General features: G+C 43.2%; 1 protein-coding gene and 1 long non-coding RNA gene across 3 annotated transcripts; one reads left to right on the forward strand and one right to left on the reverse strand.

Annotated features, from left to right (window-relative positions):
* Window positions 1–50,367: 50,367 nt before the first annotated feature.
* LOC123052138 (uncharacterized) lies at window positions 50,368–51,225 on the reverse strand. Its single transcript, XM_044475244.1, has one exon. The coding sequence runs from the start codon at window positions 51,139–51,141 to the stop codon at window positions 50,620–50,622; it is 522 nt and encodes a 173-aa protein (XP_044331179.1). The 5' UTR covers window positions 51,142–51,225; the 3' UTR covers window positions 50,368–50,619.
* Window positions 51,226–52,753: 1,528 nt separating this feature from the next.
* Window positions 52,754–57,519, forward strand: LOC123052139 (uncharacterized). Of its 2 annotated transcripts, XR_006424494.1 has the most exons (3): window positions 52,754–52,898; window positions 53,767–53,961; window positions 57,336–57,519. It is a non-coding gene; the product is annotated as an uncharacterized lncRNA (long non-coding RNA). The 2 variants fall into 2 exon arrangements; XR_006424493.1 differs by lacking the exon at window positions 57,336–57,519 and having other exon boundaries at window positions 53,767–54,056.
* The last annotated feature ends 14,570 nt before the right edge of the window (window positions 57,520–72,089 follow it).

Below are 72,089 nucleotides of genomic sequence, written 5' to 3' on the forward strand. Positions count from 1 at the left end.
AGGTGAATAGGTACTACCTCAGCTACTTCCCAACCCACAATTTAATTCAGATCCTAACCATGCAATTGTTTGGGGATTGATCTAATGCAGTAAAACTGGGTAGTAAAGAGGTATGATCAAAGTGTTACTTGCCTTGCTGATGATCCGCGAAACCTAGAGACTCATAGTAGCACGCTTCGCACTACGGGTACTCTATCGCAAACAAATAAGCAAACAATAAGCAATCAAGCAAGGGCACGGGTAAAACTCAAATAAGAGATCTAACCAGAAAGTTTAACTTAAGAACTCCGGTTTGCAAAAAGAATCAAATCAAATGAAGCAACAAAACTCAAACGGCGAAAGAAACAAGCTTCGTTTACTAATCTGGACTAAAGTCAAATTTTACAGTAGCAAAAACTTGTTTAAGTTGGCTAAACAGAAAGAGGAATTCGAGACGAAACTCTAGGCGCTTGAATCGCCTGATTCCGATAAATGAGCGAAACGTTATACTAGAACGAAAATCGGATCAGAAATCGCGATCGAAAATAATCACGGTAAATCCGAGAAAAAGAAAAACCGACGAACAGGCTAACGAACGAACGTTCGCTGTCTGCGGTTAAACGGTGAAAACCGTTCGTTAAAACAAACATACGGATGAACGTTCGCTAAATAACTAAACCGAGAAAAATAAACCGAACCGATCTAAATAAAAACGAAACTAGGGTTTACTAAATAAAACCGATCGGTTTAAAAAAAACCGGCGGCTACCTCGAACTCCGGCGGGCGGCGGGGCGGCGGCGGTGGTCGGCAGGGCGGTGCGGCGTGCGGCGGCGCGGGGGTTAGGGTTAGGGTGGCGGCGGGTTGGGCTGCGGGGGGGGGGGCCTTATAAAGGGGCCGGCCCGAAGTCGGTTTGATTTTTTTTAATAATTCTGACGTGCAGAAAAAGAAGGAAAGGAAATACTAAACGGACTCCAAAAATCCCGAAATAAATTTTCCCGTCCTCTAAAAATAGGCCGGACAAGGTGAACATTTAGTTGGGCCTAAAACGCAATTTTGAAAACGCATATTTTTCCTAATTCAAATAAAATAGCGACAAAACTCCGAATAAAAATCTTATTTGATTTTAATGTTAAATCTTTGATATTTCTTTATTTTGAGGAAGTCATTTTATCCTCTCTCTTTTATTTTTAATAAAAGAAATATTTCAGAGAAAAATAATTAAAATCAAAGATCGTCTTTTCAAAATTCGAGAAAACTCGAATATGAAAATAACGAAATCCCCAACTCTCTTAATGGGTCCTTGAGTTGTGTAGAATTTCTAGGATCAACCAAAATGCAATAAAATATGATATGCAATGATGGTTTAATGTATAACATTCCAAATTGAAAATTTGGGATGTTACAATATCTTTTAGAGCACGACGGTGGTTCTATTTTATAGAAACTATTATTCTCTCATGCTTCACTTATATTATTTTGAGAGTCTTAAACAACATGGTAATTTGCTTAAATTGAGAAATTAATCCTAATATGTTAGGTATTCAAGACTAGTAAAAAACTTTCTTATGAGTGTGCTGAATACTAAGAGAAGTTTGATGCTTGATGATTGTTTTGAGATATGGAGGTAGTGATATTAAAGTTGTGCTAGTTGAGTAGTGGTGAATTTGAGAAATACTTGTGTTGAAGTTTGCAAGTCCCGTAGCATGCACGTATGGTAAACGTTATGTAACAAATTTGAAACATGAGGTGTTCTTTGATTGTCCTCCTTATGAGTGGCGGTCGGGGACGAGCGATGGTCTTTTCCTACCAATCTATCCCCCTAGGAGCATGCGCGTAGTGCTTGGTTTTTGGTGACTTGTAGATTTTTGCAATAAGTATGTGAGTTCTTTATGACTAATGTTGAGTCCATGGATTATACGCACTCTTACCCTTCCATCATTGCTAGCCTCTTCGGTACCGTGCATTGCCCTTTCTTACATTGAGAGTTGGTGCAAACTTCGCCGGTGCATCCAAACCCCGTGATATGATACACTCTTTCACACATAAACCTCCTTATATCCTCCTCAAAACAGCCACCATACCTACCTATTATGGCATTTCCATAGCCATTCCGAGATATATTGCCATGCAACTTTCCACCGTTCCGTTTATCATGACACGTTCATCATTGTCATATTGCTTTGCATGATCATGTAGTTGACATCGTATTTGTGGCAAAGCCACCGTCCATAAATTTTTCATACATGTCACTCTTTATTCATTGCTAACCGGGTATACCGCCGGAGGCATTCATATAGAGTCATACTTTGTTCTAGTATCAAGTTGTAATCATTAAGTTGTAAATAAATAGAAGTGTGATGATCATCATTCATAGAGCATTGTCCCCCCAAAAAAAAGAAGGCCCAAAAAAAGGGGAGAATAAAAAGGGACAATGCTACTATCCTTTTCCACACTTGTTCTTCAAAGTAGCACCATGATCTTCATGATACAGAGTCTCTTGTTTTGTCACTTTCATATACTAGTGGGAATTTTTCATTATAGAACTTGGCTTATATATTCCAACAATGGGCTTCCTCAAATGCCCTAGGTCTTCGTGAGCAAGCAAGTTGGATGCACACCCACTTAGTTTCTTTTGTTGAGCTTTCATGCATTTATAGCTCTAGTGCATCGGTTGCATGGCAATCCCTACTCCTTGCATTAACATCAATCGATGGGCATCTCCATAGCCTGTTGATTAGCCGCGTTGATGTGAGACTTTCTCCTTTTTTGTCTTCTCCACATAACCCCCATCATTATATTCTATTCCACCCAAAGTGCTATATCCATGGCTCACGCTCATGTATTGCGTGAAGGTTGAAAAAGTTTGAGATTACTAAAGTATGAAACAATTGCTTGGCTTGTCATCGGGGTTGTGCATGATAAGAGCATTCTTGTGTGACGAAAATGGAGCATGACTAAACTATATGATTTTGTAGGGATGAACTTTCTTTGGCCATGTTATTTTGAGAAGACATAATTGCTTAGTTAGTATGCTTGAAGTATTATTACTTTTATGTCAATATTAAACTTTTATCTTGAATCTTTCGGATCTGAATATTCATGCCGCAATTAAGAGGGTTACATTAAAAATTATGCCAAGTAGCATTCCACATCAAAAATTCTGTTTTTATCATTTACCTACTCGAGGACGAGCAGGAATTAAGCTTGGGGATGCTTGATACATCTCCAACGTATCTATAATTTTTGATTGCTTCATGCTATATTATATTCTGTTTTGGACATTATTGGGATTTATTATACACTTTTATATTATTTTTGGGACTAACCTATTAACTGGAGGCCCAGCCCAGAATTGCTGTTTTTTGCCTATTTCAGAGTTTCGCAGAAAAAGAATATCAAACGGAGTCCAAACGGAATGAAACCTTCGGGAACGTGATTTTCGGAACGAACGTGATCCAGAGGACTTGGAACCTACGTCAAGACATAAAGCATGAAGGCACGAGGTAGGGGGCGTGCCTACCCCCCTTGGGCGCGCTCTCCACCCTCGTGGGCCCCACGTTACTCCACCGACGTACTTCTTCCTCCTATATATACCTACGTACCCCCAAACTACCAGATACGGAGCCAAAAACCTAATTCCACCCGGCAACCTTCCGTACCTGTGAGATCCCATCTTGGGGCCTTTTCCGAAGCTCCGCCGGAGGCGCATCGATCACGGAGGGCTTCTACACCAACACCATAGCCTCTCCGATGATGTGTGAGTAGTTTACCTCAGACCTTCGGGTCCATAGTTATTAGCTAGATGGCTTCTTCTCTCTTTTTCGATCTCAATAAAATGTTCTCCCCCTCTCTTATGGAGATCTATTCGATGTAATCTTCTTTTGCGGTGTGTTTGTTGAGACCGATGAATTATGGGTTTATGATCGAGTTTATCTATGAACAATATTTGAATCTTCTCTGAATTCTTTTATGTGTGATTGGTTATATTTGCAAGTCTCTTCGAATTATCAGTTTGCAAGTCTCTTCGAATTATTTGCAAGTCTCTTCAAATTATCAGTTTGGTTTGGCCTACTAGATTGATCTTTCTTGCAATGGGAGAAGTGCTTAGCTTTGGGTTCAGTCTTGCGGTGTCCTTTCCCAGTGACAGTAGGGGCAGCAAGGCACGTATTGTATTGTTGCCATCGAGGATAACAAGATGTGGTTTATATCATATTGCATGAATTTATCCCTCTACATCATGTCATCTTACTTAAAGCGTTACTCTATTCTTTTGAATTTAATACTCTAGATGCATGCTGGATAGCGGTCGATGTGTGGAGTAATAGTAGTAGATGCAGGCAGGAGTCGGTCTACTTGTCGCGAACGTGATGCCTATATACATGATCATACCTAGATATTCTCATAACTATGCTCAATTCTGTCAATTGCTCCACAGTAATTTGTTTACCCACCATAATACTTATGCTCTCAAGAGAAGCCACTAGTGAAACCTATGGCCCCCGGGTCTATTTTCCATCATATTTAATCTCCCGACAACAAGCTATTTTTGGCGCCATTTTTATTTTGCTTTCTTTACTTTGCATCTTTATCATAAAAATACCAAAAATATTATCTTATCATATCTATCAGATCTCACTCTCGTAAGTGACTGTGAAGGGATTGACAACCCCTTTATTGCGTTGGTTGTGAGTATTTATTTGTTTGTGTAGGTACGAGGGACTCGTGCGTGGCCTCCTACTGGATTGATACCTTGGTTCTAAAAAACTGAGGGAAATACTTACGCTACTTTACTGCATCACCCTTTCCTCTTCAAGGGAAAACCAACGCAGTGCTCAAGAGGTAGCATTGGGCCTCCAAGTGCAGAGGTTTGTAGGACAGTAGCAATTATCCCTCAAGTGGATGACCTCAGGTTTATCAATCCGTGGGAGGCGTAGGATGAAGATGGTCTCTCTCAAACAACCCTGCAACCAAATAACAAAGAGTTTCTTGTGTCCCCAACACACCCAATACAATGGTAAATTGTATAGGTGCACTAGTTCGGCGAAGAGATGGTGATACAAGTGCAATATGGATGGTAGATATAGGTTTTTGTAATCTGAAAATATAAAAACAGCAAGGTAACTAATGATAAAAATGAGCACAAACGGTATTGCAATGCTAGGAACAAGGCCTAGGGTTCATACTTTCACTAGTGCAAGTTCTCTCAACAATAATAAAATAATTGGATCACATAACTATCCCTCAACATGCAACAAAGAGTCACTCCAAAGTCACTAATAGCGGAGAACAAACGAAGAGATTATTGTAGGGTACGAAACCACCTCAAAGTTATCCTTTCTGATCAATCTATTCAAGAGTCCGTAGTGAAATAACATGAAGCTATTCTTTCCGTTTGATCTATCATAGAGTTCGTACTAGAATAACACCTTAAGACACAAATCAACCAAAACCCTAATCTCACCTAGATACTCCAATGTCACCTCAAGTATCCGTGGGTATGATTATACGATATGCATCACACAATCTCAGTTTCATCTATTCAACCAACACAAAGAACTTCAAAGAGTGCCCCAAAGTTTCTACCGGAGAGTCAAGACGAAAACGTGTTCCAACCCCTATGCATAGGTTCATGGGCGGAACCCGCAAGTTGATCACCAAAACATACATCAAGTGGATCACGTGATATCCCATTGTCGCCACAGATACGCACGGCAAGACATACATCAAGTGTTCTCAAATCCTTAAAGACTCAAATCGATAAGATAACTTCAAAGGGAAAACTCAATCCATTACAAGAGACGAGAGGGGGACAAACATCATAAGATCCAACTACAATGCAAAGCTTGCGATACATCAAGATCGTATCACCTCAAGAACACGAGAGAGAGAGAGATCAAACACATAGCTACTGGTACATACCCTCAGCCCCGAGGGTGAACTACTCCCTCCTCATCATGGAGAGCGTCGGGATGATGAAGATGGCCACCGGTGAGGGTTCCCCCCTCCGGCAGGGTGCCGGAACAGGGTCCCGATTGGTTTTTGGTGGGTACAGAGGCTTGCGGCGGCGGAACTCCCGATCTATTCTGTTCCCTGATGGTTTTAGGGTATATGGATATATATAGGCGAAAGAAGTCGGTCAGGGGAGCCACGAGGGGCCCAGGAGGGTGGAGGGCGCGCCCCCTGCCTCGTGCCTTCCTCGTTGCTTCCCTTACGTACACTCCAAGTCTTTTGGATTGCTTCCGTTCCAAAAATAACTCTCCCAAAGGTTTCATTCCGTTTGGACTCCGTTTGATATTCCTTTTCTGCGAAACACTGAAACAAGGGAAAAACATAAACTGGCATTGGGCTCTGGGTTAATAAGTTAGTCCCAAAAATAATATAAAAGTGCATAGTAAAGCCCATTAAACATCCAAGATGGATAATATAATAGCATGAATACTTCATAAATTATAGATACGTTGGAGACGTATCAGCATCCCCAAGCTTAATTCCTGCTCGTCCTCGAGTAGGTAAATGATAAAAGAAAGAATTTATGAAGTGTGAATGCTAGCAGGTGCATAAGTTTGATCAATGATAATTTCAATCACCTTTTCTAGCATCATTATATGTCATAACAGTAGCTCAACTCATGGAACTTGCATGATAAAGTAACAAACTATTCACATGTTAAAGTATAGATCATAAACTTTCTTGAAAACTACCGTGTTATTAGTCATCAAACAATTACAATTCATCTTATTTTCAGGAAGAGTCTATGTCAGAGCTTTGATTCCGCAAACTTCACATACTCAACTATCATTTAGTCTTCCATGATTGCAACCACTCAAAGCATATTTTTAGAACAAATAGTATTCATCAAACACAGAGAAAGATAGGGGCTTGATGTTTCGCCTCCCAACCTTTTACCTCAAGGGTAATGTCAACAATAATAATTCATGCTCAAATATATTTGAATGGCCATATATGCTTAGATCTTTCCATCACATGATGCTTGCCAACTAAAGAGAAGGTTGGAATGAGAAGGAATACTACTGACTCTTGCATAAAAGTAAAAGATAGGCCCTTCGCATAGGGAAGTAGGGATTTGCAGAGGTGCCAGAGCTCGAAGCAAAAACATAGATGAAAATAATTTTGAGAGGTATGCTTTCATTGTCAACATAATGACAAAGAGTTCCCAATATCTTCCATACTACATAAATTATAGGCGGTTCCCACGCAGAAAGGTAAAGTTTTTACTCCCCCTCCACCAACATTCACACTCCACGGCTTGTCCGAAACAACGGGTGCCGTCCAACTATCAACATTCCTGGGGGAGTTTGGTTTAAATTATTTGCGAATTTGTTTTTGATCTTTTGATCATAGGACTGGGCATCCCGGTTACCAGCCATTTTGTCGTGAATGATGAGCGGAGTCCACTCATCGTGAGAATAACCCACCTAGCATGGAAGATACTGACAGCCCTTAGTCGCTACATGAGCGATTCAGGCATACAAAACAGATTATTATTTGAAGGTTTAGAGTTTGGCACATGCAAATTTACTTGGAATGGCAGGTAAATACCGCATATAGGTAGATATGGTGGACACGCATGGAAGAAACTTGGTTCAAGGAATTTGAATGCACAAGCAGTATTCCCGCTTAGTACATATATTTTGGCTAGCAGAGGATTCTAAATAGCAAGCACCACATGTTAGAGGATCCATAACAATATAACTTATACAAATATACCCAAGCATAACTCATTAAGTTGTCTTCCTTGTCCAACTTCAACTAATTTGCTCAGGTTTGAAAATAATTAATGGGGCTCCCAATCATAGAAGATGTCCAAGATAGTATATTTATATGTGAAATCTCTCTTCCTTCAATATTCTTTCATGAATTGTTCAAGTGACCAATACAATGTTTGCTAACCTTCAATAAATTTACCAACTCTACTTCTTATATGTGAAGGCATTACTCCCCATGGGAAAGGCATATGAAACATATATAATTCAGATTTATGACATTCAAATCATTCAACCATTTACTCATAGGATATAAGTGAAACACACGAGTAAATGACAAACTACTCCAAAAAGATATAAGTGAAGATCAATGAGTAGTTAAATAATTATGTAGATATGTGAAGACTCTCTCTCATTTAAGAATTTCAGATCTTGGTATTATTCAAACAGCAAGTAAGGCTAAAGAAAATAAAATGACGCTCCAAACAAAACACATATCATGTGGTGAATAAAAATATAGCTCCAAGTAAAGTTACCGAAGAACGAAGACGAAAGAGGGGATGCCATCCGGGGCATCCCCAAGCTTAGGCTCTTGGTTGTCCTTGAATATTACCTTGGGGTGCCTTGGGCATCCTCAAGCTTAGGCTCTTGCCACTCCTTATTCCATAGTCCATCGAATCTTTACCCAAAACATGAAAACTTCACAACACAAAACTCAACAGAAAACTCGTAAGCTCCGTTAGTATAAGAAAATAAATCACCACTTTTGGTACTGTTGTGAACTCATTCTTTATTTATATTGGTGTTAAACCTACTGTATTCCAACTTATCTATGGTTCATACCCTCCGATACTACTCATAGATTCATCAAAATAAGCAAACAACACTTAGAAAACAGAATCTATCAAAAACAAAACAGTCTGTAGTAATCTGTATCAAACAAATACTTCTGAACCCAAAAATTCTAAAATAAATTGGTGGACCTGAGGAATTTGTCTAGTGCTACCTCTTGAGCACTGCGTTGGTTTTCCCTTGAAGAGGAAAGGGTGATGCAGCAAAGTAGCGTAAGTATTTCCCTCAGTTTTTGAGAACCAAGGTATCAATCCAGTAGGAGGCTACGCACGAGTCCCTCGCACCTACACAAACAAATAAATCCTCGCAACCAACGCGATAAGGGGTTGTCAATCCCTACATGGTCACTTACGAGAGTGAGATCTGATAGATATGATAAGATAATATTTTTGGTATTTTTATGATAAAGATGCAAAGTAAAGAAAACAAAATAAAAATGGCAAAAGAAATAGCTAAGTGTTGGAAGATTAATATGATGGAAAATAGACCCGGGGGCCATAAGTTTCACTAGTGGCTTCTCTCGAGAGCATAAGTATTTACGGTGGGTGAACAAATTACTGTTGAACAATTGACAGAATTGAGCATAGTTATGAGAATATCTAGGTATGATCATGTATATAGGCATCACGTCCGAGACAAGTAGACCGACTCCTGCCTGCATCTACTACTATTACTCCACACATCGACCGCTATCCATCATGCATCTAGAGTATTAAGTTCATAAGAACAGAGTAACGCCTTAAGCAAGATGACATGATGTAGAGGGATAAACTCATGCAGTATGATAAAAAAAACCCATCTAGTTATCCTCGATGGCAACAATACTATACGTGCCTGCCGCCCCTACTTTCACTGGGAAAGGACACCGCAAGATTGAACCCAAAGCTAAGCACTTCTCCCATTGCAAGAAAGATCAATCTAGCAGGCCAAACCAAACTGATAATTCGAAGAGACTTGAAAATATAATCAATCATACATAAAAGAATTCAGAAGATTCAAATATTGTTCATAGATAAACTTGATCATAAACCCACAATTCATCGGTCTCAACAAACACACCGCAAAAGAAGATTACATCGAATAGATTTCCACAAGAGAGGGGGAGAACATTGTATTGAGATACAAAAAGAGAGAGGAAGCCATCTAGCTAATAACTATGGACCCGAAGGTCTGAGGTAAACTACTCACACATCATGGGAGAGGCTATGGTGTTGATGTAGAAGCCCTCCGTGATCGATGCCCCCTCCGGCGGAGCTCCGAAACAGGCCCCAAGATGGGATCTCACGGGTACAGAAGGTTGTGGCGGTGGAATTAGGTTTTTGGCTCCGTATCTGGTAGTTTGGGGGTACGTAGGTATATATAGGAGGAAGGAGTACGTCGGTGGAGCAACGTGGGGCCCACGAGGGTGGAGGGCGCGCCCAGGGGGGTAGGTGCACCCCCTACCTCGTGGCTTCCTGGTAGCTTTCTTGACGTAGGGTCCAAGTCCTCTGGATCACGTTCGTTCCGAAAATCACGTTCCCGAAGGTTTCATTCCGTTTGGACTCCGTTTGATATTCTTTTTCTGCGAAACTCTGAAATAGGCAAAAAAACAGCAATTCTGGGCTGGGCCTCCGGTTAATAGGTTAGTCCCAAAAATAATATAAAAGTGTATAATAAAGCCCAATAATGTCCAAAACAGAAGATAATATAACATGGAGCAATCAAAAATTATAGATACGTTGGAGACGTATCAAGCATCCCCAAGCTTAATTCCTGCTCGTCCTCGAGTAGGTAAATGATAAAAACAGAATTTTTGATGTGGAATGCTACTTGGCATAATTTCAATGTAATTCTTCTTAATTGTGGTATCAATATTCAGATCCGAAAGATTCAAGATAAAAGTTTAATATTGACATAAAAATAATAATACTTCAAGCATACTAACTAAGCAATTATGTCCTCTCAAAATAACATGGCCAAAGAAAGTTCATCCCTACAAAATTATATAGTTTAGTCATGCTCCATTTTCGTCACACAAGAATGCTCTCATCATGCACAACCCTGATGACAAGCCAAGCAATTGTTTCATACTTTAGTAATCTCAAACTTTTTCAACCTTCACGCAATACATGAGCGTGAGCCATGGATATAGCACTATGGGTGGAATAGAATATGATGATGGGGGTTATGTGGAGAAGACAAAAAAGGAGAAGGTCTCACATCAACGAGGCTAATCAATGAGCTATGGAGATGCCCATTGATTGATGTTAATGCAAGGGGTAGGGATTGCCATGCAACGGATGCACTAGAGCTATAAATATATGAAAGCTCAACAAAAGAACCTAAGTGGGTGTGCATCCAACTTGCTTGCTCATGAAGACCTAGGGCACTTGAGGATGCCATTGTTGGAATATATAAGCCAAGTTCTATAATGAAAAATTCCCACTAGTATATGAAAGTGACAAAACAAGAGACTCTCTACCATGAAGATTATGGTGCTACTTTGAAGCACAAGTGTGGTAAAAGGATAGTAACACTGTCCCTTCTCTCTTTTTCTCTCATTTTTTTGGGCCTTCTTTTTTTTATGGCCTTTCTCTTTTTTTTATTCCTCACTTGGGACAATGCTCTAGAAAATGATGATCATCACACTTCTATTTATTTACAACTCAATGATTACAACTCGATACTACAACAAAGTATGACTCTATATAAATGCCTCCGGCGGTGTACCGGGATATGCAATGAACCAAGAGTGACATGTATGAAAGGATTATGAACGGTGGCCTTGCCACAAATACTATGTCAACTACATGATCATGCAAAGCAATATGACAATGATGAACGTGTCATGATAAATGGAATGGTGGAAAGTTGCATGGCAATATATCTCGGAATGGCTATGGAAATGCCATAATAGGTAGGTATGGTGGCTGTTTTGAGGAAGATATAAGGAGGTTTATGTGTGAAAGAGCATATCATATCACGGGGTTTGGATGCACCGGCAAAGTTTGCACCAACTCACAATGTGAGAAAGGGCAATGCAAGGTACCGAAGAGGCTAGCAATGGTGGAAAGGTGAGAGTGCGTATAATCCATGGACTCAACATTAGTCATAAAGAACTCACATACTTATTGCAAAAATCTACAAGTCATAAAAAACCAAGCACTACGCGCATGCTCCTAGGGGGATAGATTGGTAGGAAAAGACCATCGCTCGTCCCCGACCGCCACTCATAAGGAGGACAATCAAAGAACACCTCATGTTTCAAATTTGTTACATAACTTTTACCATACGTGCATGCTACGGGACTTGCAAACTTCAACACAAGTATTTATCAAATTCACAACTACTCAACTAGCACAACTTTAATCTCACTATCTCCATGTCTCAAAACAATCATCAAGCATCAAACTTCTCTTAGTACTCAACACACTCATAAGAAAGTTTATACTAATCTTGAATACCTAGCATATTAGAATTATTTAAGCAAATTACCATGCTATTTAAGACTCTCAAAATAATCTAAGTTAAGCATGAGAGATCAATAGTTTCTATAAAACAAATCCACCACCGTGCCCTAAAAGATATAAGTGAAGCACTAGAGCAAAAACTATATAACTCAAAAGATATAAGTGAAGCACATAGAGTATTCTAATAATTTCCGAATCATGTGTGTCTCTCTCAAAAGGTGTGTATAGCAAGGATGAATGTGGTAAAATAAAAAAAATAAAGACTCAAATAATACAAGATGCTCCAAGCAAAACACATATCATGTGGTGAATAAAAATATAGCTCCAAGTAAAGTTACCGATGGAAGTAGACGAAAGAGGGGATGCCTTCCGGGGCATCCCCAAGCTTTGGCTTTTAGGTGTCCTTAGATTATCTTGGGGATGCCATGGGCGTCCCCAAGCTTAAGCTCTTGCCACTCCTTGTTCCATAATCCATCAAATCTTTCACCCAAAACTTGAAAACTTCACAACACAAAACTCAGCAGAAAATCTCGTGAGCTCCGTTAGCGAAAGAAAACAAAAAACCACTTCAAGGAACTGTAATGAACTCATTCTTTATTTATATTGGTGTTAAACCTACTGTATTCCAACTTCTCTATGGTTTATAAACTATTTTACTAGCCATAGATTCATCAAAATAAGCAAACAACACACGAAAAACAGAATTTGTCAAAAACAGAACAGTCTGTAGTAATCTGTAACTAACGTAAACTTCTGGAACTCCAAAGATTCAGCCATAATAGGACGACCTAGAAAATTTGTTTATTGATCAGAAGCAATTGGAATCAATATTTTATCACGTCCTGGTGATTTTTAAAAATTATTTTTGTGAACAGAAAGTTTCTGGAATTTTCAGCAAGATTAAATAACTATCATCCAAGAAGATCCTATAGGTTTAACTTGGCACAAACACTAATTAAAACATAAAAACACATCTAACCAGAGGCTAGAACAAATATTTATTCCTAAATAGAAGCAAAAAGCAAAAAACTAAAAATAAAATTGGGTTGCCTCCCAACAAGCGCTATCGTTTAACGCCCCTATCTAGTTATAGAAGCAAGGATAGATCTAGGTATTGCCATCTTTGGTAGGCAATCCATAAGTGGATCTCATGATAGATTCATATGGTAATTTTATTTTCTTCCTAGGGAAGTGTTCCATGCCTTTCTTTAATGGAAATTGGAATCTAATATTTCCTTCATTCATATCAATAATTGCACCAATCGTTCGAAGGAAAGGTCTACCAAGAATAATAGGACATGAAGAATTGCAATCTATATCAAGAACAATAAAATCTACGGGCACATAGTTCCCATTTGCAGCAATAATAATGTCATTAATTCTTCCCATAGGTTTCTTAATGGTGGAATCCGCAAGGTGCAAGTTTAAAGAGCAATCATCAAAATCACGGAAACCTAACAAATCACACAAAGTTTTTGGAATCGTGGAAACACTAGCACCCAAATCACACAAAGCATAGCATTCATGATCTTTAATTTTAAGTTTAATAGTAGGTTCCCACTCATCATAAAGTTTTCTAGGGATAGAAACTTCCATCTCAAGTTTTTCTTCATAAGATTGCATCAAAGCATCAACGATATGTTTAGTAAAGGCTTTATTTTGGCTATAAGCATGAGGAGAATTTAGCACGGATTGCAACAAGGAAATACAATCTATCAAAGAGCAGCTATCATAATTAAATTCCTTGAAATCGAAAATAGTGGGTTCATTAATATCTAATGTTTTGATCTCTTCAATCCCACTTTTATCAATTTTAGCATCAAGATCTAAAAACTCCGAATTTTTGGAACGCCTTCTAGGTAAAGGTGGATCATATTCAGTCCCATCATTATCAAGATTCATATTGCAAAACAAAGATTTAATAGGGGACACATCAATAACTTTTAGATCTTCATCTTTGTTTTCATATAAATTTGAAGAACACGCTTTTATAAAGCAATCTTTCTTAGCACGCATCCTAGCGGTTCTTTCTTTGCACTCATCAATGGAAATTCTCATGGCTTTGAGAGACTCATTGATATCATGCTTAGGTGGAATAGATCTAAGTTTCAAGGAATCAACATCAAGAGAAATTCTATCAACGTTCCTAGCCAATTCATCAACTTTAAGAAGTTTTTCTTCAAGCAAAGCATTGAAATTCTTTTGTGAATTCATAAATTCCTTAACACTAGTCTCAAATTCAGAGGGCATCTTATTAAAGTTTTCATAAGAATTGTTCTAGGAATTACCATAATTATTAGAGGAATTACTAGGATAAGGCCTAGGATTAAAGTTTCCTCTATACACGTTGTTACCAAAATTATTCCTACCAACAAAATTCACATCCATAGGTTCATTATTATTCTCAATCAAGGTAGACAAAGGCATATCATTAGGATCAGAAGAAACACTCTTAGTAGCAAATAATTTCATAAGTTCATCCATCTTTCCACTCAAAACATTAATTTCTTCTATCGCATGCACTTTTTTATTAGTGCATCTTTCAGTCTGCCATTGAGAATAATTAACCATAATATTATCTAGGAGTTTAGTAGCTTCTCCTAAAGTGATTTCCATAAAAGTGCCTCCCGCGGCCGAATCTAAAAGATTTCTAGAAGCAAAATTCAATCCGGCATAATTTTTTTGTATAATCATCCACAAATTCAAACTATGCGTTGGGCAATTACGTATCATTAATTTCATCCTCTCCCAAGCTTGTGCAACAAGTTCATGATCAAGTTGCTTAAAATTCATAATATCATTTCTAAGAGAGATAATCTTAGCGGGAGGAAAATACTTAGAGATAAAAGCATCTTTGCACTTATTCCAAGAATCAATACTATTTTTAGGCAAAGACGAAAACCAAGCTTTAGCACGATCTCTAAGCGAAAAAGGAAATAGCTTCAATTTAACAATATCATTGTCAACATCTTTCTTCTTTTGCATATCACAAAAATCAATGAAGCTATTTAGATGAGTAGCGGCATCTTCACTAGGAAGGCGGCGAATTGATCTTTCATGACAAGATTCAACAAAGCAGCATTGATTTCACAAGATTAAGTATCGGTAAGAGGAGCAGTCGGAGTGCTAAGGAAACCATTGTTGTTGGTATTGGTAAAGTCACATAATTTGGTATTATCTTGAGCCATCGTGACAAACAAGCAATCCAACACACGAGCAAACAAGAAGCAAGCGAAAAAGAGGCGAACGGAAAAGAGAGGGCGAATAAAACGGCAAGGGTGAAGTGGGGGAGAGGAAAACAAGAGGCAAATGGCAAATAATGTAATGTGGGAGATAAGGGTTTGTGATGGGTACTTGGTATGTTGACTTTTGCGTAGACCTCCCCGGCAACGGCGCCAGAAATGGCTCGTTGTCGGGAGTCCAAATCTTGACTTGACTTTGCGTAAGCCTCCCCGGCAACGGCGCCAGAAATCCTTCTTGCTACCTCTTGAGCACTGCGTTGGTTTTCCCTTGAAGAGGAAAGGGTGATGCAACAAAGTAGCGTAAGTATTTCCCTCAGTTTTTGAGAACCAAGGTATCAATCCAGTAGGAGGCTACACACGAGTCTCTCGCACCTACACAAACAAATAAATCCTCGCAACCAACGCGATAAGGGGTTGTCAATCCCTACACGGTCACTTACGAGAGTGAGATCTGATAGATATGATAAGATAATATTTTTGGTATTTTTTTGATAAAGATGCAAAGTAAAGAAAGTAAAATAAAAACGGCAACAGAAATAGCTAGGTGTTGGAAGATTAATATGATGGAAAATAGACCCGGGGGCCATAGGTTTCACTAGAGGCTTCTCTCGAGAGCATAAGTATTTACGGTGGGTGAACAAATTACTGTTGAACAATTGACAGAATTGAGCATAGTTATGAGAATATCTAGGTATGATCATGTATATAGGCATCACGTCCGAGACAAATAGACCGACTCCTACCTGCATCTACTACTATTACTCCACACATCGACCGCTATCCAGCATGCATCTAGAGTATTAAGTTCATAAGAACAGAGTAACGCCTTAAGCAAGATGACATGATGTAGAGGGATAAACTCATGCAATATGATAAAAACCCCATCTTGTTATCCTCGATGGCAACAATACTATACGTGCCTTGCCGCCCCTACTTTCACTGGGAAAGGACACCGCAAGATTGAACCCAAAGCTAAGCACTTCTCCCATTGCAAGAAAGATCAATCTAGCAGGCCAAACCAAACTGATAATTCGAAGAGACTTGCAAAGATAACCAATCATACATAAAAGAATTCAGAAGATTCAAATATTGTTCATAGATAAACTTGATCATAAACCCACAATTCATCGGTCTCAACAAACACACCGCAAAAGAAGATTACATCGAATAGATCTCCACAAGAGAGGGGGAGAACATTGTATTGAGATCCAAAAAGAGAGAGGAAGCCATCTAGCTAATAACTATGGACCCGAAGGTCTGAGGTAAACTACTCACACTTCATCGAAGAGGCTATGGTGTTGATGTAGAAGCCCTCCATGATCGATGCCCCCTCCGGCGGAGCTCCGGAACAGGCCAAGATGGGATCTCACGGGTACAGAAGGTTGCGGTGGTGGAATTAGGTTTTTGGCTCCGTATCTGGTAGTTTGGGGGTACGTAGGTATATATAGGAGGAAGGAGTACGTCGGTGGAGCAACGTGGGGCCCATGAGGGTGGAGGGCGCGCCTAGGGGGGTAGGCGCGCCCCCTACCTCGTGGCTTCCTGGTAGCTTTCTTGACGTAGGGTCCAAGTCCTCTGGATCACGTTCATTCCGAAAATCACGTTCCCAAAGGTTTCATTCCGTTTGGACTCCGTTTGATATTCTTTTTGTGCGAAACTCTGAAATAGGCAAAAAAACAGCAATTCTGGGCTGGGCCTCCGGTTAATAGGTTAGTCCCAAAAATAATATAAAAGTGTATAATAAAGGCCAATAATGTCCAAAACAGAAGATAATATAGCATGGGGCAATAAAAAATTATAGATACGTTGGAGACGTATCATGCTGCTGCTGGAGTTGCCTTCCCCAACCTCTCCCTCCACCTTGCTGGATAAAGGCGCGGGAGATGTCACCGGGCTGCACGTGTGTTGAACGCGGAGGCGCCGTTGTTCGGCGCTTAGATCGGAATCGACCGCGATCTGAATCGCTGCGTGTACGACTCCTCCAACCGCGTTCTTGCAATGCTTCTGCATCGCGATCTTCAAGGGTATGAAGATGCACTCCCCTCTCTCTCGTTGCTAGTCTCTCCATAGATTGATCTTGGTGATGCATAGAATTTTTTTAATTTCTACAACGATCCCAACAGTATTGAGATACCGACGATCGAATCTCGGGCAAGTAACATACCGATGACAAAGGGAACAACGTATGTTGTTATGCGGTTTGACCGATAAAGATCTTCGTAGAATATGTAGGAGCCAATATGAGCATCCAGGTTCCGCTATTGGTTATTGACCGGAGATGTGTCTCGGTCTTGTCTACATAGTTCTCGAACCCGTAGGGTCCGCACGCTTAACGTTCGATGACGATTTGTATTATGAGTTATGTGATTTGACGACCGAAGTTTGTTCGGAGTCCCGGATGAGATCACGGACATGACGAGGAGCCTCGAAATGGTCGAGAGGTAAAGATTCATACATTGGAAGGCTATATTCGGACATCGGAAAGGTTCCGAGTGATTCGGGTATTTTTCGGAGTATCGGGAAGTTACGGGAATTCACCAGGAGAAGTAATGGGCCTTATTGGGCCATACAGGAAAGGAGGAGGCAGGCCAATGGGGAGGTGGCCCCCCCCATGGGTCCGAATTGGACTAGGGGAAGGTGCCCCCTTGCCCTTTCCTACTCCCTCTCTCTTTCCCCCTTTCCTTCTCTCCTACTCCGAAAAGGAAAAAGGATTCCTACTAGGACTTGGAAGTCCTAGTAGGACTCCATACTCTTGGCGCGCCCCCTAGGCCGGCCGCCTCCTCCCTCCCTCCTTTATATATGGGGGAGGGGAGCACCCCAAAGACACACAAGTTTCTCTTAGCCGTGTGCGGTGCCCCCCTCCACAGTTACACACCTCGGTCATATCGTCGTAGTGCTTAGGCGAATCCCTGCGCCGGTAACTTCATCATCACCATCACCACGCCGTCGTGCTAACGGAACTCTCACTCGTCCTCAACTAGATCAAGAGCTCGAGGGACGTCATTGTGCTGAACGTGTGCTGAACACGGAGGTGCCGTACGTTCGGTACTTGGATCGGTTGGATCGTGAAGACGTTCGACTACATCAACCGCGTTACTATCCGCTTCCGCTTTCGGTCTATGAGGGTACGTGGACATACTCTCCCGTCTCGTTGCTATGCATCTCCTAGTTAGATCTTGCTTGATCGTAGGAAATATTTTGAAATGCTACGTTCCCCAACAGTTGCTGACCATGTCGGCCATCCCAAACGGCTTACATGCAAGGAAGAAATATACTCGATGGAGTAGTTATCCTTCACGAGACCGTTCACGAGATGCACCGGAAGAACATGAGTGGGGTAGTATTGAAAATTGACTTTGAAAAGGCATATGATAAAGTCAAATGGTCATTTCTACAGCAGACCCTGAGAATGAAAGGTTTCTCCGATAAATGGCGTGAGTAGATCCAAATTTCGTTATTGGAGGCAGTGTGGCTATCAAAGTCAAAGATGATGTAGGCCATTACTTCCAGACGAAAAAAGGATTACGTCAAGGTGACTCACTGTCCAATGTTATTTAACATTGTCGCTGACATTCTGGCTACTTTGATTGAACGCGCCAAACAGAATGGTCAAATTGCAGGAGTAGTGCCACATCTTGTCGATGGAGGACTCTCTATCTTGCAATATGCCGATGATACGATTCTTTTTATGGAACATGACCTTGATAAGGCAAGAAATCTGAAACTTCTGCTTTCAGCTTTTGAGCAAATGTCAAGCTTGAAAATCAACTTCCATAAAATTGAATTGTTCTGTTTTGGAGAAGCCAAGGAGACGGCTGCACAATATGCTGACTTGTTTGGATGTGCACAAGGCCAATTCCTGATTAAATATTTGGGAATTCCGATTCATTATCGGCGTCTCACTAATACGGAGTGGAAACATGTTGAAGAGCGATTGGAGAAACGGTTGAGCAGTTGGAAAGGAAAAATGCTCTCCGTTGGAGGACGACTAGTTTTGATCAATTCTGTCCTCACCAACATGGTTCTCTACATGCTCTCATTTTTCCAACTACCCAAAGGGGTTCTGCAAAGACTGGATTACTTCAGATCCAGATTTTTTGGCAAGGAGACAATGAAAAGAAAAAGTATAGAATAACCAAATGGAGCGTCGTTTGCCGACCGAAAGACCAAGGAGGCTTAGGTGTTCAGGACCTCCAGGTCAAGAATGACGCCTTACTCAGTAAATGGTTGTTCAAGCTTCTTACTGAGGATGGTGTTTGGCAAACTATGCTACGCAACAAGTATTTAGGCCAAAAGGCGTTATCCCAGGCTTATTGGAAGCCCGGTGACTCGCATTTTTGGGCTGGTCTGATGGCGGTAAAGAAAAAAATTTCCGTTTCGGATCCTTCGCGATAAAGGACGACTCGGAGATATGTTTCTGGGAGGACAACTGGCTAGGAAATACCACTCTCCGAGAACAGTACCCAGCCTTGTACCGCATTGTACGCAATAAGAATGATACTCTTGCACATGTGATGACCACTTCCCCGCCAGATATATCATTCCGGAGGGATTTGGTTGGGCCCCGTCTTGTGTCATGGCAACATCTTCTATCCCGTTTGGATTCGATTAACTTGACACAAGGACGGGATGTCTTTCGCTGGAATCTTACTACATCTGGGTCCTTCGCAGTTGACTATGTATCGTGCATCGTCGCACACAGAGATTCCAGTGGCCAATAATAAACAAATCTGGAAATCGAAGATGCCACTAAAAGTTAAGATTTTCATATGGTATCTTCGGAGAGGAGTTGTGCTAACTAAAGACAACCTCGCTCGACGCAACTGGAAAGGAAGCAAGAAATGTAGTTTTTGTACTCATGACGAGACAATCAAACATCTCTTCCTTCAATGCAAGTTTGCGTGTTCTACATGGTCAATTATCCAAATAGCGTCAAATTTGTATCCACCAACAAGTGTTACCAATATATATGGTCACTGGCTTGATGGAATACCAAATACTTTTAATACGCTAATACGGGTGGGAGCGTCTGCCTTACTATGGTCACTTTGGCTATGTAGAAATGATTGTGTTTTTAATGGCAAAATCTCTTCTCCTATGCAGGTTATTTACCGTTATACGCACTGGCTTCGTATGTGGTCTACTCTGCACCGAACGGAGTACCAATCGCTGTTCAAGGCGGTGTGTATGCGGTTGGAGCGGGTGGCCAGGGAGGTTTTTAGCCAACATGGTGGCAGCATAATCTCCGAATCGGTCCACCTTCTCCGTCGACATAGGCACAGTTTTGGCCGCATATGGCTTTACTGTTGCCACTTTGTCGTTTTTATATTTTTTGTCAGACTGTTTGTTTGATGGTTGTGTGCATCTTAGCTATGCAGAGGCCGGGTGTCGTTCTTTATGTTTTGTATCCACTCGATTCTACATTTTGAGTTAATAAAAACGCCTTTATCGAAAAACAAGCCCCACGGTTTAGTTCAGTAGAATCAGTACTGCAGTAGCGGACGACTGATGCATTGGACAGACAACTACAGAACTGCCGGTATACTCCACTGGATGCTAGTACGCTGAAGATCACGTTGCAACAGCTTAGGAAGGCAGGCGGTCACCTCGCTCACGGAGCGAAAGGGGCAGCGGCTACCGCGGCGCCGGCGGTGCGGAGGAGGTAGTAGTAGCGCTGCGGGTTGGCCTCGAACGCCAGGCGGGATATCAGCAGACCGCGGGATCCAGGGGCTTTCATCATGGCCACGGCCACCGACGCCGGCCAGAAGAACATGTACGCGCCCACGGCGATCACCGCTGCCGCAGCGGCCCCGAAGATGAAGCCCGCCGGAACCGCCATCAGTCGCGCTCGATCCGAGCTTTGTTTTGGTGTATGGCAGAATAAAGGGGAGAAACGGGTGGTGAAATGGGGTGGAATAACGCAGAGCTCAAGGAGCCCATATATTGTGCTGCCGCGCCGGTGCATTTGCTGCATTCTTGGGAGAGGAAGAGGAAGAGCTTGAGCTGGGAAGGCGAGAAGACTGACCCGGTAGTCTGCAGAGTAGAGTACAAGGCGACTCTGTTGCAGTTCCAAGTCTAGCAAGTGTTGTTTACGAGATGGAATGCAAACAGGCGCCCTGTCGTACTCCGAGTATTGTTTCGTGGACAGCCGTTTCGCACTCCATGGTCACTTCAGAGAATGGATTTTTTTTTGGAGGATACTTCAGAGAATGGTTAATACTATCCTCAACTGCTGGCTATACGTAGCTGTCATGCCACTTCTGTACACTTCTTTTTACACGATCATATATGCAGGTTGTGTCGAACTCGAGTGGCACAAGAGATGGTAAGCAGTACCATATAATATATAGCCGTATATGGTAGTAATATCATAGCTTAATACTTTTTCGGCATCAAAATAATTGAAGTCGTAGAATTATCCTAAGTCAAAATATTTAAAGTTCGACCAAGTCTATAAAAAATATAATTAAAAATCTACAATATCAAATATTATGTATAATATGGGAGGCGACACGGAGGAACAGTGAAGGGGTGATGGGTAGGGATCCATCCGGTGATGCTGCCTCGGTGGCGGCTGTGGCCTGGAGCTCTTAACCCACCCATTAGGATCTATGTGGGATTACGGCCCGGGTCGTGGCTTCAGGCATCTTGGAGTCGTCGGGCCTCAATGGCTACTAGGCATCATGGTGGCCGTTATGGCTTAGGCGGCGAGGAGCGGCGGCGGCGGCGGATTGAACCAATGTGAACGGTGTTGCCCAAATCAAGTGGGCTGGGATGAGGTGTCCGACGAAACAAATGAATGTCCTGTCCGTCTTCAGTCAATGCCAATAGTGACAACATCCATGGGTGTTGTTTTCACTCCTTGGAGGCATCACTGAAGTGTGCCGGCATCCCACTATCACTTGGGTTGTTGTTTTTAAGGACGAAAGCCTAGGTTCAGTTTCATATCGGCGATGGTGGCGCTCCTTGACGTCGCTTCTTTGTTGGGAGCATCATATTTGGAGACATGACTTAAAGGTTGTGTGTTGCATTCATTCGTGTTTGCCACTTCTCTGGGTTGATCTTCATGGGCGCAATGCACGTTTGGCGCGGATGAGTCCAAGATGATGGCTTTCTCGGGACTGGTCGTGTCGCGCCACCCACTTGCCGTACTCAGGACTCCTATAGGCCTTCAAGAATGGTTGGTGCGTTGATAAGGGAAGTTCAATTTGAGTTATTGCTCTGCTCTGGCCTTTGCCACCATGACGTGTGACACGTACCTTGTGCAGACACGATACCGGCCGCTCCTCCGCCTCAACCCGAATGACTTCATCCTGTTTTTGGACAAGATCTTTGCCGACCGGTAGGAGAACATGCCGTACACCTTGCTCCCTGAGTCGGTCACTAGTCTGGCATCTCTAGCCAATCCCTTATAATTTAGCCCCTCAAACGGCCCACCGCCATCGGATCTAGGCCAGAAATTGAACCGCTCGCCTCCACCACACCGACTGTGGCGCTCCTGCGCCAACCTCGCTGGCCCACCTCCCCTCACCGTCACCCATCGCCGAGCATGCGCCTTCCCGACCATCTTTCTAAACCATTGCACCACCAGACTTTAGCAGTGAACCCGACCCCCCTCCCTCACCACCGTCTGCCTCTGACTCCCCTCCACCAGCTTGCCTCGTTCCTGCCAGAAGCCTTGCTGACGTCCCGGCCCTTGCTCGCCACTCACGGGCTCGATGGTGCGCCTCGTCTCTTCTTTCTCCCGCAAATTGACCACCAGATATTTTTGAAGTGTAGATTCACTCATTCTACTTCGTATGTAGTCGGTAGTGGAATCTCTTGAAAGACTTATATTTAGGAATGAAGGTAGTAACATTTACCAAAACTGAAAAAGAACTGTAGCACCTGATGTGCTGCAGAGCCTACACAGGAGAACTGCATTGCGCGCATATAAAGAAAGAGCAGCCACACATCGAAACTTAGGATGAGTCTCCATGTTGATTACTCATTACATAGCCATAACATACTTGAGAGTTGAGACATGACAGACACCACCTAGTATGAGTAGCGCAGAACACATTTCCACACGTACACCATATATGTGCGTAGCATGCCTGGAGGAGAAGCGCATGTACACGCGCTGGGATTTTTTGTCCAAAAGGACCCCCTGCCAAAATGAATTGACAAAAAAGACTACCTGTGGATCAATTTGACAAAAAGTACCCCCTCAGCAGTGGCAGCAGGCGCGGCAGGCGATACGTGGCACCTGCCGCCACGCCAGGAGGCGGCGGGCCCTGCCGCCACTGCAGGAGGCGGCAACAAGGGTAAAACGCGATTCGCACAGTACCCCGAGCCAGGACGGAACGGGCGAGGCTAGGTGGGCCACGCCGCCACTATGCGAGGCGGCCTCTGTTGCCGCTGTCGCTCGCAGGCCAACAGGCCGTGCTGTTCGCGGGCCCAGCCTGTGGGCCACGCCGCCACCGCAGCAGGCGGCATCCCTCTGTTGCTGCACGCGCGACAACGTCGCAGACGGCGCTGATTTTTACGGGCGGAAATCTGTGCATATTTGACCGCTTGTGCTGGTTGGTTTTCTCTACTCGCGATGATTCTGCTGCCCGTGAGCTGGCTTTTGCGACTGCTTTGTATGCACCCGCACTGATTCCACCGCGGTGCTGCCTAGGGACTCAACTGCCTTTTGCTTGAGCGGACGCGACGGCACTGCGGGAATCACTCACCCAGCGCTGGCTTTTGCTTCAAAGGACGCGATGGCACTGTATTAATACACTCACTCGCTGCGGGAATCCGAGGCTGCGGTAGGTGAGTTTATCCTGTTGTGCCGACACCACAGAGATCCTCTTCTTTTTATATACTATGCTTCAGCTCCGTGCACAAGCACACTGTCTCTGGCCTTCTCTTCTGCTCTCTAAGTCGTAAGAACGGAGAGAAAGAAGTACTCACTAAGCACTTTCACTCATGATTTAGGGCGATTTAGAGTTGGATTTTGAATATGCTGAAGTGGAAGAAAAGATAGACGAAGGTAAGATCTATCCATTTTTGTTGGTTTCGTTCGCATGCATGATGTTTTTACTCTTTTTGTTTAGTTCATAACTATGTGTTCTCTGTTTTGTTAGGCATTATTTCATCACTTTTTGGAGTCATTTAGAGCTTCAGGAGTACGATTTGCCTAGCGAAGTGAACTACGAAGTTGAAGATCAAGGTATGAGCTTTGCAATAAATTGATTTTTTTGTGCATGCAGGATGGTAATTAGTTAGTCTTTTAGCTCGTCATTAGCTATGCAATGTTAGTGCTTAGAGGTTAGAAATAATTTCAGACAACAGATGTACCATTTATAATATATTTTTTAGAAGAGTAGGTTGAAGATGTTGTATCAATGTTAGGTGCGTCCATTAGTATTGACATGTGAGAAATCTTAATATGGTAATTAAGAAAAACTTGTACTGTAATTGTTCATTGCATGTGGTACGTTATTTCATGTGGTATGTTTATTAATAAGTCTATAGTTAGAAAACCGTAGGTCTACTTTGTTATGTCGCAATAATCTAAATTTTATATGTTAAGATTAGGTGCTAATGTACTTAATGATGTATGTAATTAGGTAAAATAATTCATCTTAGTAGCAAACAAGGAGGAGATGACGTGATTGAAGAAATTGTGTATCCATCTTCGCTGTCCCTTGTGAGGTGATGACCACATACATGCAAGTGCTATTTTCATACTTTTGATAGCAGAAAGAAAAATCCGTGTGTAATATTGATGTTCATGTGATAATAGGTCGACTCCGTTCATATATTACTGGTGACGGATATTTATTCGAACTATTTGGACGCTTAATTGCATTCGCAAGCACATCCATATTGGAGCTAAGGTATAAAATGACGCCGTAATGTTGTTAATATTTTTTATATTGATGTACTGTTGTGAATAATATGCATGCCGCTGCAAATATTATTATTTGTAAATAAATGATTGCTATCGTATGATATGAAAAAATTATATAAAGCCGGAAGAAATTAAATGTTTTACTCATATGATATTAAAATGTTATTATCATACTATTATGTTTAGTGGTTGTTTGTCATAACGAGTAATTACCATCGGTTTTGTCATAACTTGTTGAAGAAAATTAGTTTTTACTAATAATCGTTTTTCCAAAAGCTCAGTTTTTGCATGTTACGAGAATCAGTTTAGGATATTTTTGGGGTAGTTGGAGAAAAGCAAACGGAGTTTTAGTTTGTGACGCTCGTAGACGAGTTAGAGAAAAAAAAAGATCTCTAAATACCCATAACCAAACAACCCCGGAAAGTCTAAGCAAATGATTCTAAAAACAAAACGAATATTTATAACGAAAATACGATTATTATTTTAGTCGTCTGATATGTAAATGTTGTCATTGTACTACTATTAAATGTTCAGTTACTAATTGTTTGAAATGTAAACATGTATTTTGGTTAGGTACTATGGAAAATTTAGTAGTGTACTATGGGAATGTCTTACGGGACGGTCCTTTCGGGGTGGATGTGTCCTTGTGCGAGTCGACTACAGTTGTAGTTAGAGACATGGTGAACGTGGGTTACGCAGCTGTCAGAAGGTGCCTCCGAGCGGTGTTTGGCCCAGGGATGCAGGGAAAAAAATGACAATGGAGGCCTTCGTCGCTGACGGAGCAAATGATGGGATAGCTGCCCGTTGGGGTTTGCGGCCTGTCACAGGTGATCAGTCGTGGGGGTCGTACATGAGGTTTGCAAGCAATCCCAATAACCCAGTGTTTGGTCAGCCGATGGTGTATGTGGAGTTCATTTCAGTCACTGATGTTGCCGGATGCAGTAGCAGGGGCGGTGAGGTCGAGTTGGCCATCACATCAGCCCCTAGCATCGGCCCATCGGAAGCGACAGGCGACCGGCCTGTGTATGACACATGATATTGGACTGCGGCCGTTGACATGAGTGAACACGTGGAGGGATTGCCGGAGGCGCTCGATGATGACGATCACTCTTCCGCGTCTTCCGAGTCAAGCGAAGAAGAAGATGTTCCTCCCCAGAGGACGGTCGCGGCGTCACTGCAACCTGGGTTTTTACAGGATATGAGCATCACAAATGAATTTCACTCTGTTTCTGGCCTAGAAGCGGGGAGCCTGGAGGTTGGGCAGGTTTTCCTAGACAAGAAGTCTGCTTACCAAGCAATTAATAGGTATGCAATCGCCCTCCACCGCCAGCAAAAAGTGAAGCAGTCTGATAAAAAAGAGTTGAAGGTCATATGCATCCACACCGCGAAAGGTTGCCGCGGAAGAGTTCTCGCTAGACTGAAGCCTGGGGTATGTCAGTCATGGCATATCACAAAAATAGTGCAGCATAGCTGTGAGCAAACTGGGACTCTTTCAAATCACTGCAATGTGACGGCAAGATATGTGGCACAGGTGATGGAAACGATTGTGCAGGGAAGTCTCAACATTAGTGTTAGGGCTTTGCAAAAAGATGCAGAAGATCAGATTGGCTTCCCTGTCAGCTACAGCAAGGCTAGGCGTGCGAAGGAAAATATATTCAAGAACTTGTATGGAACCTATGAGGAGGCCTATTCTTATGCCCCCAGAATGCTTCATCAGATAGCAAGTGCTAATAGGGGGACTCAAGTTTGGCGGAGAGAACGTCAGAACCCAAAGAACCCGGGTGAGCTAATCCTGGACCGCTTATTCTGGGCATTCGCCCAGACTATACAAGCCTTCAGGCACTGTCGCCCGGTATTATCAGTTGATGGTACCTTTCTCACTGGAAAGTACAAGGGCACACTATTGGTGGCGATTGCAGCAGATGCAAATAATCAGCTTCTTCCTATTGCATACGCACTGGTCGAGAGCGAGAACAAAGATAGCTGGTTGTGGTTCCTGAGCTGCGTGAAGATGGGTGTCGTGAAAGAGCGTTTAGGTGTTTGCATCATCTCTGATCGCAACACAGGATTATTAAGTGCTCTCGACATAATTAAGGAGTCGTCAGAAGAGTGGGGGTGGCCGGATCTAGAGGGAAGGTGGTGCATGCGGCATTTGGCAGCAAACTTTTACTCCAAATTCAAGAATAAGGATTGGTTCAAGTTATTCAAGAGGATGTGCATGCAGAAAACTGAAGCCAAAATGAATGCCATCTGGGCAGGTATCAATGGTGAGATCGAGCGCGCGGCCTTGCCGCAGAGAGAAGACCGGAGGGGTCGAAGGACGACCATAAATTTGAGCCAGTGGATCGGCAAGAATTGCCCTGATTTGTACAAGTGGGCGCAGGCTCACGACACCGGGGCTCGGTATGGAATAATGACCAGCAACATGTCAGAGGTGTACAATGGTGTTCTTAAAGGGGTGAGAGCCTTACCTATCACAGCCCTAATTGAAGAAACTTGGAACCGGACCCTGTCATACTTTGCAGACAGGGTTACCGTGGCTAAAGCACAAGTTGAATTGAACAAGCCATGGTCCGAGAAGATGCAAAGACATCTGAACGAGAAAGCAAAGAAGTCCCAAAGCCATGGCTGCAGGAAAGTGGACGCACTTAGGAATAAGTGGGAGGTCAATGTGCGAGCCAAGTATGTTAAGGGTCACCACAGAGGATCAAAAAAGCAAGCTGTCACCCTCAGCCCAACATCCTGTGAGTGCACGTGTAACAAGGCCAAGCTTGAGGGCTACCCTTGTAGTCATGTGCTCCGGGCAGCTGCAGATAAAAAAAATCAGTGTTGAGCCATACATATCACCGTACTTCAACATGTACAATCTGTACAACACTTGGAACGGTGAGTTCAGGGCCTGGGGCATTGATATGAACTACAAAATGATGTGGCCAGATGGGCCGAAATGGGTTCCGAATGCCGACTTGATGAGAACCGCCAAGGGACGACGTCAGTCTAGGCGTCATCGCAATGACATGGACCATAGCCAGATGGGAGAACCAAGGCGATGCCGCGTTTGTAGGTGTCCTGGACATTCACGTAGGGAATGCCTGTATCGAGCGAACAACACCGCATGATGTTCATTTATCTGTACTCGCTATGTCTACTTATATTTGTATTATACTTTTATTAATTTAAATTGAATATGTTTGTATTATTGAATCTCTTTGTGTTATTGTATTTATATTTATTTTAAATTGAATCTCTTTGTATTATTGTGTTATTGTATTTATATTTATTTTAAATTGAATCTCTTTGTATTATTGAATCTCCTTGTGTTTTTTTGTATGTTTGTGTGCAGGTTATGGCTGAAGTGCCACGGCTTTTGGAGGGGCCCCATGACGCCGGCCACCGTTGCCACCTATCTTTGAACCCAAATAAAGAACATGATTATCGGAGTTTCAGACTTCGAACCGTAAAGAAAACCTGGCCAATACACAATTATTTCATTCCTCACCTTGACGCTTATGGACTACATGCTTTTGCTAGGCTCACATCAAGCGAAGACCCATCCCAGTTACGTTCGGACCCATCCCTTTTGACATCCCTCGTTGACCGGTGGAGACCTGAAACCCACACCTTTCACTTTCATTTTGGGGAGCTTGCACCTACACTGAAAGATGTTTCTATGATCCTTGCTCTACCAATTAGAGGTGAGCCGTTAGTCTCTCGACGAGTGTCTAAAACTTGGGCACAAAATATATCAGACCGTCTTGGGATGACAATGCCAGAATCACAACATACTGGTGGCCCTCGTGGCATCCCACTCCCCTGGCTTCATGATAACTTTCTTAATTTTTCTAGCTTCGCTGATTCTGAGACGAGGAAAAGACATCTGTTTGCGTATTTGTTGTGGCTCCTCAGGGTTATGTTTCCAAATTCACACGGGGACGTACTTCTCCCTGGTCTCATCTACATTGTGGAGAAGATGGTAGTTGAACCTTTACCCGAGCAGCCAAAATACAGCTTCGGTTCTGCCATTCTATCTCATACATATAGAGGCTTGTGTGATGCCACACAAAAAACTTCCTTCGCAAAAAAAGCTCCGTTACTTTATGTCCCCTACGAGTTTCTACAGTTGTGGTCCTGGGAATACCTCCCTGTAGGACGACCTCGTATAATAAATCCCATACACCCATACGACTATAGGGAGGGCAGCTGTGTAACTATGGCCAGCAGGTGGACAAAGGCACGGAAACATTGGTCTCCAAGTATTGCGAAAAATTGTTACTGTAACGCCCACGATGCGGCTATATCTCCCACGTGCCGAGGCACGACTTAGAGGCATAACCGCATTGTAGGCACCAAGAACAATGTTCTCGTCACAAAGTCATCGGAACGATTCCAAGATACCCGCGTTATCCTAAAAATAATTTAGTGAAATTTGAGGAGAGAAGAGTCAACACTTCTACGTCAGGAGGCCTCACCAGAGTGACGAAGGGACTGAGGAGTAAAAAGAATCCTACTCTCCGATATATATAATCCTAAGACTCAAAACATTTTTCTTCTAGACTCAACAACGCCAGCGATTCGATCAAGCAGGGGGCTCCTAAGTCGAGGATGGCTCTGATTACCAACTTGTAACGCCCACGATGCGGCTATATCTCCCACGTGTCGAGGCACGACTTAGAGGCATAACCGCATTGTAGGTATTGTCGCAAGAAGGGTCATCTTCACACAATCCCATGTAATGAATAAGAATGGGATAACGAGAGTTGGCTTACAATCGCCACTTCACACAATACATAATTTAATTCATACCATCCAAAATCCACACATAGACCGACTACGGTCAAATCCAAATGAAAATAAGATAACCCCAAATGCTAGATCCCCGATCGTCCCAACTGGGCTCCACTACTGATCATCAGGAAAAGAAACATAGTAACGACCACGTTCCTCGTCGAACTCCCACTTGAGCTCGGTTGCATCATCTGCACTGGTATCGTCGGCACCTGCAACTGTTTTGGTAGAATCTGTGAGTCACGAGGACTCAGCAATCTCACACCCGCGAGATCAAGACTATGTAAGCTTATAGGAAAGGATGGTGTAATGAGGTGGAGCTGCAGCAGGCACTAAGCATATATGGTGGCTAACATACGCAAAAGAGAGCGAGAAGAGAAGCATCGCAACGGTCGCGAAGCTAGAAATGATCAAGAAGTGATCCTGAAACTCTTACGTTCATGCATAACTCAAACCGTCTTCATTTCCCGGACTCCGCCGAAAAGAGACCATCACGGCTACACACACGGTTGATGTATTTTAATTAAGTCAAGTGACAAGTTCTCTACAACCGGACATTAACAAATTCCCATCTGCCACATAACCGCGGGCACGGCTTTCGAAAGATAATACCCTGCAGGGACCATCACGGCTACACACACGGTTGATGTATTTTAATTAAGTCAAGTGACAAGTTCTCTACAACCGGACATTAACAAATTCCCATCTGCCACATAACCGCGGGCACGGCTTTCGAAAGATAATACCCTGCAGGGGTGTCCCAACTTAGGCCATTATAAGCTCTCACGGTCAACGAAGGATAAACCTTCTCCCGGGAAGACCCGATCAGTCTCGGAATCCCGGTTTACAAGACATCTCGACAATGGTAAAACAAGACCAGCAAGACCGCCCGCTGTGCCGACAAATCCCGATAGGAGCTGCACATATCTCGTTCTCAGGGCACACCGGATAAGCTAAGCGTACAGGTACCAACGTAACCCAAGTTGCCAAGGGACGGTCCCGCACGGTGCTCTAGTTTGGACCAACACTCGGAGGAGCACTGGCCCGGGGGTTAAAATAAAGATGACCCTCGGGCTCGCGAAAACCCAATGGAAAAGGCTTAGGTAGGCAAATGGTAAACCAAGGTTGGGCCTTGCTGGAGGAGTTTTATTCAAGGCGAACTGTCAAGGAGGTCCCATAAATCACCCAACCGCGTAAGGAACGCAAACTCAAGGAACATAATACCGGTATGACGGAAACTAGGGCGGCAAGAGTGGAACAAAAACACCAGGCATAGGGCCGAGCCTTCCACCCTTTATCAAATATATAGATGTATTAATTAAATAAGAGATATAGTGATATTCCAAAAATATCCATGTTCCAACATGGAACCAACTTCAACTTCACCTGCAACTACCAACGCTATAAGAAGGGCTGAGCAAAAGCGGTAACTTAGCCAAACAACGGTTTGCTAGGAAAGGATGGTTAGAGGCTTGACATGGCAATATGAGAGGCATGATATAGCAAGTGGTAGGTAGCGCAGCATGGCAATAGAACGAACAACTAGCAAAGCAAAGATAGAAGTGATTTCGAGGGTATGGTCATCTTGCCCGCAAGGTTCTCAGAGTTGTCGAAAGCTTGATCCTCGTAAGCGTACTCAACAGGTTCCTCGTTCACGAACTCGTCTCCCGGCTCTACCACAGCAAGAACACAATCAACGGAACCACAATCAATCACAGGAAATGCACAAGCAACATGATGCAATACATGCATGATATGCGAGATGTGATATGCGATGCATATGCGTGCTCCGGAAGAAAAAGGATGAACAAGGCAGTAACTTGGCAAACCAAGTATGCCACTGAAAAGATGAGATGATTTCGGTCGAAATCGATATAAATATCACCGGAAACGGATGCACGGTTTGCAAGTGGCAAGCAAAACAAGAATGACACGATTCTGCGATTAACAGCATGATAGCACTTAGAATACATCAAGTAGCTATGCCACAGCACCCCAACATAGTAACAAAGCATATAGCAGTGATCTACAGGAGATGCTTGACAAAATATGAACACTGAGCTACGGCTAGATCACAATATAACAGGTACAAACAAGCATGACAAAAGTGCAAAAGATATCAGTTTCACAGACTTTGTGAAATTACTGGACATGGCAGAAACAACATCAGGTAGCAAATTTCAGAGCAAGGAAAACACATGCTACGGGAAGTTAACATAGCAAAACAGGGCATGCAATGAATCTACTAAATGCATATAACAAAAGTCCATTACTGACCATGAGCCAAAAAGGACCAGAAGATATGATGGCACTCATGTAAACATAGCAAGTTTCGTTAACAGGTTTCAGACTTAGCAGTAAACAGAACACGACATTAACAGAAATTATGAGGGCATCTTGGTGAGCTTGATTCACTCATCACAAAGCAATGCATGACAAAACAAGCATATCTACAGCAAGAAGACATGTTTATGAAGCTAACCATGGTAAGATCAAGTTCATAGCATGTATGGATCAACTACAACAACCTTGGCAAAATTGAATATCAAGTTAACAATCTGCCAGGAATATTTAATAGCAACAGTAGAGCAAGATTAAGACATGCTAGGGCACTCCATAATTGCAAACAGGGGCATGGATGGATAGAGCACAACTATATATACAAAACATCCTTACTGAGCATACTCAAAAGAAGCATGGATCTCTCTGTAGCCACATGGATACATGGCAAGAAAATAACAGCAGATAAAAAACTTAGCAAAATCTCAAGTCCCTGAAAACAGAAACAGCATGAAGCCTAGTTTGCATGCTTGTGCTAGTCACCACATAGATTACAAAAATACATGGAATACACCCCTGTAAAGATGGCATGGCATAGATCAAAACACCTGTAGAGCTCATGCCCATAAGATGCACACAACAAATGTAACAAAAATAACAAAACATCAAGTTCTGATAAGTAACAGCAGTAAACATCATATAGCACTCTGGTACCAGAGATTTGGGCACAAGATGTACTCAAACGAGCATGGCACAATGGAACAAAATGAAAAGCATCTCGAGTCGAACATTTTGATATATCATGCGTGCAAAACGGAGCAGTATGCAGTGAGATATGATGCAATGAACATGAGCACATAATGTGAAAATACTTCGGGACTTGGAGAATTTCGGGGGGGGGAGTCAACCTTCTCTTGGATCTGGATCGGGGTGCGCAATCCGAGGTCCGCCGGGGTTCGGTCGGAGTTGGAGAGGAGGAGGCCGGAGATGAAGGACAGGCGACGGGGGCCACGAGATCCCGCGGATCCGGCAACGGGGCGGCGAAGCGAACACGGTCCCGCGGGCGGCGGGGCGGCGGCGGACGGGCGGAGGCGACTGGGCGGCGGGGACGGCGAACAGGCGGCGGGGCTTGGCGCGGGGCGGCGCGGAGGAGCGGAGGCGCGAGCTCGGGGTCCAGGCGGCGGGGAGAGGCGCGCGTGGGCCGGGAGGGCCCGATCCGGGCCCTGGCGGGCCGCGGCGCGGGGACGGCGGCGGCGCCCACGTGGCACGGTCCAGTTGGCTCGGGGCGGCGGTGGAAATCTGTCTGGCGCAGGTGCAGACGTGTCCGGCGCACGGAGGAAGAAGGAGGCTAGGGTTAGGGTGGAATCATCCGCGAATTTCGGGGGAGGGGGTGTTTATATAGTCATAGGGAGCTAGGAGAGTCCAAATGAGGCACGGTTTTCGCCCACACGATCGTGATCGAACGACCGAGAGCATGGAGGGGACTTAGATGGGTTATTGAGTCGTTTGGAGGGGGTTTTGTTGCAACACACAAAAGGACTTTGCGGTTACCCGATTAACCGTTGGAGCATCAAACGACCTCCAAATGGAACGAAACTTGACAGGTGGTCTACCGGTGGTATACCAAGGCCACTTGGCAATCCTCGGTCCATTCCGAGAATGTTTAACACCCGCTCATGAAAAGAAACAAGAGGGGTGCGCCGGTGCACGTGGGAGTGCCGGATTGCAAAACGGACAACGGGGAAAATGCTCGGACACATGAGACGGACACGTATGCAAATGAGATGTAAATGATGACATGATATGAGATGCATGACATGAACAAAATGCAAAACGAAAGACAAAACCCAACCACGGAGGGAATATCATAACGCATAGCCAAAAATGGCAAGAGTTAGAGTTACAAATATGGAAAGTTACATCCGGGGTGTTACAGTTACCCTATATACCAGCAGCAGTTTGAGGCACTTGATGAGTCTGTAGTCACATGGAACCCATGGACTCAGGAGCATGTACAGATGGTCTTTGATATACGACCCATCACAGCAGGCATGTTGACCGATAGTGCATTCTGGCTGACTCTCTGCTACTTATTGTTCCTGTGGTGTGTTGAGCCTTACAACCCAGAGCGTGTCATGAGACAGTTCGGTCTGCATCAGGAAATTCCACCACCTTTTCCAAGATGTACGGACGAGGAAACCCATAAGTAAGATGTGACCTCCCTAAATAGTTAGTGTCATTTTTAATTTACTAAACTCACACTTTGCTACATAATTTGCAGGCTAACCAATATGGGCCACGGTTGGAGTCTTTACGATTGGAGGGAACGCAACATTCAATGGGTACAGAAGTGGGAAAATGAAGCGCTAGCAGATATAGTGTATCAACTTAGGTACATTTTATTTACATTATTTTATTACGATGACCATACGATGCATGAAGATGCTTTGCTTTCATCATAACGGTTGATGTTATTATATAATTTTGCAGACCGTACGATGGAAGTACAGCTCAAGCGTACAAGCAGTGGTACTGCATCAGCACGCATACAAGCCTGGCCGGTCAACCAGCTACGATACCAACAAATCTCACGCACGAGGAGCAGATGCAGAGACATGTTGAGCTGCATGCAGCTTACTATCATGACCGGATGGTAATCACTAGTAATTTTTTCAGGTCCATCATTTCATAATCATTTCAACCAAATAACAACCAAATATTTTATGATCCCTGTAGTGTCGGCACAACAGGTTCCCGCAGCCTAGGATTCCTTCCGCAGTGCCGTCGCACCCACTCAAGCAGAACAAGCAAAAGCAGGAGTGATTCCCGGACAGAAGAAAAGCAGAAGTGATTCCCGGACAGAAGAAAAGCAGGAGTGATTCCCGGGAAAAGCAGCAGCACATCAGCGTCCATTTTCCGCCGTTGGAATTAGCGTCGTCAGCTGTCATGGGAATCAGCGCCATCAGTGGTCAGGGGCTGTCGGCCAGCCAGCGCGCCAGGAGAGGCCGCCTCCGGCAATGGCGGCGAGGCCCACCGGCGGGGCCTGCGGCCTGCACGGCCTGTCGGCCAGCCAACGACCACGCCTAGGAGAGGCCGCCTCCGCCCGTGGCGGCAGGGCCCACCTGGCCCGCCCCGTTCCGTCGCGGCGCGGTGAGTAGTTGGGATTCCCGTTCGGCTGGGTGGCCGCCTCCTGGCGTGGCGGCAGGTGCCACGTGTCGCCTGCCGCACCTGCCGCCATGGCCCAGGGGTCTTTTTTGTCAAATTTATTCACAGATAGTCCTTTTTGACAATTCCGTTGGCCAGGGGGTCCTTTTGGACAAAAAATCAAGCTGAAATAGTACTACAGTACGTAGTAGTAGTCATCAGTCATCCAAATAGAAAACACAGTACGCTGGTCAGCAAGCACGCCACAAGGTCGCTTGCGAAGCTCCAAAGAGAGCACACGGCAGGGATCAAGATACCAAGAAGAATGTCACCATATATGAAACCGGCTACGTCGAGGACGACGCCTCCGAACGAACACACGGCAGGGATCAAGAAACCACGAATAAGACTAGCGTACGCGAGTCCGACGGTAGCGCCTCCGAAGCTCAGAAGAGAACGCAGGACGGGAACCAAGAAACCACACAGAAGGCCGCTATACATTAAGCCAGCGACACCGCCTGCGAAGCTCAGGAATGAGCACACGACGGGGATGAAAAAACCACGAACGAGACTATCATATGTGAAACTGGCGACGCCGGATCCGAAGCTCAAAAGAGATGACACGACGGGGATCAAGGAACCACAAAGAAGACTTAGAAAACCAGCGACGTAGCTTCCTGAGCTAAAAAGGAAGTGCATAGCGCAGGTCAGGAGACGTGGGAGAAGAGTGCCAAATACGAAAGCAGCGACGGCGCCCGCGAAGCTCAAAAGAGAAGACACGAGAGGGACGAAGAAACCACGAAGACGACGGCCATACACGAAACCGGCGGCAGCGATTCCGAAGCGCGAAAGATAACCCATGGCGCGGATCAATGAGTGGCGAAAACCACCGAGCAGGGAAGCGAGCTCCGGGTGGGCGGCGCACGCGCATGCCTCCCGCGAAATTAAGATCCCCGCGTCGTCGCCCGGTGTCTTCGTCATCTCGGCCGGCGAGAAGTGGGCGTACACGGCCACCACGACCGCCAGGATCACGGCCCAGAAGATCACGTCGATTAGTGGAGATGAGAACGACTCCATGTTTCTCGCTCTAGTGGCCGAGTTTGGGGAGTAGTAGTGGGGAGACGATCGGATAGGCAGAGGTTGAGGTGTGGAAAGTGCGTACTATTAAACGTCACATTGGTTAGTTTTTTTATACTCTCGTCCATTCCAGGGAAGACGTCAAAGATCATCAAGGAAGGAAAAGATTACCATGTTCTGGATCGTAGTGCCCCTCGTAATCTCATGATCAATTAATTCTGCCAACGATACATTGGGTAGCTGTATGTATTGGGAACCAGCAATGCACGAGTTTTAAGTTTTACCGCGACGTTTGAGACTCGTACTACATCATGGATGACCCGTGCTGTGCTTCGCTGTGACGTTTAGGGACTTGCGCACGGTGCTCCGCTGCATGCGGATACAAAGTTAGGGCTTCCTTGATTCAAAGGATTCTCAAAGGAATTTTGGAGGATTCTAATCTTTAGGAATTTTTTTCTATATGGTTGTTTGATTCGTAGGATTGTAAGCCATAGGAATTTTTTCATAGAATTCATTTGCACTAGATTTCATAGGAAATTTTCCATCCACTCAAACCTCTTTGAAAAAATTCTACGTTTTTCCTATGCACAATCAAACACTCATACAATCCTGTAGAATTTAAGATGACATGCCACTCCAATCCCACATTTTTTATATTCCCGCGTTTTGGAAATCTTACGAATCAAAGAGGCTTTTAACAAGTACTCTGAAGGAATTAAGGATGCAGATTATATGGGTGGCCTCCAAGGAGGCTGATCGTAAGCACTGAAATTAGTACTCCCTTCATAAAGAAATATTAGAGCGTTTATTTATCTAAACGCTTTTATATTTCTTTACAGAGAGAGTAGTGTGGAATTTCTGAGGGAATTAAGGTTGCAGGTTGGATCGGTGGCCTTAGAGAGGGCTGATCGTAAGCAATGAAATTATTAGTGTGGAATTGTCACGGCATTGGCCGTGTGGCGGTAAAAAATTTCTCCTAGAAATCCGAAAGCAAGTGTGGTCAAATGTGATTTTTCTGTCTTAGTTGCATCTAAACAAAGTTAGACTAGTCTCAATGGGTAGTAATTTAGACTAATAATATGCATATGTTATTAGTCTATGTTACTACCTCTATAGTGGAGAGTAATATATGTATGGTGTCATGCAACAATTCATTTATTAGGTTGTAGACTAATGTTGTCTTCGTATGTGTGATGTTACAGTAACTAGCTACTCCCTCCTTTCCGGTTTATAGGGCTTATCTTAAAATTTTAGTTTTTCCATTTTATAAGGCTCAATTTGGTTGTTTCCCACCACATGTTGATATTTCAAGGTGTATTAAATCATTGCATGCAAGTATTAAGAGAAAATTGACCAATGCATGTAATTTATGCATGCATGCATTGCAATTAATGCATTAGTAAACATACTTTTTTGAGAAAAACAAGAGCATTAATTGGATGCTTTTGCAAACTACAAATAGTATTTCATCACTCACCATCTACCTTGGTTGATGAGATTTTTGAATTGAGCCTTATAAACCGAAAAGGAGGGAGTATGTTACCACATGCCCTTCTTTCCTCATTAATTACTTGTCACATCATCTATTTTGCCTAGAGATATGTGATGTTACCACATACTCCCTCCGTCCGGGTTTATTGTGCCCTTCAACAAAAACTCAAGGACCAAGGTGATGTATTAATTCTAGTAGCCTTTGATTTCAGAGCATGCAAACAGCCAACCCCCATTAGCTCGCATTTATTCCCCTAGCTGATTTAACGCTTCGTCTCTGCATGTAGCCAATCAAGCGCACGTCTAGCACTTGCCCGCTGTAAAGGCATGCGGCTGGTTGCATGCTTCGATTTAATTGCAGTTAATCACGACTACCTCCAGCTAATGACTGTACAACATGCGGTGAGGAATCGAGGCAAAGTAAACTCGTAATTGCAGCGGCCTTATAAAAACAGTCTCTGCGTTCTTTGCTCTCGGGCCTAATAAATCCGGACGGAGAGAGTATGTAACATGCTCCCTCCTTTCCTGTTTATAAGGCTGGTCATAGTGGGGAGTAACATAGACTACTAACATGCATATGTTACTAGTAACATGTATATGTTACTAGTCTATGTTACTACCTCTATAGTGCATAGTACTTCCTCCGGTCCTTTTTACTCTGCATATTATATTTGTCTGAAGTCAATCTCATCCAACTTTGACCAAGTTTATATAAAAAATTATAGACATTCACATAACAACACCAATATCATTAGATTCATCTTAGAATATATTTTCATATTATATTTATTAGATATTATAGATGCTAATAATTTCTAATATAAATTTGGTCAAACTTAGCAAAGTTTGACTTTCGGCAAATCCAATGTGCAGAGTAAAAAGGACCGGAGGGAGTATCATAGATTAGTATTATAGCTGGTCTCATTTATTGCCATGCATGACACATAGTAGCATCACATTTATTATGTTACGGTATCTACCTATGTTACTATAATCATCTCTCTCTTCTTTAATTGCCTGCCACATAAGCATGTTTGCAAATCTCAAGTGCATGATGCTACTTATGTTACCCCCACTATGGCCAGCCTAAGGCTCAAATCTGAAATCTCATCAACCAAGACATGTGGTGAGTGGAGGAATGTATCTCGTACTTTACAAAACTACCCAAACTAAATTGATGCATTAATTAAGATTAATTGCAGTGCATGCATGTTTGGCCACTAGATGGGTAGTAGCATTACATGCATTGGTGAGTTTCTTTTTAGTTCTTGCATTCAAAGATTTAATGCGCCTTGGAATCTCAAGAAGAGATGGAGATGAGCCCTTTAAATTAGAAAAATAAAAAAATTGAGATAAGCCCTATAAACTAGAAAGGAGGGAGTAGGTGGTAACATCATACTTATCTAGGCAAAATGAATGATGTGGCATGTAATTAATGAAGAAAGAGAGGCATGTGGTAACATAGCTAGTTACTGTAACATCACACTTATCAAAAAAAGATGAGTCTACAACCTAATAAATAAAGTGATGCATGACACAACACATATGTTACTACCCACTGTGGAGGTAGTAACATAGACTAGTAACATATACATGTTAGTACTCTAAGTTACTCCCCACTGTGACTAGTCTAAGACAGCAAAGCTCACAAAACATTTGGGTCCGGATTCATTTGAATGCTTGGAAAGTGATGGGTCGGATGGAGCCATGGAGGTTGGCTGTTAATGTAGAAGAATTCAGTCGATATTTTTCCGCACTTTACTCAACCTGGTTTTATTGATGTGCGAGTAGAAAACAAACATGGAAATATTTGGAGATTAACTTGCTTCTATGGAGAACCGACGTGGGAGAAGAGGCACCTCTCAAGGAGTAATCGGAGCTATCCGCACCATCAAGCTAATATCCCTTGGTTTTTGGCTGGTGATTTTAACAAGATCTTGTATTCTTATGAAAAGGAGGGTGGTAACATGAGTCTTATTAAATTGATGGAGGATTTCAAGAAGGTACTAGTTGACTGTGGGTTAGAGGACCTTGGTTACTCAGGAGATATGTTCACCTGGTGCAGAGGTCACAATAAGGAAAACGTCTTCATTGTGCTGTAGGGAATGGATTGTGGCAAAGTCTATTTCCTGTGGCTACGGTAACAAATGGAGATCATTGCAAGTTCGACCACCCTCTGCTTATAATTTATCTAGAGCCGTTTGATGCTCCAATCCTTCGGTCAAGTGGATGCAAGAAGTTTGAAGCTCGGTTGGTCACAAGAAAAATTGATGCATGAAACTCTAGTTAAGGCATGGGATGGTGCAGCAGGGGTGACTAATTTCGTTGCGCGTACATCGCTAGTGCATGCTGAGCTTCACCGGTGGGACAAAGAATTTCCGAAGGCCCCAAAAAAGAGGCTGGAAGATGTGAAAGTAAGGGCTCCTTTGATTCATAGGATTGGATCCTATAGGAATTTTTTCCAAGGATTTTTATGTACTGCTATTTCCTATAGGATTTTTAGCATCCAGTCAATCTTATTTGAAAGATTACTTTGTTTTTCCTACGGTGCTATCAAACAACCTAAAATCTGTATGATTGAGATGAGCATAGCATTCTAATCCTATGTTTTTCATATTTCCAAGTTTTCAGAATCCCGTGAACCAAAGAGACCCTAAGGCTTGAGGTGGCCCGTAGCTAGGGAGCAGCCAATAAATGATAATTCAACTCGGTTATGGGAAATCTTAATGGAAATTGAATATGTACTAGAACATGAGGAAATTTATTGGTTGCAATGTCGCCGTGCAAATTGGCTTAAGAATGGAGACCGCAATACTATTTTCTTCCAGAATTTTTCTTCAGCCCGAAAGAAACTGAATTTTATTAAACGACTCAAGGGGGATCATGGAAACTAGTGTGAAGGTAATGATAATTTGGTGGTCCCATTTCATCTTATTTTGCTAATCTATTTAGTGCGGATGCTATTAATCCAAATATGGATGCTATTAATAAAGTAAATCTTAGGGTTACAAAGTATATGAATGACTCATTAACCGTGTTAGAGTAGTCATTATGGTATACGACTTCTAGTCCAAGTCAGTTTTGTACCCCTACCCCAAGTCGGTTTGTACCCTCTTATATACTCTTGTATGCCGCACCAAATCATCAATAAGCAACAGTTTTATTCAGCTTTCATGGTATCAGATACCGGTCCCAGGGTTTAGGGTATGGCTCCGCCAACGCCACCGCCGCCCGGCTACTTCGAGCGCCGGGCCGCACTCATCGCCAAGGCTGCCAACGCCGCGGCCGCTTCTCTCTCGGCCCTCACCATAGCTCCACAAAACTACCCTGCACCCATCCTCGCCGCACCAATATCTCTTGCTGACACAATCTCCGACGTCAGCCCCTACATCCCCATAGTTCTTGATCTCGCCGCCCACAACTACTACCATTGGAGACATCTCTTCGATCTCCACCTCGGTCGCTGCAACCTGCGCTCGCATGTCGCCGCCAACTGTCTTCCCCGCCCCGACGATCCGCAATGGTTGAAAGACGATCTCGCGATCGTCCAGTGGTTCTACACCCGCATCACCACCGAGATCTTCAACATGCTCGATCACGACGGCGCCACCGCTGCCAACATCTGGCACTCCCTCCGTCAGCTCTTCCAAAGCAACACCGACGCTCGGAAAAACGCTCTCCACACCGAGCTTCGCAATATGGTGCAAGGAGACGCCCCGGTGAACCTGTTCTGCCAGCGCGTTAAGACCATTGGTGATGAGCTCCGCGAACTCGGCGATACAGTTAGCGACTCACAGCTAATCAATATCGTCGTCGTCGGCCTCAGCGAAGACTTTGACAAGCAAGCCTCGTTCATACCGATGATACGGCCCCCTCCTACCTTCGCTGAAGTTCGTTCCTTGCTACAACTCGCGGCGGAAACACAAGCTCGCAAGGACTCTCGCCCCAAGGTCTTTCATGCTGCGGCTCATCCTCCTCTGTCGTCTACACCAGCGCCGCCTTCCAGGCCGGCTCCTGCCGCCGGGGCCGTCCGCATCGTCATCTGTTCAACCGCCCCCAGGCTGGCGTCCTAGTCCGAACTACCGCGGCAAAAACCCTATCTACAGGCCGCCGTCGACTCGTTCGGTTCCGCCTACGACATCACCAGCACCGAGTCCTGCACCACCCACCAGTGCTCCATCTGCGGTTGCATGGCGGCCTCCTCATGATCCTTGGACGGGGCTTGTTCAAGCATGGCCCATGCCCTGGTCCGCTCCGTCCACCCTCGGTGCTCCGCCGGCATACTCAGGTGCCTGGCAACCCGGCCTTCGGCCGCCTACTGGTGCTCCCGGGGTTCTCAACCCCCGACAGCCGGCCAATGCCTATCACGCCGCCCCGACGTATGCTCCTTATGGTCATTACAGCACCGACGGCGGCGCCTACTACACACCTCAGCCGGCCCTGCTCCCGACGCCACCCCCACCACAGCCGGCCAATGCCTACTACACTCCCCAGCCGGCCCTACTGCCTTCACCATCGTATCCGCCGGCACTGCTTCCGACGCCACCCTCACCTGCGACGCCGAGCTGGGATCAAGCTGCCTTTCTCCAGGCCATGAATAACTTTGCTGCACAAGGAAACTCAGGTACGGATTGGATCTTTGATTCAGGGGCCTCTAGTCATATGTCTGCATCTAGTAATTGGTTATCTTCTTGCACTAAATCTCCTTTCCCTTCCATTATCCTTGGAGATGGATCATCTATTCCTATATATTGTGTTGGTCAGGCTCAACTTCCCTCTTCCACCAAACCTCTTTTACTTCGCGATGTTCTAGTTGCACCCGCCCTCATTAAAAATCTTATCTCTGTTCGCCAATTTACTTGCGACAATCTAGTTTCGGCTGAATTTGACCCTTTTGGTTTATCTGTGAAGGATTACCTGACCAAGGCCGAGATCGCTCGCTTCAATAGCTCCGGTGATCTTTATTCTCTTAATGGAGTTCCTGCCGCCACCCCTCCAACATCCATGCTGGCCTCCGTCGATCTCTGGCATCGTCGCTTGGGCCATCCCAACCCCGCCGTCTTAGCTTCTATGCTTAGTGAATTTACCATACCATGTAATAGGGACTCTCATAATTCTGTGTTTTGCGAGTCTTGTCAATTAGGCAAACATGTGCGTCTTCCCTTTAGTTCCTCTAGTTCTTGTAGCACTTATCCCTTTGAATTAATACATTGTGATTTATGGACCTCTCCCATTGCAAGTGTTTCGGGTTTTAAATACTACCTTGTTATCCTAGATGATTTCACCCACTTTGTCTGGACTTTTCCTCTACGCAACAAATCCGAGGTCCATTCTCTTTTCCTTAATTTTCAACGCTATGTGTCTGTTCACTTCTTCCTCCCAATTCGCTTTATCCAATGTGACAATGGTCGCGAGTTTGATAACATTAAAAATCGTACTTTCTTCTTACAACATGGCATCCTGCTTAGGTTCTCATGTCCCTACACCTCCCCTCAAAATGGTAAAGCAGAACGCTCTCTTCGCACCCTCAATGATATAGTTCGCACTCTCCTCATTCAATCATCTATGCCTCCCAAGTTTTGGGCTGAAGCCCTACACATGGCCACCTTCCTTCTAAATATTCGACCTTCCAAAACTAAACCCAACACTACTCCCTATTATTCCCTCTTTCTTTCCCACCCCGACTACTCCGCGGTTCGTGTTTTCGGCTGTCTCTGTTTTCCCAATGCCTACGCCACTTCTGCAAATAAATTGTCACCACGCTCTATCCCATGTGCTTTTCTCGGCTTCTCTGACGAGCACAAAGGCTATCGCTGTCTCGACCTTCACACCGGACACGTTCATGTCTCTCGTCATGTCACGTTTGCTGAGCACATTTTTCCTTTCTCACAACGCACTACTACACCATCCAACACCCCTAGCTCCGCAAACACCCCCTCTCCCCGTCCTTTCCAACTATATACTCCCCTACCTGCCGAACACAACTTATCACCACCACCATTAACACCCACCATAGCCAATCCCAACCATACACTCACCCCACCCGAGACGTCCCCAACACCCCCGACCCCTGCTCCCTCCCCAACACCCCCGGCCCCTACTCCCACTCCACCACCCAGCCCTGCTCCCACTCCACTACCCAGCCCTACTCCTTCGTCCGACTCTTCCGCTGCGCCGGACTCACCAGTACCCACCTTACCCCCTCGTGCTATTCCTACAGCAGCCCCGATTAATGATCATCGCATGCGTACTAGGGCCAAATCAGGATTTCATCAACCCCAAGACCGCCTAAACCTTCATACCTCCGTATCTCTCACTTCTCTTCCAAAGAATTACAAAACTGCTCTACTTGATCCCAATTGGGCCGCTGCCATGCAAGAAGAATATAATGCTTTACTTCAAAACAACACCTGGCAACTTGTTCCTCGTCCTCCCAATACAAATATTGTTTCTGGCAAATGGATTTTTCGCCAAAAGTTCCACTCCGATGGGAGCCTCTCACGATATAAAGCCAGGTGGGTTTGTCGTGGCTTTTCTCAGCAACAAGGAATTGATTACGAAGAAACCTTCTCTCCTGTTGTTAAACCTAGCACCATTCGCACCGTTCTTAGTGTTGCTGTCTCCTCTTCATGGCCCATTCACCAACTTGATGTTAAAAATGCTTTCCTCCATGGTTCCCTTCAAGAAACTGTCTACTGCCAGCAACCTCTGGGTTTTGAAAATCCATCCTTTCCAACTCATGTATGTCTTCTTCAGAAATCTCTCTACGGTCTTAAACAGGCCCCACGAGCTTGGTTTCAACGCTTCTCCTCCTTCATTCAAACAATAGGCTTCACTCCATCTCTCTCCGACACCTCTCTTTTTGTGTATCATCAAACTTCTGACACTGCCTATTTACTTCTCTATGTAGATGATATCATTCTTACCGCCTCCTCTCAAAAGTTCTTAGATCATATTGTCTCTCTTCTTAGATCTGAATTTTCTATGACTGACCTAGGACTCCTTCATCATTTCTTAGGCATTGCTGTTGTTCGAGATTCCTCCAGCCTTTTTCTTTCCCAACGCCAGTATATTCTTGATCTTCTTAATCGTGCTGGTATGCTTGACTGTCAATCATCTCGCACTCCTGTCGATACTAGTTTTAAACTTTCGGCTACCGGTGAACCCTTTTCCGATCCTACTCTCTATCGTAGCCTAACAGGTGCTCTCCAATATCTCACCATTACTCGTCCTGAAATCTCTTTTGCTGTTCAACAAGCATGTCTCTATATGCATGATCCCCGGGTTCCTCACTATAATCATGTTAAACGCATTCTTCGGTATTTAAAAGGAACTCTCAATCATGGTCTCCACCTCAATAATTCTTCTCCAAACTCGCTTACCGCATACTCTGATGCAGACTGGGCTGGTTGTCCCTGACACTCGAAGGTCCACTTCCGGTTTTTGTGTTTTTCTTGGTAACAATTTGATTTCTTGGTCTTCGAAAAGACAGGTTACAGTCTCACGTTCGTCGGCCGAGGCTGAGTATCGCGCTGTGGCACATGCCGTTGCAGATACAATCTGGATTCGGCAGTTACTCTCCGAGCTACACAGGCCTATTGAGCAGGCCACTATTGTCTACTGTGACAACATATCAGCAGTCTACATGACCAGCAATCCAGTTCAACACCGACGCACAAAGCATATTGAGATTGATATTCATTTTGTTCGTGAAAAGGTTGCTCTTGGTCAGGTTCGGGTGCTTCATGTTCCCTCTACGGCTTAGTTTGCTGACATTTTCACCAAGGCACTGCCTACTAAGCCGTTTCAAGATATCTGTTTCAGTCTCAACGTCGTCGAGCCTACCGTTGATACTGCGGGGGGATGTTAGAGTAGTCATTATGGTATACGACTTCTAGTCCAAGTCAGTTTTGTACCCCTACCCCAAGTCGGTTTGTACCCTCTTATATACTCTTGTATGCCGCACCAAATCATCAATAAGCAACAGTTTTATTCAGCTTTCAAACCGCTCCATACACAACGGAAGAAGTGAAAAAGCCTTATTTAGCATTGATGATCTCAAAGCCACTGGTCTTGACAAACTTCACATGGGTTTTTATTAAAAAAATGGTCGTTGCTTGGGGATGATTTAGTTTCGGCTATTCTGAAAGCTATTAACTTGGGTACAATACCGAAGGGATGGAATGACACCACACTTGTGCTCATTCCAAAAACTAATAATCCGTAGAATATCACACAATATCGTCCCATCAACTTATGTAATGTAGTCTACAAGGTAATATCCAAAATGATGGCAGATAGGTTGAAAGTGTTACTTCCAGGGTCGATAAGTGTAGGAACTAAGTATATCTACCAAAGGAGGGTGTGAATGGGAGATTTAAAATTTATTTCGATAAAAACATCAAATCCCTCAGAACATGGCAGCGGAATAGATGGAACAGAAACAAGTCACGAAGAATAACTACCGAAAAACAATAAGAGTGATTACCGAACACAAATAACATGGTTGAAACTTAAACGAAGATATACTATCAAAGATAAAACAAGATTAAGATGAAACCAGTTATGCTCGATGACAACAAAGGATTTGGTAGACCTGTTCGCCCTTCTACAAAAGGACTACGTATGGTTGGAGGGACTTGTGATTCAACACGTAGCTCTCAAGAGTAAAAGATGGAGCGTACTAAACTTAGATCTCTATGATGCTAAATCACTATCTATATTTTTGGCTCTTGGGGCTTTCTCTTGGTGGATTTTATACTCAAATCTTCTGGAGAGAGGGTGCTCACACAAACTTCTCGAAATCACAGAGCAGACAACAATTCACGGTGGAGTGGGGTGGCTATTTATAGTCGCAGCATTCCCTTATGGGAAAGGACCATGTAGGACATGGAGTCCACCAATGGCCAACCGACACGTTTCCAATGGTCGTATTTCAAACACCACTGACAACTTACTTGGGGAACAAGTAAGATGACTCCTCGATCCTAAGAAAATCTCTCGCAGTCCAGAAGGGACCGACGAGTATTTATTCGGAACATAAAGAGATTTCTCTCCACTTTCATAGATTACAGTTTAGCATCAGAGAAACAAAAGTTTCAAACACTATATATACTCCTCTTAATAGTAGAGTGGTCCTATGACTCAAGAAAGAGAAAATGATCTATGAAAGAAAATATTGCGTCTTTTCTCTGTTTTGATTCTTCTCGGCTACAGTCAATTTCTTCGGACAGACATCGAACCAATTGCTTTGCGTCAACAATTTTTCGGGTCAATTCGACACACTTAATCTTCGGTGATAATATTTGCTGCCCCGCAGGAGATTATCTTCGGAGCTTGTTTCAAACTCCCCATGACTCTAGGGACCTATTCTCTTTGTGTGTACTAGCAAACACATTAGTCCCTCTCTGTTACCAACAACAATCTTCAACTTACAAGGAGGCAAATATTGCACCAACAATAAGTGACACTCAAAACACATTTGTTCCGGGACGTATTATTACAGATAATGTTATAGTGGCTTATGAGTGTCTTCACACAATGAAGATAAAGAAACTAAATATTGGCATGTGTGCGGTAAAATTAGATATGCACAAATCATATGACCGTGTTGAATGAAGTTTTCGAAGAGCCATTCTTCATAGAATGGGCTTCTCAATGGCACTAGTCGAAATGATAATGAAGTGTGTGGGCACACTAAGATATCATGTCATGTTCAATAGTTTTGAGATGGATGAGATTATACCCACAAGGGGGCTTCGACAGTGGGATCCTCTTCCCCCTACCTATTTCTCCTTTGTACTAATGGATTGACAACATTTATAAATGAGAAAAAAGGAACAATTATTGTAAAGGGGTGCAGGTATGTGGAGATTCGCTATAGGCCACAAATCTTTTATTCGGTGGCAATTCATTAATCCTTATGAAGGCAGACTCACAGAATGCAATGGCCCTTCGCAATTTTCTATTAGATACTGTGAATCTTCAGGGCAATTAGTAAGTGAAACTAAATCCTCTATTTACTTTAGCCCGAATACTGAAGTTACAACTGAGGCCGAAGTTTGCCACATACTAAATATACTCGTTGAGTCGCTATTAGATAAGTACCTTGATTTACCCAATTACCCTTGATGGTGGGCCTTGATATGTCAGAGTGTTTTATGCATATTAATGATCTGGTGGATCAAATGGTGATGGTTGTAAAGAGAAAACCATGTACCTTGGGGGCAAGGAAAGCGGTTGCTTAGGCAATCCCAACATATTAAATATGTAATGTCCGTCCTTAGTCTCCTAAATAAAATCCGCAAGGGAATCACCAATGCGATGACACAATATTGGTGGGTTGATGATGAGAACCAGTGAAGAATGCACTGGCTAGCATGGTGGGCAACGTGTGTTCCAAAGCATATTGGACGAATGGGATTTAGTGACTTGGGTAGGTTTAATAAAGCCCTCCGGGCAAGAATGTTTGCGTATGATTGAAAATAATGAATCCTTATGTGCAAGAATTCTCAGGGCTAAATATTATCTGGATAGCAATATCTTGTCAGTTAAGTTCACGAAGGGCTATTCATATGTTTGGCAAAGTATTTGCTCAGGTACCGAGACTTTGAATCAAGGTTATATATGGAGAATTGGAAATGGCTTAAATGTTAACATTTGGGATGATCCATGGATCCCTACGTAGCTCCAAGAAAATAGTTATGAGGTGACACTTCTCACTATGGTACACGAGCTTATTGATCTGACTACTGGACAATGGGATTAAGTATTAATTAGAGATAATTTTGAGGGAGTTAATGCAGACAGAATCCTCCAAATCCCACTTTCAAATCTAGAGATGGACGATTTTGTTGTTTGGCGGTATAGAAAGTCTCATAATTTCACGGTGCGATCAACCTACTACCTTGAGTGGAATATTAGGTTTGGTAGCAATTTTGAAGGAAGTAACATCCAAGGTGGATCAGCGGCCAACCCAATTTCGAAGGTACTATGGAAATTAAAATTCCCAGTCGAAGTCAAGGTTCATGTGTGGAGGATATTACTGTGTGTGATTACATGTAAATTTATTCTTGCTGACCGGCATATGAAAATTCATATTGTATGTCCTATGTGGCAAGTGCATATTGAAGACATATGACATGCTTTATTTGAATGTGTTTGAGCGCAAAAAGTTTGGAAAACCCGAGCTTAATGGAAAAAGTTGAAGAGCTTTGATTGTTGACAGGGTTGGTTCGGTTGTACTAGAGGAACTGATTTGTAGTTCGACTCATGATCCACGCTATTTGCTCAAATCCCTGTATCATGTCTAATTGCAGTGGCTAGTTGGTTCATATGATGGAAAGGAAGACAATGCACAAAAGGAGAAAATATCCCTAAACCTAAACGTTCTATTTTCTCAATACAAGCCCTTGCTTTGAACTTTTGCCGGGCATGTATTGTTCAATTTTCGGCAAAAGAGGTAATGTGGGCTAAACCACCACAAGGTACACTCAAGTTGACTATAGATGCATCATTTGATGACGAAAGGAATACTGCCTCCATGGGTGCGATTTTGATAGATTGTGTTGGCTTCTTTATCACAGCTGAAATCTATTATATGGGGACTATCAAGTTATTTGCGTTTTCCGCTACAATGATACAATGTTTGAACTAACCTTGGGCTAGATTTTGTATTAGACAATGCTATTTCGTATCCTTGTGATGTACTAAAATGATGCATTCGTGTTTGATATTATACTATATCGGTACCGTGTGTGATGGTGAATCGATCCGCACTGACATGGTAAGCATGGATCGCTGAACCCTATCAGGTTGGTCGTTACACCTGTGTACGGGGGACGTGGACGGATACATCCTGAGAGCGGCATCTACCAATCTGGCAAAGAGGGTGTCGCCGGCTGTGAGCGTTGTGGGCGACGATTTGCAAGGGGAACGGCCTCGCCAGAGCTATGCAGGACCATATAATAGACGATTTGCGTGCGTTGACTTATTCTGCTGCGGAACCATCGATCCAAACAGACGTTAAGAACTGAATCCGGCGACTCGAGGCGACCGGTCAACCGGCGACTACCGGTGCCCATTCCTTTATCAGCAGAGTACTCTTGTCAGCATCCCGTTCAGAACTTTTCTATCAAAACATTGTATATCCGTACGTGCAGCGTGCATGCATGTTTTAACTTTTCTTTTCTTTCTCAGCTTAGATAGATCGATCAGAAAAAGATTCTTTTACCTCTTTCCAGGAAGCACTACGGTGACTAGATGTAGCAAAAGGAGATTCTTTCACACCCTAACTTCCGCGAATTTTCTGCATCGATCCGTAGTCATCTGCCCACGGTTTTCCTGAAACCATGTACTCCATCGGATATTAGGTTCACTGATCCATCGGATATTCAGATGGACTACTAGAGAAGAGACAACAGAATCATAACAATATAGGAACAATTCGGCACATGAACTGAGAATACAGCAGGAAGCAGCAGCCAGCAATTGCTTCAAAAACACCATAATATAGCAAACAGAACACAATGACCAGAACAATGAAAAATACCAGTACGAGGCAGCGCTTATTATCACCCCGTCTTCTCCCTCCCACGGCAAGGAGTATACAGTACTAGATGGAATGAACCACCATATAGTCGAACCACACTTAATTAAACACAGTACACGAAACAAAGCAAACGGGAGAGATCGAAGGGGCGCGCTTGCTTGCTTCCCTACACGAATGCGGCGGCGGCCGCCGCGGCGCCAGCGGTGCGGAGGATCTGGTAGTAGACCTGCGGGTTAGCCACAAACGCCGTGCGGGAGATGAGGAAGCCGGCGGCACTAGGCGCCTTCATCATGGCGCCGGCCGCGGCGGGGGCGGCCGCAGCGGGCCAGAGGAAGTAGGCGCCCACGGCGCCCCCGATGACCATCGCCGCGGTCCCCACGGCGCCGTCGCGCGTCGAGACCATGGCCGCTGTATGGTTCTTGACGTAGCTGAGACCTGCGACGATGTCGCCGGTGTTCATCCCGGTAAGCCTTGCGGGCAGGTACTGATTGGCCAATGAGACGGTGGAGGCCACGGCCGCTCCTGTATGGTTCTTGACGTAGCCGAGACCCGCGACGATGTTGCCGGTGTTCATCTCGGTTAGCTTTGCGGGGAGGTACGGCTTGGCCAACGAGACGGTGGAGGCCACGGCGCTCGCCTGTTGCTTGACGAGGTCGAGGCCGGAGAAGAGGAGGTCGCGGGTGTTCATCTCGCCTGGTTTTCCTTTCCGACTTGTGGTTATCTGTGTGGAGTCTGGACTAACCTCACTAGATGGATAGACGAAGCAAGGCAAAGCATGGATTTATAGCGACGAATGTGATCTATACCTAGGCGACGACCTTGACTACGTACCAACAGTACTACTAGTACTACTATCGACTTTACGTTGGAAAAACACAGCACTAATCATGTCACCATATGAAAAAGAATCCAAAGATGAGGAAAGAGGCGACAAAATCATTCATGGCTGGTCCCTACGTCCGCACTCGCCGAAAGCACCGGGCGTGGCGCGGAAGGCAGTCACCTCGACCAGGACGTTGTGTTTAAGATCTGTAGAAGTTCACCCAAAAAAAACATCATTTTTTAAAATTATTTTCCTTTTTTGCTGGGGAAAAAGGAGTTTTATTCCACATTGAGGCAGTTACAGTCGAGAGGCAAAATGTCCTCAATACATGGTGGTCCTGTGTGCATTCACACAGCCGTGGCACACTCTATACGACTATTTATTCCCCCTTCTTTTTTATGATTTTTGCAATGTGTAATATACATTCATATGAACATGTTGAATTTTTATCAGAATTTTTTTAAACTTAGGAATACCATTTTAGCACTATTCCAAATATAAGGCTCGCGAGCTCATCCACCAAAGTGATTTTTTGCTATTCCTACTTTTTTCGAATAAAGCTATTCTTACTCACTAAGTTTGCACCACTTCATGTCTCCGAGCGTTCCTGCCTCAGGATCCGTACGTGCATTATGCGTGTCGTACTTCAAATGTTGGAGTCTTCATACGGGACAAAAGCTAGTGACTAGATCGATCAAAAGGAGATTCTTTCACCTGCTACCACGATGCGACCACAAAACAGAGAATGGTTTAATAACTTTGCCACTAATTTTGTCGTGTCACATTTCAAGTTGATACTAGTACCAGGGACGTAGCGGTAAAAACATATTTTCTCCGTCTGAAATTACTTGTCTTAGTTTTAGATACATCTTTTTTTATCCATTTTGATGACAAGTATTTCCGGACGGGGGAGTAATATACAAGAGGAATTCAACTCAAAAAAGCTATATAAGAGGAAAATGGTACCAAGGCCTTGGCCTGACCGTTCATTTATTAAAAGAAAAAACCTGAACAAGCACCAGTTTGGGGTAGTATGTCTGTAAATCTGAACACACACACCGTGTGTGTGTGTGTCCTTGAATATTGAGAATATCCTAATAGGAGTGAATCTGAATTGATAATGTATTATCAATTATATTGGCAGGGAAGACCCTCAATATAAAAATATAAATAAATAGACAAATAGATAAGAAGAGCAAGCTCAAACATGGCCAGATGCTTCAAAGAAGAAGGCGGAATTTTGAGTCAAGCCAACGGTGTGAGTCAAATAAGACAACAATGTGAGTTACGAGAAGATGAGAAGACAGCAATGTGAGTAACGAGAAGCTGTCAGTTTGTCGACCGCTCTCACAAAGGCATCCTTATCCATGCTCTAGGTGGACACGTAAGAAGGCTATGCCATTTGAATAAAGAGGAGAAGGCTCCCGAGCACCTCCCTCGTGGCTATAAAAGGAGAAGTTGGCCTCAGAGAGGCAAAACACACACACAGAAGAGATGTAGTCCAGAGCTTCGAGCAAGAAGAGCAGCATCCAGAGCACTCTCAGTTAGCTTAGTAGTAGTACCAACACCACTTGTAAAATAGCCACTATATCGAAGATGTTGTAATCGCCAAGAATAATAAGGTATCTTTTTCAGCTTGTGTAACCCCTTTGGGGCCTCCCGAAAGGGAGAACCACATGTAAATTATGTTGTGAAAATGATGTAGTTTCGTGCTTCACTTGGGTTTTTTATTTATGAATTTATGGGATGAGTTCTTATGTTAGGGACCCTACAGGAGAAACTCTGCTAGTAGTTCTCTGTTTAGCCTTGTGTGGCGTTTGAATGAGAACATTATGCCCGTAGAGAAGTGTTTCCTTCAGGTGAAATTGCCTGCGAAGACGATAGGAATTTATCCCATAAGTTTGCATTTAAAAAGATCAAGTGAACGAACCTAGCTACATCTGAAAACAACATAATGAAAAATATGATGAGTACTAAGTAGGATACAACACCACTGCGCACATCACCGGTTGTACTGTTGGCCTCACCAGCCCTTAATAGATCAAGCATTAGAAAATAACTAGCTTGGTAAAGAATAGAACCTGCAAACAATAGCAAAGAATTAAATATTGTAGTGAATAGTGAATACTATTCAAATAGAATATTAGCGTAATCGTAGATTAGCCTAATCGCATATTAGCTTATTAACTTAATTGCATATTAGGCCATTAGGTTAATATTCTATTTGAATAGTATTCACTATTCACTATAATATTTAATTCTTTGCCGCTGTTTGCACGTTCTATTCTTTATTAAGCTGATTATTTTTTAATGTAGCATCTATTAAGGGATGACGAGGCCAACAATACGACTAGTGGTGTGGGTAGTGATGTGATATCCTACTCAGTACTCATCATATTTTTCTTTATGTTGTTTTCAGATGTAGCTAGGTTCGTTCACTTGATGTTTTTGAATACAAACTTATGGGGTAAATACCTATCGTCTTTCCAGCGGTTGCACCCGAAGGGAATACTTCTCTACGACCACAACATTCTCATTCAAACACCACAAAAGGCTAAACAGAGAACTACTGATGGAGGTTTCTGATGACCCACAAGTGTAGGGGATCTATCGTAGCCTTTTCGATAAGTAAGAGTGTCGAACCCAACGAGGAGCAGAAGGAAATGACAAGCGGTTTTCAGTAAGGTACTCTCTGCAAGCACTGAAATTATCGGTAACAGATAGTTTTGTGATAAGGTAATTTGTAACGGGTAACAAGTAATGAAAGTAAATAAGGTGCAGCAAGATGGCCCAATCCTTTTTGTAGCAAAGGACAAGCCTGAACAAACTCTTATATAAGGGAAAACGCTCCCGAGGACACATGGGAATTATCGTCAAGCTAGTTTTCATCACGCTCATATGATTCGCGTTCGTTACTTTGATAATTTGGTATGTGGGTGGACCGGTGCTTGGGTGCTGTCCTTCCTTGGACAAGCATCCCACTTATGATTAACCCCTATTGCAAGCATCCGCAACTACAAAAGAAGTATTAAGGTAAACCTAACCATAGCATCAAACATATGGATCCAAATCAGCCCCTTACGAAGCAACTCATAAACTAGGGTTTAAGCTTCTGTCACTCTAGCAACCCATCATCTACTTATTACTTCCCAATGCCTTCCTCTAGGCCCAAACAATGGTGAAGTGTCATGTAGTCAACATTCACATAACACCACTAGAGGAGAGACAACATACATCTCATCAAAATATCGAACGAATACCAAATTCACATGACTACTTATAGCAAGACTTCTCCCATGTCCTCAGGAACAAACATAACTACTCACAAATCATATTCATGTTCATAATCAGAGGGGTATTAATATGCATAAAGGATCTGAACATATCATCTTCCACCAAATAAACCAACTAGCATCAACTACAAGGAGTAATCAACACTACTAGCAACCCACAAGTACCAATCTGAGGCTTTGGGACAAAGATTGGATACAAGAGATGAACTAGGGTTTTAGAGGAGATGGTGTTGGTGAAGATGTTGATAGAGATTGACCCCCTCCCGATGAGAGGATCGTTGGTGATGGCGATGGCGATGATTTCCCCCTCCCGGATGGAAGTTTCCCCGGCAGAACAGCTCTGCCGGAGCCCTAGATTGGTTCCGCTAAGGTTCCGCCTCGTGGCGGAGGAGTTTCTTCCCGAAAGCTTGCTTATGATTTTTTCCAGGGTAAAAGACTTCATATGGCATAAGATGGTCACCGGAAGCCTGCTAGGGAGCCCATGAGGCAGGGGGCGCGCCCCCACCCTCGTGGCCAGGGTGTGGGCCGCTCTGGTTAATTCTTCCTCCAGTATTTTTTATTAATTCCAAAAATAACTTCCGTGGAGTTTCAGGACTTTTGGAGTTGTGCAGAATAGGTCTCTAATATTTGCCCCTTTTCCAGCCCAAAATTCCAGCTGCCGGCATTCTCCCTCTTCATGTAAACCTTGTAAAATAAGAGAGAATGGGCATAAGTATTGTGACATAACGTGTAATAACAGCCCATAATGCAATAAATATCTATATAAAATCATGATGCAAAATGGACGTATCATTTTCTCCTATAGGATCTTTAGCATAAGAACTCGTTCCATAAATTCATAAGTAAAAATACCAAGTGAAGCACGAAACAACATCATTTTCACAACATAATTTTCATATGGTTTTCCCTTTCGGGAGGACACGAAGGGATTACAAAAAAAGGATACATTATTATTCTTGGCAACTATAGCACCTTAGATATGGTGGCTATTCTACAAGTGGTGGTTGTACTACTACTAAGGAAACTGAGAGTGCTCTGCAGGCTGCTCTTCTTGCTCGTAGCTCTGGACTCTGTCTCTTCTGTATGTGTTCTCCGAAGCGCTCAGACCTCCTACTTTATAGTGTGGGAGGGATGCTAGATGCTCCCTTCTTTATTCTTCCACGTCATACTTGGAACCTGGAGTAAACTATAGCTTGACGCCTTATGCACCGCTGAAGTGCCTCAAACTTTGCACAATCAAGCCTTGCATGACTCTCATGCTAGATTGGTGTTTTTGTCTAGAGTGAGTATTTTGTCTAGAGTGAGAACTTTCTCCAGACTGAGAACTTTGTCCAGACCGAAGGCTTTGTCATGGTTGAAATCCTGGCTTCTCATTCCATGATAAGATACACTTATTTTTTAAAATTTTGTATTGAGGGTCTTCCCCGTCAATACAGTTGATAATGCATTATCAATATTCATATTAGCTCCTATTGGGATATTATCAATATTCGAGGAGGTCCTCCGGACCCGAATAATTGATAGCAAAATCAATTCATGTATATGGACTTCTATTCAACAGGCTGCTCATGCCCAGCTCTATCCATGTGATCGTCATCAGACAGATGGAAATCATGTTTGCTATCACATTCTTTCTTTATTTCTTCAATTTTCCTCTATTTCTTGTCTTGATTCTTTTAAGATTTCCTCTTTCAATTTTTTCTTTATTATTTTTGACAATTCTTCAACTCTTTTATCAATTTCTTGATCTATGTATTCACTATCTAGAGGGTCAATTCCCTTCAGAAGGCATTCTTGATATATATGATATTTTGGGGATTCTTCATTCTTTACATTCTTCGAGCTTGATGCTTCTCGCTTTGTAGGAATTGCTGAAGTGGGTATATCTTCATTTATGCCTCTTCACTTCTGAATATATTCTTTAGCCTTTGGGTCAATATAATAATTCTCTCATGTTATGTCCCTTACCCATTTCAGGGCATCATTGATATTATCATATCTTTTGAATGTTAGTTCTTTGTTTCTTCACTTTGCTGCAAACTTCTCTATTTGAATTTCTTCCCATGAAATGTATATTCCTAGCTAATTTCCATCAAACATAATATATAAAGACCTTCCTTTTCTACTTACATTTTTGTTGTCTTTGGTATATTTTTGTTTAACATATTAAAATATTATGCAAGACTACTGAGATTAGATAACATATGTCCTTTTTATTCTCTCTTCACTGTGTATTGATACCAAAGATTATCCAATAAGCATCCTTAGATCTCATCAATACGGATATGGATCTTTGGTTTGGAATTAAATGTATTTGGTGGAAATATTTTCAATTTATTATCATCTCCAAACATAAAACATTCAATTCGACCGCCGAGTGTTACTCTCTTCATTTCTGTAAGATTTGTGAACGAGAAAATATGTCAGGTAAACTGTTATCTTTTCCCTTACTATGCTCAAATATTACTTTATATACATTCCCGGCTATAGTATCTTCAAATAAGACCAATCTTATTGTCAAGCTTTTCGTACTATTCATTTTATTGTAATATGACATATAGCTTCACAGTAATATTATTTTATATCCATTCCCGACTATAGTATCTTAAAATAAGATCCATCTTCTTGTCGATCTTTTCATACTATTCATTTTATTGTAATATGACATATAGCTGCAGAGTCTATCCTTCTAAAGTAATATTTGAGGATCTTAAGGGAAAATATAATAGTTTGCCTGACATATTTTCTCGTTCACAAATTTTACAGAAATGAAGAGAGAAATATTCAGCGGTGGAAGTGAATCTTTTATATATGGAGATGATAATAAATTAAAAATACTTCCACCAAATACATGCTACTTCAAACCAAAGAGCCATATCGTATTGATGAGATCCAAGGATGCTTATTGGATAATATTTGGTATCAATACACAATGAAGAGAGAAGACAAAGCATACGTGTTATCTAATCTCAATAATCTTGCAGAATATTTTAATATGTTGAACAAAAATATTCAAAAGACAGCGAAAATTGAAGTACAAAAAGAAGAACAGTTATATATCATGCTTGTTGGAAATAAGCCAGGAATATACATGTCATGGGAAGAAATTCAAATAGAGAAGTTTGCGGCAAAGTGAAGAAACGAAGAACTAACATCCAAAAGATATGATAATATCAATGATTCCTTGAAACGGGCAATGGGGCATAATAGGAGAGAATTATTATATTGACCGAAAGGCTAAAGAATATATCCTAAAGCGAAGACACATAGATAAAAATATACCTGCTTCAGTAATTCGTACAAAGGGAGAACCATCAAGCTTGAAGAATATAAAGAATGAAGAATCCCCAAAATATCATACATATCAAGAATGCCTTCTATAGGGAATTGACCCTCTAGATAGTGGACGTAGATCAAGAAATGGATAGAAGATTTGAAGAATTGTCAAAAATAATAAAGAAAGAATTGACAGAGGAAATTTTAAAAGAATTAAGACAAGAAATAGATGAAAATTTTGAAGAAATAAAGAAGAATGTGAAGCAAATATGATTTCCATCTGTTGAAGACGATCACATGGACATAGCTAGGCATGGGCAACCTATTGAATAGAAGTCCATATACTTGAATTGATATTAGTATCAAGTCGGGCGCGGAGGACCTCTCCAAATACTGATAATATCCCAATAGGAGCGAATCTGAATATTGATAATGCCTTATCAATTATATTGGCGGAGAAGATCCCCAATAAAAACAATAAAATAATTGTATCTTCTCATTCAGCGAAAAGCCAGGATTTCAGCCACGACAAAGTTCTCGTTCTGGACAAAGTTCTTAGTCTGGACAAAGTTCTTAGTCTAGACAAAGTTCTCAGTCTGGACAAAAACATTAGTCTAGCATATACCTGGCCATACCTCGGGCCGGGCCGGGCTTTGGGCCGGGCCTAGCCAAGCCCGACGCAAAAAACCCAGGCCCGAGCCCGGCCCGGCCCGGCCGTCGGGCCTGTTTTCTGGGCCCGAGCCTAGCCCGAACACGTAAAAGCCCATCGGGCTTCGGGCCGGCCCGGCCCATCCTTCAGTAAAACGCGAAAACAATGGGCCCGGGCCCGGCCCGGTCTTCGGGCTTGAAATCTAGGCCCGAGCCCGGCCCGGGAGCGGCGTCGGGCCGGGCCGTTCGGGCCGGGCTGCCCATGGCCAGGACTAGTCTAGCATGGGAGCCATGCAAGGCTTGATTATGCAAATTTTGAAGCACTTCAATGGTGCTTAAGGGTGGCAAGCTGCAGTATACTCAAGGCTCCAGCTATGATCACTACAAAAAAATACACTTCCGTGATGATACGTGGTCACAGTAGGTCGCATTTTTTGTCATGCATGTACATCCATGACAATTTTATGACAGAATCAAGATTGTCATACCTGTGTTGTCGTAGAAGTGTTCCATGACATTACCAAAATTATCATCACGGAAGTGTCCTCTTCCATGACGATAAATCACGCGTCACAGAAGTGCTTTCGTCAAGGGTGACCGACATGTGGCATCCACCATAACGGAACGCCGTTAAGCTATCGGGTTCGGTTTTGGATCCGATAACCCGTTAACAGCTCCGACCAATGGGGATTTTCCACGTGTAAAATCATCATTGGCTGGAGGAAACACGTGTCGGCTCACCATTGGGACAGATTGTTGGAAATATGCCCTAGAGGCAATAATAAAATGGTTATTATTGTATTTCCTTGTTCATGATAATTGTCTGTTGTTTATGCTATAATTGTATTAACTGGAAACCGTAATACATGTGTGAATACATAGACCACAACATGTCCCTAGTAAGCCTCTACTTGACTAGCTCGTTGATCAATAGATGGTTATGGTTTCCTGACCATGGACATTGGATGTCATTGATAACGGGATCACATCATTAGGAGAATGATGTGATGGGCAAGACCCAATCCTAAGCATAGCACAAGATCGTGTAGTTCATTTGCTAGAGCTTTTCTAATGTCAAGTATCATTTCCTTAGACCATGAGATTGTGCAACTCCCGGATACCGTAGGAATGCTTTGGGTGTACCAAACGTCACAACGTAACTGGGTGGCTATAAAGGTGCACTACAGGTATCTCCGAAAGTGTCTGTTGGGTTGGCACGAATCGAGACTGGGATTTGTCACTCCGTATGACGGAGAGGTATCTCTGGGCCCACTCGGTAATGCATCATCATAATGAGCTCAATGTGACCAAGTGTTTGGTCACGGGATCATGCATTACAGTACGAGTAAAGTGACTTGCCGGTAACGAGATTGAACAAGGTATTGGGATACCGACGATCGAATCTCGGGCAAGTAACGTACCGATTGACAAAGGGAATTGTATACGGGATTGATTGAATCCTCGACATCGTGGTTCATCCGATGAGATCATCGTGGAACATGTGGGAGCCAACATGGGTATCCAGATCCCGCTGTTGGTTATTGACCGGAGAGTCGTCTCGGTCATGTCTACATGTCTCCCGAACCCGTAGGGTCTACACACTTAAGGTTCGGTGACGCTAGAGTTGTAGAGATATTAGTATGCGGTTAACCGAAAGTTGTTCGGAGGCCCGGATGAGATCCCGGACGTCACGAGGAGTTCCGGAATGGTCCGGAGGTAAAGATTTATATATGGGAAGTCCTATTTTGGCCACCGGAAAATGTTCGGGATTTTTCGGTATTGTACCGGGAAGGTTCTAGAAGGTTCCGAAGTGGGGCCCACCTGCATGGGGGGACCCACATGAACGTGGGTAGTGGGGGCAAGGGCCCACACCCCTGGACAAGGCGCACCAAGATCTCACCTTAGAAGGAATAAGATCATATCCCTAAAAAAGGGGGATAACAATCGGTGGGGAAGGGAAATGATGGGATTTCTTTCCCCCACCTTTGCCAACGCCCCAATGGACTTGGAGGGCAAGAAACCAGCCCCCACCACCCCTATATATAGTGGGGAGGCGCATGGGAGCAGCACCCCAAGCCCTGGCGCCTCCCTCCCTCCCGTGACACCTCTTCCTCCCCGCTTGCGCTTGGCGAAGCCCTGCCGGGATCCCGCTACTTCCACCACCACGCCGTCGTGCTGCTGGATCTCCATCAACTTCTCCTCCCCCCTTGCTGGATCAAGAAGGAGGAGACGTCCCTGCTCCGTACGTGTGTTGAACGCGGAGGTGCCGTCCGTTCGGCGCTAGGATCATCGGTGATTTGGATCACGACGAGTACGACTCCATCAACCCCGTTCTCTTGAACGCTTCCGCGCGCGATCTACAAGGGTATGTAGATGCACTCCCCTCTCTCTCGTTGCTAGATGACTCCATAGATTGATCTTGGTGATACATAGAAAATTTTAAATTTCTGCTACGTTCCCCAACAGTGGCATCATGAGCCAGGTTTATGCGTAGATTCTATGCACGAGTAGAACACAAAGTAGTTGTGGGCGATGATTTATTCAATTTGCTTACCGTTACTAGTCTTATCTTGATTCGGTGGCATTGTGGGATGAAGCGGCCCGGACCGACCTTACACGTACTCTTACGTGAGACAGGTTCCACCGACTGACATGCACTTGATGCATAAGGTGGCTAGCGGGTGTCTGTCTCTCCCACTTTAGTCGAATCGGATTCGATGAAAAGGGTCCTTATGAAGGGTAAATAGCAATTGGCATATCACCGTTGTGGCTTTTGCGTAGGTAAGAAACGTTCTTGATAGAAACCCATAGCAGCCACGTAAAACATGCAACAACAATTAGAGGACGTCTAACTTGTTTTTGCAGGGTATGCTATGTGATGTGATATGGCCAAAAGGATGTGATGAATGATATATGTGATGTATGAGATTGATCATGTTCTTGTAATAGGAATCACGACTTGCATGTCGATGAGTATGACAACCGGCAGGAGCCATAGGAGTTGTCTTAATTTATTGTATGACCTGCGTGTCAATGAAAAACGCCATGTAATTACTTTACTTTATTGCTAACCGTTAGCCATAGTAGTAGAAGTAATAGTTGGCGAGACAACTTCATGAAGACACGATGATGGAGATCATGATGATGGAGATCATGGTGTCATGCCGGTGACGAAGGTGATCATGCCGCGCCTCGAAGATGGAGATCAAAAGGCACAAGATGATACTGGCCATATCATGTCACTTTATGATTTGCATGTGATGTTTGTCATGTTTACATCTTATTTGCTTAGAACGACGGTAGCATAAATAAGATGATCCCTCACTAAAATTTCAAGAGATGTGTTCCCCCTAACTGTGCACCGTTGTGAAGGTTCGTTGTTTCAAAGCACCACGTGATGATCGGGTGTGATAGATTCTAACGTTCGCATACAACGGGTGTTGACGAGCCTAGCATGTACAGACATGGCCTCGGAACACAAGCAAAACACTTAGGTTGACTTGACGAGCCTAGCATGTACAGACATGGCCTCGGAACACAAGAGACCGAAAGGTCGAACATGAGTCGTATAGAAGATACGATCAACATGGAGATGTTCACCGATGATGACTAGTCCGTCTCACGTGATGATCGGACACGACCTAGTTGACTCGGATCATGTATCACTTAGATGACTAGAGGGATGTCTATCTAAGTGGGAGTTCATTAAATAATCAGATGAACTTAATTGTCATGAACATAGTCAAAAGGTCTTTGCAAATTATGTCGTAGCTTACGCTTTAGTTCTACTGTTTAAGATATGTTCCTAGAGAAAATTTAGTTGAAAGTTGATAGTAGCAATTATGCGGACTGGGTCCGTAAACTGAGGATTGTCCTCATTGCTACACAAAAGTCTTATGTCCTTAATGCACCGCTCGGTGTGCTGAACCTCGAGCGTCGTCTGTAGATGTTACGAAACATCTGACATACACGTTTTGATGACTACGTGATAGTTCAGTGTGTGATGCTAACGGTTTAAAATTGTGGCACCAAAGACGGTTTTGAAATGTCGCAGAACATATGAGATGTTCCAAAGACTGAAATTGGGATTTCAGACTAATGCCCACGTCAAGAGGTATGAGACCTCTGACAAGTTTCTTAAGCCTGCAAATTAAGGGAGAAAAGCTCAATCGTTGAGCATGTGCTCAGATTGTCTGAGTACTACAATCACTTGAATCGAGTGGGAGTTAATCTTCCAGATGAGATAGTGATGGTTCACCATAGTCACTGCCACCAAGCTATTAGAGCTTCATGATGAACTATAACATATTAGGGATAGACATGATGATCCTTGAGCAACTCGAGATGTTTGACACCGCGAAAGTAGAAATCAAGAAGGAGCATCAATTGTTGATGGTTAGTAAAACCACTAGTTTCTAGAAGGGCAAGGGCAAGAAGGGATACTTCATGAAACGGCAAATCAGTTGCTGCTCTAGTGAAGAAACCCAAGGTTGAACCCAAACCCGAGACTAAGTGCTTCTGAAATGAGGGGAACGGTCACTGAAGCAGAACTACCCTAGATACTTCGTAGATGAGAAGGCTGGCAAGGTCGACAGAAGTATATTGGATATACATTATATTAATGTGTACTTTACTAGTACTCCTAGTAGCACCAGGGTATTAGATACCGGTTCGGTTGCTAAGTGTTAGTAACTCGAAATAAAAGCTGCGGAATAAATGGAGACTAGCTAAAGGTGAGATGACGATATGTGTTGGAAGTGTTTCCAAGAAGTCGAGCTAATTCAGACAACGAATTCTGTGAGCTTGTCTGACTGCTAGTCTCAAGTAACTTGAACACTGCATCAAGACAAGACTTTGGGGTTGTCTCGCTATCTTCAAGATGTTTTGCCTTCTTTGCTGCAATATATGTTGGGTTTGTCGCATAGCCTTCAGCAGACTTGTGCATGCCATCAGGCAAATCACCCTGACACAAAGCAGAGAGATGACAGGTTTTGCACGTGTATAAACAAAGATGATAACTGTGCTGTCAATTCCATCCAATTTCAAATTAGAAAATAAAGAGTAAGTTCAAAATATCAATAGCATAATTTGGCATTGTTCATAATGCGGGGAGCTTCACCACACTACTGGATTACCATGTCAACATAACAAGCATAGATGAAGGGCAAAGAAAATCATTGTATCTATTTTGGTTAATGTGCATGGCATGTTGTTCATATCATCAGCCACATCAGTAAGATAAAACAGGAGATGACAAGGTGCAAACGTGGGCTGCTTCACCACACACTGGATTATAGATCCACAAAAACAAGCATACATATAGGGAGTATTGAGTAATGTGCATGGTATGGATAAGGAATTTGGTTTTACAAGTAAAACTTAGAACTTACGGTTCTTGCGAACATGCATTTTGGTAGAAACAACAAACTAAACAGTAGTAAACGATAGGGAGTATGAGCAAATTAAACAACAGTTGAGGATAAAGGCTTTAGAAGGACTGACTTACATTAACAGTTAACACTGGCTTTATAATGCCCTGCTCCATGTCAAGGGAAGGATAACTCAAGAATTTTAGCACAAAATCTTCTTCATAAGCATTGCCTGTACTCTACATTTTGTAGAGAGTAATTATAGATATGATAATACTGGAAGGGATAGAGAATAATGAAGATAAGATGCAGATTGATGCTGCATAATCAACTACCAATCCCTGGAAGTAGAAGCATTACAGGACAAAATGTACTGACAAGAGCAATGGGATACACTTCTGCACTGGCATTGTCTGTGTATTCTACTTTTTGGTAAGATTAAAAATAGACCTGATCTTTTTTAGTAAATGGTGGGCGAGGGAGATAAGATGCAGAATGCTACACAATGGACCAACCCCTCTTCCCATAATACAAGAGTGTTTTCAACACTGGTGTACTGTACAAAACGTTCTTATATTATGGGACGGAGGGAGTAGCTCACTACAAGAAATATGTCAACTAGTGACCTTCTGTCAGTGACCTTGGAAGAATTGGTCATAGATCTATGACCATTTCAGACCAATTGGTCAAAAGCTGTTCGGGGGGCTCCAAACCCTAAACTATAACGACCATTTTGGTCAGAAAGGTCGTAATTTCCTTACACGAAATGGTCATAAAGCAGATAGCACTGGTCCGCTTCCTTATTTCTAGCTGATCACGACCAATATAGATTGTCATAACCTTGTAAATTGTGGTGGGTTGCTATGACTAGGCGCCACTTCATCAGTTTTGCCTATGTGTCATGTCCATGTGGCAATTTTAGCCCGAGGTTGTGAAGCAACCTATATTTCTGTCATTCCCAAAATTCCCAAAAAAATCTCATAAATTCTTTGGGTCATATCTTCGTCAAATATGTAAAAAACTTCCTTGTCTAGTTCAAAAATAATTCAACAATATTCATTTTCCTATTCTGTTTAGAACAACACTTTGTGAAGGAAGTACCACTTTGGCATGTCCAAATAGTATCCATTTTCTACGGTGCTTTCCTATGCCCAAATAACCATCCTCCACCAAATGCCAGCTCAATCCATTCATTATTTTGAGCCCAGCTTCAACATTCGTATTTATGTCCAGTGTGGTACTTTGCAAAGCAAGACCTAGGCTCCTCCGTTTGAGCTGAAAATTTGTGAAGACGGTCTTCTTAGTAACTGATCATCCTCAGCCAAAACTCATGCCCATTAGCCATGTGCATTTCCCGTACCGCTAATCAAACACTTGGCTGCTAATTCATGTTTGAGCATCGATCGGTCTCCTCGTGAGAATCTTATGTTGTAATTTTCTTCCTAGCACCTACCTGGGGAGTGCCCAACCTACTAGACATGCCTAGGCCGCCCAGAACACATGGCAACGCCACGGTCACGTGGCGGGCATGCGAGTTTACGTGCTCTAGAGTTGGGGCCCTCGGCCACCGCCCAAACCTCGACGTATCACCACCAAACCATGTATTTATGATTAAATAGGTACTTATGTAACTAGAAATGATTTTTGGAAAAAAATAAATAGCAAACTATGAGGCACATGCAGTTCAAATTTAACCCGCTTCCAGCTGAATCGGCGAGAATTTGTCTTTTTCACGAGAGGTGGATCAAAACTTTTTACACCCAACCATTTTGTAAATTGTGCATTATATATGGCCTAGTATTTTATAAAATTGATTAGGTCCAATTTTGCAACAAATATATGGGAGGTCCTTGACAAAAAAACCTCCTTTTGGGCACTCAAAAAATGGAAAATGGTTTTTTCGTCCAAAGAAAATGAAAACTTCCTTAGGCAACATTGTTTGCCATTCCAATATGCACCCTTGTGCAAAATATGATATCATTTGAACAAACTATGCCATGAATGTGGCCATAAGATTGATCATTTGGCTTGAAAGCCATTGATCTCCACACGTGATAGCTCGTTTCTCACAACACTTTTTTAAAATAATTACCATATTACAAGTTTATTATTTTTTCTGGAAACTTGGTCACATATAATGACACAATGCGAAGGGTTTCCAATTTTTTGATTTTTTTGAATTTTTTATGCCCATTTCAAAATGCGGTCAAAACGGCGGGCTTGACCGTTCCTAGCTAGTGGTTGAATCTTGGAGACCTTTTGATGTTTCTCTGATTAAATAGATACTTATGTACCTAGAAATGATTTTTGGAAAAAATAAAGAGCAAACTACGAGGTAGCTACAGTTCAAATTTGACCCGCTTCCAGCTGAATCGGCGGAAATTTGTCTTTTTCACGAGAGGTGGATCAAAACTTTTTACACCCAACCATTTGGTCAATTGTGCATTAAATATGTCCTAGTATTTTATAAAATTGATTTGGTACAATTTTGCAACAAATATATTATAGGTCCTTCACAAAAAAACTCATTTCGGGCACTCGAAAAATGGAAAATGAATTTTTCGTCCAAAGAAAATGAAAACTTCCTTAGGCAACATTGTTTGGAATTCCAAGATGCACCCTTGTGCACAATATAAGATCATTTGAACAAACTATGTCATGAATGTGGCCATAAAATTGATCATTTTGCTTGAAAGCCACGAATCTTCACACTTGATAGCTCGTTTCTGAGAACACTTTTTTAAAATAATTGCCGTATTACAAGATTATTATTTTTGCTGGTAACTTGGCCACATATAATGAAACTATGCGAAGGTTTTCCATTTTTTTTAATTTTTATGCCCGTTTCAAAATGCGGTCAAAACGGCGGGAATAACTGTTCCTAGCTAGTGGTTGAATCTTGGAATTTTTTTGGTGTTTATCTGATTAAATAGACACTTATGTACCTAGAAATGATTTTTAAAAAAACTAAAGAGCAAACTACGAGGTAGCTACAGTTCAAAATTGACCCGCTTCCAACTGAATCGACGGAAATTTGTCTTTTTCACGAGAGGTGGATCAAAACTTTTTACACCCAACCATTTGGTCAATTGTGCATTAAATATGTCCTAGTAGTTTAGAAAATTGATTTGGTACAATTTTGCAACAAATATATTATAGGTCCTTCACAAAAAAACTCATTTTGGGCACTCGAAAAATGGAAAATGAATTTTTAGTCAACTACGGCCAATTTTTTATTCAACTAGGACCAATTGAGATGGTCATAACATTGTACGCATACAGTGCATTTTGATTGGTCCGTGAGCGTTTCACGCGGATCGTGCACGGAACACCGTCGGATGCTCGCGGATCCAACGGTTGTCCTCACCCCAAGCCCACCTAGGCCGAAACCCTAGCTCTTTCCTCGTGGACATTTTCCATCCACCCCCGCCCTCCTTTCTTTCTCTCCTCGCGCTGCCAATTCCCCTTGCTCTCTTCTCCTTCCTCGCTCTCCCAGCATCCCATCAATCCACGGCCAGATCCACCGCCTACCCCGACCCACTCCTTGTTCCACCCACCCGATCCATCCCCCCTCGTCTACGCCGCCCCGCCGCGGCGAAGCCCGTCCTCCGCGTCGCCGCCGTCTGCGGCCCCTCGTCCCCTCCTCTCTCCCGCTCGACTCACTTGCCGCCGCCATCTCCCACGCTCGATCCCGGCGAGGACGTAGCAGTCGATCCCGACGAGGACGCCCGATCCCGGCGAGGACGACGACGGCGAGGTCGGCGCCCTCGTCGAGCGGCACGCGGCACTGGCGGCGGGGTCTGGCCAGTGATGCCGAGATCTGCTATGGTGCGACGCCGACGCGGTTCATCACGACCGCCTGCAGTTTCCGCACGCCCAGCGACGGCTGCACGGTCACCGTGCCCAGGTCCATGCTCTGCTCCCACTACTCTTTTTTTCCTTCTCGGCCGCTGCCGCCGCGTAGAATTTGATGCTGCCATGGCCGTTCCCTCGATTTGATTAGGAGCCCCCTGCCCGGACGGCGGCCGGTGGTGCGGAGGTCGCCTGGAGCCGGCGCCAGTGCCATGCGTTCCCAGAGCTCGAGTGGATGCACTCATCGCTGCTTGATCTGTATGTGTTGGGTCTGTAGCTAGAAGAAGCTAGGGTTCTTGATTCCTGCTGCTATCGAGATTCAGGCGGGGGTGGTTTTAGATTTAATCTTATCGTAATATAGTCTAGTGCGGAGTACTCCTTGCTCCAACGAAAGGATTGCATCAGCCATTGGCAGCGTCTCCCTCTGTCCTCTGCTCAGTAGGAGCAAGATGGAGTCGCTGGAGCAGAGCAGTGGAGTCTGCATTTTCTTCTTTTGTCAGACAAACATCCACATGCTGTACTGATTCTTAGTTCAGAGATAGGGATGTATAAATGGTTGCCGATCTCTCCATGCATGGAACAGTAGCTTTTTATGTAGGATCCATTCCGTATAGATGAGTCACAACATTGATTTCTTGATCCATTTGGAAACTAAAAGAAAGTACAGAGAGGACGAACTTGTTGGTAGAACTTCATCATATTCAGCAGACGGAATCCACGGGTGTAGCATTTTGTCTAGTACACCCAACACCACCTAAGGATCCAATTCACTGTTAGAAAGTTAGAAATTGATATTACAGGTTCCTTATAGTGCAAACCAAAGCAGCTACTCCAACAACCATCAAATGAAACCATGTTTTTAAAAAATTAAAGGGTCTGATTGATATTGGTCCTTCTTTTGACAGATATAATATGTATACTGACTTGTTATTTTCTTCTCTAGCAAGCACTACGGCGTCAACTTCGTGGTGGCCGACGCGACGACCATCGAGCATGACTTCTTCACCAAGAACAACCTCAGCGTGGACATCACGCCGCAGTACATCATGATGGAGCTCGACTGGATGTACACATTCTTTTTTTACAACCTCAGCGTGCATATTTTTTTTACAATGCACCAAAGTTTCTTGTTTCTGTTGTGAAAGTAATGTAAATGGTGTTACATAGTTCTGAATAAAAATGCAAACAACTTTTGAATGTCAATCTCACATGAGTCGGTCAATGAACTTATAATATCAGTCTCTTAGAGTTGTTGTTTTGGCAACCTAATACTGTTGTAAAAGCAACCGATTCATGATAAGACTTGGTGAGGCTGATGCACATAGCTACTTTCAGTACCTTATTCAGTGTTAATCTCAGAGTCCCGAATTTGGGGACAGGCAGGGGTCATTAGGAACATGGCAGTTAATTTGCATAATCCTCGACCTCCTCCTGCAATCTCTCTTTCTCCCTTTCTTCTCTGAATTTCCCGGTGTTGTATAAGTCTGTAAGATTCAGATTTTAAGAGTACTTGCTCCCTGTACTAGTTACTTCTACTACTTATTTTTAGCTGTTTAGTACTACTCTGTAGATCTGTGATACTAGTCTAGTCGCTTGTATAATTTTGTTTATTAGTGTAACCTGAACCATGGAGTAGTACCCTGTTCGCATATGTGTGATTATGTGTGTTCTGTAGTCTCTAGCTCCAGTACATGTGAACTATATGTTGTGGTGTAAATCATTTTCATTCTATCTTATAAACGTGTTTCTTCAATAGCTATTTCTGTTCAAGTCTTGTTGTCATTGATGTTAGCATTTAGTTTGTCTCAAGTAAAAAAAATACTAAAAATACAATGAAGATAATCTGAACCTCCCTATGTAAAATTTAGTTTGTCTGTAATACTACTAGGAGATATGGGTGAGGGACTGAAAGGATGATATGCTTCCATGAATTTATTTGTAAGAGTTTTTCTTGGCTGTGTACAAATCAGCCCAAATATGTGAGCCTCTGTTCTGAAAACTAAAGAATTCATATATTGGTAGATAGACTGTGATTTAGGATGTGCTAAACAGAAAGCTTTATAAGATGGAACTATCAATTCGTCATGACTTCACTTTGTCCTTTAATTTAATATGGTTAGAACTACCATGGTTTTTTAAGTAGTTGGGGCATTAAGAAACAGTATGCTGGATGTTTGGCCTTGCATGTGTCCTTCCATGAATTCATGCTTGTGCATTGCTAGTTATTGCTTTTTTTTGCAGGTCTTCTTCTTCCTCGATCTGGTGCAGCAGCAACAATTCAAGGTCATGGTCATGGAGCAGCAGCCATATATGAGATGAGGTTTGTTTTCCTCAAGGTCAAGGTGCAACAGCTCGATTTGATTTGATGTGATTGGATTCAGTTTCCTCATGCCTCTCTGTTTGCATTGCAGGCTCTGTTTCCCGGTCTTCAATTCTTCATGCTGCTGCTACTACTGCTACATGAGGACCCTCTTCAATTCTGCATCCGTTGCGGCCGCCGCAGCTTCCACCTCCAGAAGAGCACCTACTCCTCGTGTGGTTACCCGGCCGCCCGCATCCGCAAGTGTAAGCTCCCCCTCCCTCCGTCCTAGATCTCTAGGTCTGTTGCTGTCATGCGCCATGTTCTTGATGTTGCACGTCCTCATGTGGATGCCACGAACGGCACTGCTCCTGTGTGCAGATTTGATTCACTGCATTAGTATGCGGTTGTTGTCTCGCCGTGGTTGTTCAGATTGAGATGCACCTAGTTGATTCGTCATCTCGGGTCATAATTTTTCTGCATTCCCTATTGTTGTAGCTTGTCGGATGCATAGTTTCATCTCCCAATGGGAATTATTAGTGAATGGTGATGTCTGTGGTCACGAGAATGGTGATGTAGTAGCTGGTATGCTTGATGCGTGTATGTCCATCTCTTTACTGTTTTGCTAGAACCATAAATCCTGATGCGCATGATGATCATGGTCTGGTTTGTTAGATCTATTCTGCTGGTGCTTAAAATTTGCCATGCCTGGATTCTAAAACTCGTTCTTACAGTTTTCATTTCTATGATCAATTTAGAGAGTTGCAAATGTCAGTATATTATATACCAAAAAAATTCCTAGCTAGAGAGAACATTTTAGTCACTCCATGAACGCATACTGGTTAGTGTAAGTCATACTATTTATGTACATGGCATTTGCTGTCAATCCTTGATTATAAGTTATTGGATCCGTCATTGGTTACTGTTTGATGTTCTGTACCTATTCTTATTCTTATATGTTCATTCTTATTTTTTGCATAGGTGAAGTGCGGATCCATGTCCGAAGCTGTGAAGCATATCAACAAAAGAGTAGCATATTATGTGTTGTAGTTGTAGGCAGTAGTAGGCATATCTGGGTTGTAATATACTCTAACGATTGTAATAGATTAATGCAGTATTGTTTTGGACCAATTTCATTTGCTCTCTGGTCTGTTCGAAACAATGATTGTGTATATGATTTGAATACCCGTGAAATGGAAACCTGACAAGTCGGTCCAAGTTATAATGGTTGTTTGACAAATTTCGAAATTTCTAATGTGTGGGACCAATTTTAATCTAAGCATGACAAGTGGGACCCGCTGCAAAATAAAATGGTTGAAAATAAAAAATCAGTAGACTATAAAAGGCTGCATTCTAGAATATAAAAGTCCAAATTGTTGGGCCAGGCCCATGTAGCTAGCGAAAATTAACAGAAAATATATATATTAAAAAGGCTGAATTAACGGGCTCGGCCCATATAGACACCTAATCGGATCGGGCTGAATCTTATCCACGTCAGCTTGCCACGCTGGATCCTACGTGGCTTGGGGAGGCTGCTAGTGACCAAAATTTTGGTCGAAGAACCAACGACCTTTTACATATCACAGAGAAGGTCGTTAATTTCAGTTTACGACCGCCAGCTTTTGACCTTCTGTTTTTGGTCAAAAAAGGTCGCAAATGAAAAACAATGACCTTTCATCGGCCAATAGTGAGGGTCACAAGTTGACATATTTCTTGTAGTGGCTGTTAATGTAAGTACAGTGATAGACGACGTTCAGTCCTTACAAGAGGACTGCAGAGCTAAACCTCTTCAAAAACATTGGGTTGATTCTAAATTTATGTAGGAGTCCATACGGATCTTATAATGTCCACCAAATGGACGATAACGAGGCTAACATGTGCAGTGATGCTACATAATCAAACAGCTATGAAAGTAAGTATGGTCATACAGGGCAAGAGGTACTCACAAGAGCAATGCAGTGTGCAGTATAGTTGCGAGATTCTGTGGTCCCTTGAGAACGAATGTTCTTCTGCAAACAGTTTTCGAGATGTTAAGGCAAATGCAGAAATGTAGTTCAAATTGTGATGTGATATCAT

The sequence above is a fragment of the Triticum aestivum genome, chromosome 2D (assembly GCF_018294505.1).
Source record: "Triticum aestivum cultivar Chinese Spring chromosome 2D, IWGSC CS RefSeq v2.1, whole genome shotgun sequence".
Lineage (NCBI taxonomy): Eukaryota > Viridiplantae > Streptophyta > Magnoliopsida > Poales > Poaceae > Triticum > Triticum aestivum.

Excerpts from the sequence above, each read along its gene's own strand:
- LOC123052138 (XM_044475244.1), bottom strand. The coding sequence starts at position 51,141 with ATGAACACCCGCGACCTCCTCTTCTCCGGCCTCGACCTCGTCAAGCAA.